Below are 72,089 nucleotides of genomic sequence, written 5' to 3'. Positions count from 1 at the left end.
ACCCTGGGTTTAGCAGGCTGTTGATTTCACGGAGAGAGGGAGGGAGGAAGCAAATGAATACAAACCAAATCAGGTCTATTTCTTGTTTTGATCCACTCCATCTATCTTTTACATCTTTAGGCTAGCAGCAGATGGTGCAGTTCAACTGCTAGCCATCATCATCTCCTGGGTGCTCGCCAGAAGATGGTGCCGTAGGACTGCTAGCCATCGTCATCTCCTGGGTGCGTGGAAGAAGATGGGAATGACCTGGCTGAGTCACTCCCATGTCTGCCCAGGCACCCTGACTGACCTCACCAAGGTCAGTTAAAAGAGCACCCAGGAGTATGAAGACAATGGCTACCAGTCGTAACGCACTGTCTGCTGCCAAAAGGCAATGAGCTGTTGCTGTGCAGCAATGCAGTCCCACGTCTGCCAGCACCCAGGAGACTTATGGTGATGGACAGCTGTGTGGGCTCCATACTTGCTGTGGTATAGCATCTGCTCAGGTAACCCAGGAAAAAAGGCGTGAAATGATTGTCTGCCCTTGCTTTCATGGGGGGGAGGGGGGGCTGATGACATGTACACAGAATCACCCGCGACACTGTTTTTGCCCCATCAGGCATTGGGATCTCAACCCAGAATTCCAATGGGCAGCGGGGACTGCAGGAACTGTGGGATAGCTACTCAGAGCTACCCACAGTGCAACGCTCTGGAAGTTGACGCTAGCCTCGGTACTGTGGACGCAGTCCGCCGACTTAATGCATTTAGAGCATTTTTTGTGGGGACACACACAATCAACTGTATAAAAACGATTTCTGAAAAACTGACTTCTATAAATTCAACCTAATTTCGTAGTGTAGATATACCCTCAGTGTCTTCTGTAACGTCTCTTTATCTGCAGCCCTATCTCTGGGCCCTATTCTCACTCAGTACAACAGGGCCCCTACCACAATACCCTGGTTTGAACTGCCTCTCAGCCCTTTCTGGGTTCTCTCTCATTGTCCTTGCTTTGTTATGAAGCAGGGCTCCCCAGGCTTCCTGCCTGGACACTCTTTGCCTATAGCAGCTTCGCTGATCCTAGCTTTCCAGATGAGTTACTCTTCACAATTCAGTCCCTTTCCGGGGTGGTATCAAAAGTCGCACAAATGCTGACCCTCTCGCTGGGTCTTCAGCCCCTTCCCTGGGCTACACCTTTGCTCAGGACTTAAGCCACTTCCCTAGTGGCTGGCAGTGTTCCCTCTAATTTTTCCCATGCATGTGCGGAATGAGTTTTGTTATGTGCACCAATATGGAGGTGATGTGTGAACAAAATTTGTGTGGCAGAGGTGGGGATGAGGGGTTGGGAGTGTGAGGGGGGCTCAGGGCTGGGGCAGAGAGTTAGGGTGCAGGGAGGTGAGAACTCCAACTAGGGGCGTGGGCTCTAGGGTAGGGCTGGGGATGAAGGACTGGGCAGAGGGTTGGGGTGCAGGGATCGGGTGAGAACTCCAGCTGGGGGTGTAGGCTCTAAGGTGGGGCCAGGGATGAGAGTCTCAGGGCTGGGGAAGAGGGTTGGGGTGAGGGCTGTGGCTGGAAGTGCAGGGTCTGGGGTGGGGCCAGGGATGAGGAGTTTGGGGTGCAGGCTGCCCTGGGGCTACAAGACTCCCCCCAGCTCTCCCTGCAGCAGCACCTGGGCTGGTGGGGGGGGAAAGAGGGTAGAGGCACCTCTCCCCACTGCATCAGCTCTGAGGCTGGTGCCATGGGTTAGGTGCCTCTCCCCTGGCCACAGCATGTCCAGGGCTGAGATGTATTTCTCCCTGTCACAGCCCTGAGTGCCTGCACAGTGCTTAATAGGCTGCTGCATGGCCACGCAGCTTAGAGGGAACTTAGGTGGCTGGTGACCCACCCATTATTTTGGGTCCCAACCCAGAGACCCTACAGTTAACAGCCATCTGCTGTGTCCTTTAAGTATTTGCTGCTGCTAGGGTTCCCTGGGTCACTTCCCATGCAGCCCCTTCAGCTTCACCCTTGCCTTGGGGTTATTCTAGCTTGAGCCCCAGCAATCATCTATTGGTCCCAGTCAGCAACTCCTTCAGCCAACCAAGAGCCCCACTCTTGCTCCTCCAGCTCCAGGCAGTAACTGACTCTCCTCGGCCCCTGGGGTTCCTTTTAGCTGGGCCTGTTACATTCTGATTGGCTGCTCCCTGCAGCCTCTCTCTGATTGGCTGTTTTCCCCACAGCTTCTCTTTCTGGGGTGGGGTTGGGTTTGGTAGAGCCACAAGGCCTCCACCAGGGGGCCTCAGGGTCTGGTACATCCTGTCATAGGGAGCTTGCAGACAGCTGTCACAGAAATCAGGAAGAATATACTTTCTTTCCACAAACAAGAGCTTCATGTAGTCAAGTATCAGAGGGGTAGCCATGTTAGTCTGGATCTGTAAAAAGCGACAAAGAGTCCTGTGGCACCTTATAGACTAACCGAAGTATTGGAACATAAGCTCTCATGGGTGAATACTCACTTCATCAGATGCAAGGGCTTCATGTAGTCCATGGCCATGGCAGAAATGAGAGCTAAAGTGCTGTAGTGGACAAAACTTATGATGGATCTGTGATGATACAGAAGACAATGGTTTCTCATGTCATAGTGATCGAGAAACTCCAGGGTCTGGACTAATCTTTCAGGGGAATGCTGTACTAGAGAATGTGGAAAGTCAGGGAAAGAAAGACAAAATAATATATGGCAAATACAAGGTGAAAGAAAAGAGCCAGTCCAAAAAGAAGTAAAATAACAAGACAAAGCCTAGAGCCCAAGAGAGAAAACAAGGAACAGTCTAAATGCACAGAGAGGCCAAGGCAAAGAAGGAGGAAGAGGCCAGTCAACAGAAGCATTAATAAAGCATTTGGCTCTGTTGTGACTATAGGGGCCTTTCCCTGTTCGTGCCTGTGCCATACAGCACCCACTAAAAGAAACTGAAGTTCTCTCATCCTCACATAAGTGATGCATGGAGAGATTCCAGAGGACTAGAAAAGGGCAAATATAGGGGCCATCTATAAAAAGGGAAATAAGGACAACCTGGGGAATTACAGATGAGTCAGCTTAACTTCAGTACCCAGAAAGATAATGGAGAAAATAATTAAGCAATCAATTTGCAAACACCTAGAAAATAATAAGGTGATAAATAATAGCATGGTATTGTAAAGAACAAATCATGTGAAACCAACCTAATAGCTTTCTTTGACAGGGCAACAAGCCTTGTGGATAGGGAGGAAGCAGTAGATGTGGTATATCTTGACTTTTGATACTGTCTCGCATGACATTCTCAGAAACAAATTAGGGAAATAAAACCTAGATGGAGAGACTATAAGGTGGGTACATAACTGGTTGGAAAACTGTTCCCAGAGGGTAGTTATCAGCGGTTCACAGTCAAGTTGGAAGGGCATATTGAGTGGGGTTCTGCAGTGATTGGTCCTGAGTCTAGTCTGTTCAATATCTTCATAAATGAGTCAGATAATGACATAGAGAGTACACTTATAAAGTTTACAGATGATGGGGAAGAAGTAGCTCAGTGGTTTGAGCATTGGTCTGCTAAACCTAGGGTTATAAGCTCAATCTTTGAGGGGGCCACTTAGGGATCAGGGCAAAAATCAGTACTTGGTCCTACTAGTGAAGGCAGGGGGCTGGACTCCATGACCTTCAGGGTCCCTTCCAGTTCTATGAGATAGGTATATCTCCATATATTATTACTACCAAGCTGCAAGGGGTTGCAAGTGCTTTGGAGGATAGGATTAAAATTATCTTGACAAACTGGAGAAATGGTCTGAAGTAAATAGGATGAAATTCAATATGGACAATTGCAAAGAACTCCACTTTGGAAAGAACAATCAGTTGCACACATACAAAATGGGAAATGACTACACTAGGAAGGTGTACTGCAGAAAGGGAGCCGAGGGTCATAGTGGATCACAAGCTAAATATGAATCAACAGTGTAACAGTGTTGCAAAAAAGGGAACATCATTCTGGCATGTATTAGCAGGAGTATTGTAAGCAAGACAAGAGAAGTAATTCTCCCACTCTACTCTGCACTGATATGGCATCAGCTGAAGTATTGTGTCCAGTTCTGGGCACCACATTTCAGGAAAGATGTAGACAAATTGGACAAAGTCCAGAAGAGAGCAAAAAAATGATTAAAGATCTAGAAAATATGACCTACAAGGAAAGATTGAAAAAATTGGGTTTGTTTAGTCTGGAGAGGAGAAGACTGAGAGGGAACATAACAGTTTTCAAGTACATAAAAAGTTGTTACAAGGAAGAGGGCACCAAATTGTTCTCATTAATCTCTGAGGATAGGACAAGAAACAATGAGCTTAAATTGCAGCAACAGAGGTTTAGGTTGGACATTAGGAAAAAATTCCTAACTGTCAGGTAGTTAATCATTGGAATAAATTGCCTTGGGAGGTTGTGGAATCTCCATCATTGGAGGTTTTTAAGAGCAGGTTAGACAAACACCTGTCAGGGATAGTCTAGATAATACTTAGTCCTACCTTGAGTGAAAAGTACTAGACTAGAAGACCTCTCGAGGTCCCTTCCAGTTCTACAATTCTATAAAGTAGCCTCTATGACCTTTGTTAGCCCAGTGGTTAGAATACTCCCCAAGGAGTTGGGAGACCCTGCCTTAATTCCTCCCTCAGCTTCATGAGGAGAAGGGATTTGAATGGGGATTTCCCATTTCTCAGGTGAGTGCCCTAACCACCAGATTATGAGATAGTCTAATGTGGGTCTCTCTCAATGTCTCTTGTTGAAACCATTACAATTTAATTAAATATTAATTGGACCAGATAAAGCATATGAATCTCTCTATAGTTCAGTGGCTACAGCACCTACAGCAATCCCTGTTCAAATCCTCTTTCCTCAGAAGGGAGAATTGAATTGGGATCTCTATGCCCCAGGTGAGACCCTAACCACAGGGCTAAAGGAGGTGGTCTCCTTCTCTTCCCCAGGCCATTTTGTGTGGAGTGAGGTAGGCACCTAACTCATTCTTGCAAAAATTGGCTTAGGTGCCAGAAGAGGAGTCCTGCCTAGGAACTGCTAGCAGCAATAGGTACCTACCTGCAGTTTTAGGAACCTGTGTGAGAGGGGCGGGGCTTAGGACATACTCTTCTTCTCAGCATCTCCCATTGGCCAACTTAGGTGGCCATCTGCCTAGTGTGATGGCTTTTGTAGATCCTATTCTAAGGTGCTAGTCTCTCCCTATTCATTTTATAGAGAGCCTAGGCTTGTGGATCCCATTGTTGTTCCAGTCATTTTCTAGGTACTTAAAAGTTGGGCATGGCAGTGCTGAGTGTTGCAGTGTCTATGTCCCTTTGAGGATCCTGGCGATAGGTGCTTTTGAAAATTGTACCCATTGATGGTATAGTCATTATATACCAGATTATTATATTAGAACACAAAAGCTATGAGTGTGTGGCTACAGTGCCAGGCCTTAACCTCCCACAGCTGGCTCTCCTAGAGAAGAAACTAGCTATGAGACTTATTGATTCAGTTCAAGTGGATGTACCTAGGCTGTTAGAACCAATGGCCAGGGGTTCTATAACCACTGCTGATCTGTAGAAGGGGTTGCTATAACATCTATAGAAAATATATACTGAAATAAACATTATCTGCCCTGGTATCTTCATGACAAAGGGGGATTGCCTCACTGCTGTAGATCAGAGAAGCTTATTTGAGGCAACAATATAATCATGTTGAAACACAGACTTTCAAAAGGTCCTGAAGGGGTAGTCAGCTGGTGTTAATTATGGATAAAGGCAGAATGGCTTTCATTTAGCTTTTATGGGCTCCACACAGGTCTCAGCCTCAGGATCACTGAAGTCATTTTCAATTTTCTCTTTCTTAACTCCTACAAATCAAAGTATTTTATCTACTGCTCTGTGTCTCTGCAGGTGGTGGTGGTGGGGAACACCTTTAAAATGCCTGTTTTCCTTTCTCAGTGCAGCTATTAACCATATACATGAGATTCCCATCTTCAGAGCCTCCCAGCCACTTCATCTGTTTTCCATCAATAACAATCACTCCCTTGCTTCCGTCCACTCAGGGGACCCCTTTCCTTCCCTTCATTAAATGGTAGCATGTGCTGCTCGCTAGGTCTGGCTGGCTGAGCACACCTGTGCTGCTCTGCCTTTTTAAAAGACATGCACCGAGGAGTGAGGTGAGGTTTTTGGAAGTAATGCTTTATGAGGACTGAGGAGCTATGGGTGGGTGTACACTTGAGTAGGTGGCTTTATTTAGGCAGAAAAACAGAGGGCTCAGTATCCTTCATGGAAATGCAAAAGCTAGCTAGGACACCTGCAGGTGGGGAGAGGGAGAGAGACAGACTGTGACAGGCTCTGTTCTTCTAAAAGTGAGACATTGATTTATTCATGATGTTGCTTGTTGGGGCAGCCTCGTGTGACCTACCTTGTGTTTTCAGGTATTCCCAGAGGGGTGGTAGTCACAAATACATTTCCATAGGGCAAGGTGCTTTAGTCAGCTCATCTTGATGTTGTTGCTTTCCTCTTGGGGGGCGGGGGGGAAGGAGTGGATGCTTCCTTTTTTCTGAAGTTACCAGCCTCTGCTTCACTCAGCTGATAGAGCAAGCATGTTCCCAAGCCATGTGGGCTGATGAAAGTGTATTTTACATCAGCATAAACATCCCTTCAGGGGTGTGTGTGTGTGTATGCACACTCTGGCCATGGATAGTATCTTAGCTACTGAGTCCGTGTGTGGTGTCACCCAAGTCCCTTGACTGTCAGATGCCTTGGACTATCCATCTGTGAAATTAAGCAAAGAGCAGATACCTGCCTGCTGAGCAGACTGTTTCTAAACTGCATCTCTTATTATTCATGTCAGCACTTCCAGTTTATACACAACCAAGCCCATGCCATACTTGTCAATGTACCCTGTGCTCTCAGGGTCATCTGTCTCTACTTGCCCTGATTGAGACAGGGTATAGCCTTTGATACTTCTTGGCTTTTCTCTGCTCTGTTAGAGAAATGCCACAAAGCTTGAACTGTTTCATGAGCAGATCCCCAACCACCTTATGCACACAAGAGTTCTGCTCCACAGTGTGCAGTAAATCCTGAAGAGGGTTTAATTTGAATAGATGTGACCCTAAATACAGCAGAATATAAACCCACTGAAGCTAGCAATAGGCCAGACCTGCAAAATGTGAATCTGGATTTGTTTTATGTTCCTCATAATACAGATACCAAGGTGGGAGGGGTTGCAAGTGCTTTGGGGGATAGGATTATAATTCAAAATGATGTGGACAAACTGGAGAAATGCTCTGAAGTAAATAGGATGAAGTTCAATAAAGGACAAATGCAAAGTATTCCACTTAGGAAGGAACAATCAGTTGCACACATAAAATGGGAAATGACTGCCTAGGACGGAGCACTGCAGAAAGGGCTCTGGGGTCATAGTGGACCACAAGCGGAATATGAGTCAACAGTGTAACGCTGTTGCAAAAAAAAAAAAGCGAACATCATTCTGGGATGTATTAGCAGGAGTGTTCTAAGCAAGACAAGAGAAGTAATTCTTCTGCTCTACTCCATGCTGATTAGGCCTCAACTGGAGCATTGTGTCCAGTTCTGGGTGCCACATGTCAGGAAAGATATGAACAAATTGGAGAAAGTCCAGAGAAGAGCAACAAAAATGACTAAAGGTCTAGAAAACATGACCTCTGAGGGAAGATTGAAAAAACTGGGTTTGTTTAGTCTGGAGAAGAGAAGACCGAGAGGGGATGTGATAACAGGTTTTCAAGTACATAAAAGGTTGCTACAAAGAGGAGGGATAAAAGTTGTTCTTAACCTCAGAAGATAGGACAAGAAGCAATGGCCTTAAATTGCAACAAGGGCGGTTTAGGTTGGATGTTAGGAAAAACTTCCTAACTGTCAGTGTGGTTAATAGGGTGACCAGACAGCAAGTGTGAAAAATCGGGACGGGGACAGGGGGGTAATAGGAGCCTATATAAGAAAAAGACCTAAAAATCAGGACTGTTCCTATAAAATCGGTACATCTGGTCACCCTAGTGGTTAAGCACTGGAATAAATTGCCTAGGGAGGTTGTGGAATCTCTATCATTGGCGAATATTAATAGCAGGTTAGACAAACACCTGCCAGGGATGGTCTAGATACTACTGCCATGAGTGCAGGGGACTGGACTAGATGACCTCTCGAGGTCCCTTCCAGTCCTATGATTCTATGATCCCCTAAGTGTATGGGTGTTCAGATCTGGGATTTTGATTTGTCCTGGTCTTTAGATAGAGGCCAGATGTTTAATTCAGTATATGTTCAGATTCCAGCCATCTTCCCCCTACCCACACCCATTTGGGGATGTTGGGAGACTGCATTTGAACTGGCATTACAAGATCCTGAATTCTAATCCTGGCCTTGCCACTGACTTGATGGGTGGCCTTGGGCAAGTTACATGGTTTCTCTGTGCCTCAGTTTCAACATCTGTGAACTGAAGAATTGCACCATGTAAGTGAGATCAGAATCAGGCCCACAGAATACAATTTTAAATCTCAAAGATAACAGAAGAAGTGTCTGACACTGAGCCTTGTACCTCTCTGTTTATTCCCTACATCAATGCTGGGGGATAGATAATAGTCACAGAACCTTATCATTTCAGCTGCAGCCACATAAAGTGCTAATCTTAAACCTATAATCCTCTGTCTTCACACACAAAATATTTTACAAGGGCATCAATTAGTTTCTAAACAACTTAAACTGCTCGTGGCAGGGATTGATGGATGAGGAACATGGTGACGTTTGGGGAATTCTAATGCCTTGAGCCAAACAATTTGAATGTTTGTTTCAAGCCTGCTTCAGTTGAAAACTAAGGAGTCAAAGTGCATTGCTAAATATTCATGGTAATTATTAATTGTGTCAATCATTGTGCTGTGCCCCTGGAGTATGAGAATAACATTTTTTTGCATTATATGCTGCAAACTGTAGGGCACAGCATAGGTCTCCAGAGAATGCCAGTGTTTTCCATTAAATACAATGCATGAGCAATTAATATGTAGGGAAAAAATGAGGCATCATTGTAATCAATTACTTTAACTGATAGCAGCAAAGAGTCCTGTGGCACCTTATAGACTAACAGACGTTTTGGAGCACGAGCTTTCGTGGGTGAATACCCACTTCGTTGAATGCATGTAGTGGAAATTTAACTGATAGAGCAGTTTAACTGTGCAGTGATATTCTGACACATATGGGAACTTGACTTCAGTGATCTTTTTTGCCCCATCTGTAAAATGGGCTGAATAATCCTTCCTTTATCCATCATGTCTAGATTGTGAGCTTCTGTGACGAAGTGGGACTGGTCGCACTGGGGGCTGGGTACACTTCCTAAGTATCTAGCAGCAAAAGGCCATGCAGCCAAATGCCTGAAGCTCTGTCTCCTAGCAACTGATGGCCGGGCCCCTCCCTGCAAAGGTGCGGGCTAGAGGTGTTGGAGACAAAGGGGTCAGGTGACCTCCTGGCCCGGGAAAGAGGCAGAGCAGAGAGGAGGGGCCGGAGGGGGGCTGGGCAGATTGGAGTTGGCTGGAGAACAGAGGGAAGGCAGAGAGACCGGGCTCTGATCCCCGAGGGGGCTGGGAGGCCCCCCAGGATGGACCTGACGGGGGGGGATCCAGTTATCTGTGCCTGCAAGACCTGTGTTGGACTGTGTTCCTGTCGTCTAAATAAACCTTCTGCTTTACTGGCTGGCTGAGAGTCCTGGTGAATCGGCAGGGAGCCCGGGGGTGCAGGGCCTGACTCCCCCACACTCCGTGACAACTGGTGGCAGCGGTGGGATGACTGCACCCCATGGACAGCGCCTCCTGCCGTAAGTGACTGGGGAGCAGTAAAACGAAGGGGTGATTCACCCCTGGGGCAGTGTGGCCAGAGAGAAGGACTTTGCAGTAACAGGGTCCCCCGGGGGATCACAGCGAGCGGTCCCCGGGGCGGAGGAGTCTGCAGCTCGACCCTGGCAGAGAGGGGGTGGCCTCAAGGACTGGCACACTAGGGGTCCCCCGGGAACCCGCGGGGAGCGGTGAGCACCCCGGCCTATGAGCAACCAGCAGGAAGATGTATTCCCAGAAGCGCAAGTGCGAGCTGGTGGAGCTGTGCAAGCAGAGGGGGCTGCGTAGTGGGAAGCTCACCAAGGCCCAGCTGATTGCCCGGCTGGAGGAGAGAGACCGCGTCAATGAACCGATCCCTATCTCTGCGGGAAGCAGCCAGGCCGATGCAGCGCAGGCACCAGTGGCTGTCCCCGCTGGGAGTGGTCAGCCGGCCGCTGAGGGCTCCTCGAGACCCCCCACCCCTAGGCCTAGGGGGAGGGGGAGGAGGAGCCCAGCTACGGGGGGCACCGTGACCCCCCCGGCCAGCCGGGAGTCATCCCGTCGACGCTCGGCCTCCGTGGAACTCAGGCGGCTGGACTTGGAGAGAGAGATCAAACTGATGGAGATGGAGGACCGGCAGAAGCAGCGTGAATTCGAGGAAAGGGAGAAGGAGAAGCAACGCGAATACGAGGACAGGGAGCAGCAGCGCAGACATGAGCTGGCCATGGCCCAGCTGAACAACAGTAAGGCCCCGGCTGCGGCGAGTGAGGGGGGGCCCAAGCCTACAAAGAGCTTCGATAAGATCTTCCTGGCCCAGCGTAGGGAGGGGGAGGACATAGACACCTTCCTGACGGCCTTCGAGAATGCCTGCGAGCTGCGCCAGGTTGACCCTGCAGACAGGATCCAGTTCCTCACCCCCTTACTGGACTCCACCGCCGTGGAGGTGTACAGCCGAATGAGAGGGGCAGAGGTGAGAGACTATAACCTGTTCAAAGAGGCCCTGCTCCGCGAGTTTGGGCTGACCCCGGAGATGTACCGGAAGAGGTTCCGGGGTCAACGTAAGACCCGGGAGGTCACCTACCTACAACTGGTCAACTGGGCGCAGGGATATGCCCGCAAGTGGACAGCTGGGGCCCAAACCAGAGAGGACCTGCTTGACCTATTCGTACTGGAGCACCTGTATGAGCAGTGCCCATCCGACCTGAAGCTGTGGTTAATGGACCAAAAGCCGGAGAACCCGCAGCATGCAGGCCAGCTGGCCGACCAATACATGGACAGTCGGGCAGGGGATAATAGGGAGGCGTCTCGAAGTAGCAGGTCTGTCTCGACGCAGAGGGAGATTCACCATGGGACCTCCCAGAAGGGGCCGAAGGAGGACCCCCACCAAAGGGAAACATCTGGCGTCAGGTCCAGCCGTCCCACTCGAGGGGACCCGCGAGACATAGGCTGCTATCAATGTGGCCAACCGGGCCACATACGGGCCCAGTGCCCCAAGCTCCAGGACAAACTGAGCAGACCAGCCCCACACCGGGTCAACTTGGTAGAGACCCAGCCGGATGAGGGGCAGCGTTCGCAGGAAAAGGGGGCTGGCCGCGTACCCCCTGCGAAGGAGGGAGGGGGGCCCCGGGCTGTCCCCTCCGAGGGGCTGGATGCTCCCAACCCTGAGTTTTGGGTTTACAGGGTGGGCACGGGGCTACCCCTACGGAGCGAGTGCCTTGTTCCCCTGGAGGTAGACGGGAAGGAGGCCACTGGGTACTGGGATACGGGCGCAGAGGTGACGCTGGCCCGGCCCGAGGTGGTGGGCCTGGATCGGATGGTGCCCAACACCTACCTGAACCTGAGGGGTGTGATCGGGACCCCATTCAGGGTACCTGTGGTGAGGGTACACCTAAAGTGGGGGGACAAGGAGGGCCTTAAGGACGTGGGGGTGCACCCACAGTTGCCCACGGAGGTGTTAATGGGGGGGGACCTCGAGGACTGGCCCAGCAACACCCGGGGTGCCCTGGCCGTGAACCGTAGTCAGAGTCGGCGCAGGGCTCTGCACCCTAACATCGGGGAAGGCACTCCTCCCAGGGCACCGGACCCTGACCTGGTGGGGAGGAAACGCCCAGGGACAGGGCTCAGAGAGGCTGTGGGCCCAGACCCAGCCGGGGAGAGAGAGCAGATCCCCGCCCCTGCCCCAGCGGCTGAGTACCAGGCCGCGGTGCGGAAGGACCCCTCCTGGCGGAGGATAGGGGACCTGGCCAGCCTCGGGGGGGGACAGACCATGGGACGAGGTGGCCGGAAAAGGTTCCTGTGGGAGAAGGGGCTCCTGTACCGAGAATGGGCTCCCCCAGGGAAGATGGAGTCAGGGGGGATCAGGAGGCAGCTGGTGGTACCCCAGGAGTATCGCCACCAGCTGCTGTGCCGGGCCCATGACATTCCCCCCTCAGGGCACCAGGGAGCCTGGCGTACCCAGCAGAGGCTGCTACAGAGCTATTACTGGCCTGGGGTCTTTGCCCATGTCCGGCAGCACTGCCGCTCCTGTGACTTCTGCCAGAGGGGGAGGAAGGCCCGGGACAGGGGGAAGATGGCTGTAAGACCTGGGCCCCGCCCCGAGGAGCCTGTCCAGAGGGGGGCCAGGGTCCGGAGGGGGGCTCTGAACCGAGAGAGCCTGAATCACAGCCCCCCAGACTGGAACGTGGGGAGAAGGCCCCAGCCCAGCGGGCACCCCAGGGGTACTGGGGTGGGGAAAGGGCGCGGGCGGCATAAGGCTTCCCCCCTGCAACCTGCAAGTGCCCTCGAGCCCCCCGACCTACAGGGGGGCAGGAAACTGGAATGACCTGGGGTGACTCTCCCCCAGAATGGGGGGGGACCCTGGGGCCTCTGTGGGAAGGTAGGTGGGTTCGAACTTCCCCAGGTCACTGGCTGGAGTGACCCCGCTCAGTTCGGTCTCGAAGAGGGGAGAGGTGTGACGAAGTGGGACTGGTCGCACTGGGGGCTGGGTACACTTCCTAAGTATCTAGCAGCAAAAGGCCATGCAGCCAAATGCCTGAAGCTCTGTCTCCTAGCAACTGATGGCCGGGCCCCTCCCTGCAAAGGTGCGGGCTAGAGGTGTTGGAGACAAAGGGGTCAGGTGACCTCCTGGCCCGGGAAAGAGGCAGAGCAGGGAGGAGGGGCCGGAGGGGGGCTGGGCAGATTGGAGTTGGCTGGAGAACAGAGGGAAGGCAGAGAGACCGGGCTCTGATCCCCGAGGGGGCTGGGAGGCCCCCCAAGATGGACCTGACAGGGGTGGGATCCGGTTATCTGTGCCTGCAAGACCTGTGTTGGACTGTGTTCCTGTCGTCTAAATAAACCTTCTGCTTTACTGGCTGGCTGAGAGTCCTGGTGAATCGGCAGGGAGCCCGGGGGTGCAGGGCCTGACTCCCCCACACTCCGTGACAGCTTCCGATGGAGGGATTGTTTCTGATTGAGTCTTTGTGTATTGCCCAGCATAATGGGGCTCAGATCTCACTGGGGTATCTAGGTTTTAGCTGTGATATTAATAATGAAAGGGGTAAAGAAGTTCAGGGTCCTTTCATTCACACTGTCTTTAGTGGCTCATAGACATAGGTGGTCTATTTAGGGGGAGTCATTCCTACCCACCTCTTAGATGGTCCGTGTTTTTGTTTGTTTGTTTGTTTTTTCTGTATTTCTTCTCCCTTATTCTTCTATAGCTAAGAGTATTTGCATGAAAAAAGGATCTGTTCTGTGAGAATTCTCCTGATCTGGATGCTTATTACTCCGCACCCACCGCCAGACAATCATAATGTTCTTCTTAGGAAAATATGAATTAATTTACTTTATTTTTTTTACTTGAAATAGCCTTCTGAGATCTGCACCTTGTTTTCATTAGCTACCCAAGAAGGAAGCAATTTTGCTTCTTATTCCAGCATCTTTCAGTACAGCACAAGCAATATAAATGGATATACTTCATCTAAGAGAGCAGACAACAGAACTGAAACAATTACAATTTCCATTTATTTTACACTGACAAGACTTCTCCGTAATAAAAGACATGCATTTCTTTTTCTTTTCTTTTTTCTTTTCTTTTCAAACCAGATGATGCAGGTGCCTGTTTCAATGGGACAGATACTTTATTCCAGTCGTCTGGGGTTGTTAACCCAAAAGCTCCTCACATAGCCAGCCTTAGCTCTAGGCACCTTAAAATGAATAAGTAAATTGACTGAAGGGCATAGTTGCAGCCTGCTTTGGAGACATTTTGGACATAAATAAAATTTGTTCTGAGCAGTAACTAGAGCTGCCTTTGCTCAGAGAGACTAGCATTATTTACTGTTGTTCTTTACTGAAGCGCTAACAATGTTTTGGTGCAATACGGTATACAAAATGAAGATAGTCTGCCCCCAAAAGACCTTACAAACCAAAAGACAGATATGGAGAAGAGGGGATGCACTGTTAAGGGAAACCTGGGAAAAGGAATAGGTTGGAATTGGATCACTTCTTGTGAACATTTAGGAAGAAGTGAGTTCTAGGAGGCACTTTAGCTTATTAACTTGAATGCAAAAGGTCATAATCCCGAATCGGTGTTCATAAGAAAGTGCAGAGTTCCAGAATAAATTCATTCTCTCTACTATGCCTTCTGAGGCACTTAAATGTACAGTAAGCCCATCATTCACTATGGGTAATACCGTAACTAGTGGTATTCCTCCACTCTGCTTTCTTGGAAGTTTATCATTATTACCATCCAAAAGAGGGCTAGGTGTGTCCCAAGAATGCTGAGAGACATAATCACTGTCCAGTGAGCTTATAAACTCAGGCCTGGATGCTGCAAAGTACTTAGCTTTTATGTACACGAGTTATCCCGATTGAAATTTGCTGTGATTACCCATGTTTAAAGTTAAACTCATGCTTAAGTGCTTTGCAGGCTCAGGGCCTTAATCATTATTGAGGAAGTTCTATAACCTGAGAAGTGAATCAAAACCAATGATCTTTCTTTTTTTTTTCTTTAATTTTAAAAAGTACCCCATTGGAGTAGAGCCATGCCCCCAGTTTGTTAAAATCTGACTGCTGGTGATAGCTCAGGGCAAGGATAAGGCACTGTAGTACAACGTTATGTCAATGTGTGTGTGTGTTATTTGTAAGATTCTTGGTTGTGTGTGCGTGAGAGAGATCAAATTTCCTCCCGTGGCTTGGCCCACAGAGAGAATAGAGAATTTTATTACCACTATCAACCACTTTAAGGAAGACCTCCTTGTTGTAGAGCAGGGGTTCTCGACCTATTTCTTTCTGTGGCCCCCTCCAACATGCTATAAAAATGCCATAGTCCACCTGTGCCACAACAGTTGTTTTTCTGCACATCCAGTAGCTTAAAAGCCAGAGCCGGCATTAGGAGGTAATAAGCAGGGACCCCATGCAGCTAAATTGCTCAAACTTTGGCTTCGGCCCTGGGCGGTGGGACTCAGGCTTTGGCTTCAGCCCCAGGCAGCATGGCTTGGGCTTTGGCTATAGCAAGTCTAACACCATCCCTGCTCTCTGGTTTATTTTGGCAGACCCCCTGAAACCTGCTTGCAGCACCTCTCCCCACCCATGCCCCTACCCAGACCCCTGGTTGAGAACCACTGTTGTAGAGGATCTAGGTTTTCCTTCTGATGGAACAGTGTTCTGTGGTTATAGTTGTGAATGTTTAGAGCTACTACTCATGATGGCCACTAGGGGCCATATAACAAGGAGGTGAGGATCTGCGTAGACCTTACCCAGCTCAGTGGGAATGTCTGTCTGTAGAGAGTGACATGTAGTTCTATTGACTGAATGCATCCTTGGACAACTTAATGAAGCAAAAGTCTTCTCATAAGAATGGCCGTACTGTGTCAGATCAAAGGTCCATCTAGCCCAGTATCCTATCGTCCGACAGTGGCCAATGCCAGGTGCCCGAGAGGGAATGAACAAAACAGGTAATTGTCAAGTGATCCACCCCCTGTTGCCCATTCCCAACTTCTGGTAAACAGAGACTAGGGACACCATCCCTGCCCATCCTGGCTGATAGCCATTGATGAACTTGTCCTCCATGAATTTATCTAGTTCTTTTTTGAGCCCTATTATAGTCTTGGCCTTCACAACATCCTCTGGCAAGGAGTTCTACAGGTTGACTGTGCAATGTTTGAATAAATACTTCCTTTTGTTTGTTTTAAATCTGCTGCCTATTAATTTCATTTGGTGACCCCTAGTTCTTGTGTTTCATGAGGAGTAAAGAACACTTCCTATTTACTTTCTCCCCACTAGTCATGATTTTATAGACCTCTATCACATCCCCCCTTAGTCATCTCTTTTCCAAACTGAAAAGTCCCAATCATATTAATCTCTCCTCAGACAAAAGCCATTCCATCTCCCTAATAATTTTTGTTGCCCTTTTCTCAACCTTTTCCAATTCCAATACATCTTTTTTTGAGATGGGGTAACCACATCTGCACACAATATTCAAGTTGTGAGTGTACCATTGATTTGCATAGAGGCAATATGACATTTTCTGTCTTATTATCTATCCTTTCCTTAATGATTCCCAACCTTCTGTTAGCTTTTTTGACTGCTTCTGCATATTGAGTAGATGTTTTCAGAGAACTATCCACAATGACGCCAAAATCTCTCTTGAGTGGTAACAGCTAATTTAGACCCCATCTTTTTATATCTATAGTTGGGATCTTTGCATTTATCAGCATTGAATTTCATCTGCCATTTTCTTGCCTAGTCCCCTAATTTTGTGAGATCCCTTTGTAGCTCTTCGCAGTCTGCTTTGGACTTAACTATCTTGAGTAGTTTTGTAGCAGGGATCGGCAACCTTTGGCATGTGGCCCATCAGGGAAATCTGCTGGTGGGCTGGGACGGTTTGTTTACTTGCAGTGTCCACAAGTTTGGCCGATTGCAGCTCCCACTGGTTGTGGTTTGCCGTTCCAGGCCAATGGGGGTTGCAGGAAGCGGCGCAGGCCGAGGGATGCGCTGGCTGCTGCTTCCCTCAGCCCCCATTGGCCTGGAATGGCAAACCGCAGCCAGTGGGAGCTGTGATTGGCTGAACCTGTGGACACTGCAGGTAAACAAACCATCCCATCCCGCCAGTGGATTTCCCTGATGGGCCGTGTGCCAAAGGTTGCCAATCCCTGTTTTGTATCATCTGCAATTTTTGCCACTTCACTGTTTACCCCTTTTTCCACATCATTTCTGAATACGTTGACTAGTACACAGCTATTTACCTCTCTCCATTCTGAAAACTGACCATTTATTCCTACCCTTTGTTTCCTATCTTTTAACCAGTTACTGATCCATGAAAGGACCTTCCCTCTTATTCTATGACAGCTTACTATGCTTAAGAGCCTTTGGTGAGGGACCTTGTCAAAGGCTTTCTGAAAATCTAAGTACACTATATCCACTGGATCTCCCATGTCCACATTCTCAAAATTGGATGCCTAGTCTCAGTTTTGGAAGATAACGCTTCAAAATTTGCACTACTAACGGCCTTCATTGCACAGTTTAGAAAGTTCTTTTTCTATTGACTACCAATTTGTTCTATTCCTAGCTCTACATATACATGTACTTTATCTAGTAATTGTGCAAGCTGTTTACTGTATATGACCTAGACTCTGGGTCCTACAGAATTATTCAGAGACCAGAAATTCATCACAAACTTGTCTAGACTTGGTAGCTGTTAAACTTTATCTCTTTCTTTGAGAAGAAAGCTGGTCAGACCTTCCTTCATGAAAATAACAGTGGACCTGGGCGTGGGAAAAAATATTGATTCTTCGCAGAGCAGAAACATGAATTGCCAAGTCAATGCTGTCTTATATTTGTAAAATAGCTTTCTGCCAGAAAGATCTCAACCAAACTGATATATAGTATTATAAAAAAAAAAACATGGATAAGCACATGGAAATTACTTCGCCCACCATTTTCGTGTAGCCATCCACCACTGAGGTAAAACACAAGTTTGCCAGCATGCAGCCACACAAGTTTAGAAGAGAGGAAAAATACTGTATCTGACTGAAACTACAGGGAACATTCCGGCAAGGTGGAATAAAATAGCCCATGTAAGAATTTTGGGCACATGTTGGAATTTTTACTCCAATTCTTGTGGAAAGTGCTTAGGTAGTTTATTAACTGCAAATAGTTAACTGAAATACGGCAACCAGTTCTGATGTCAACATTTTTAAAAAGGATGTGAAATATTAGAGAAAAAGAGTGCAAGAAGAGCTACAAAAATGATTTGAGGGCCAGAAAAAATGCTTTTCTGTACGATTCCAGGAGTTCAATCTCTTTTATTTAACAAAAAGAAGAAGAGATGAGCTGATCAGTGTATTAGTACCTTCAGGGGAAGAAACATATTAGGTATTAAGGCTCTCTAAAGAAAGGCAAAATAAGGCCAGTGTATGGAAATTAAAGTCAGCCCTACTCAAATTAAAAATAAGGCACAAATATTTAACAGAGAGGGTGGTTAATCATTGGAACAAACTACCAAGGGATGTGGAGATTTTCCATCTCTTGAAGTCTTCACATCAAGACTGGATGCCTTTCAGGAGCTCTGCTTCAGTCTAACTCAAGTTATTGATCTCAATAATGGATGAATTTCTATGGCCTGTGTTATGCAGGAGGTCACGCTATATGATCTAATGATCCTTTCTGGCCTTCACATCTATGAATCTATAATCAGCACCTGCAGTAGCATAGCACCCATTAATAATGTGCTAGAACACTGTTTCACTATTGACTTGGAGAGAAGAGTGCCACCTATTAGAACAGCATGTCCTGCTGCATTTGGATTTTTTTGGGAGATCTCTTGTCCATATACTATCACGGTCCAGCCCTGCTTAGTGGAACTTGTCAGAAATAGGGGTGGGGAATGGGGAGGGAGCTTTTTTGTGAAAATGTTTGCAACCAAAAGAAAAGATTTAAAAAATTTCAGCCAGCTCTAGTGCTTTACAAAGTGACAAGGCCTCAGCCTAAGATGATATTGCTACAGGCATAGCTCTACTAACAAGCCATGTAATTTAAATCAAGGTGCTAGCCAACAATCAGCGTGATGATGGGCTGTGCATGCTTTAAACTGGATGAAACATGTTGCTATTTTACCATTTTAGTCCCGCTTCCCGAAGCCAATCTTTCAGTGTGAATTCAAAAAATGAATGATCAGTTTCCTTATGGAAATGTGCCATATACTCACAAGCAATGTCACTTAGCAGTCTAGCCTTCAGTATGTCTCTCCCTCCCACTCCTCCTACCCCCGAAACAGTTGGGTGCATTTGCAGAGTGACGATCCATTAGTGACTTTTGTATTGAGGGGGAAATTATGCATATGTAATATGACAGTGCCAAACACAAAGTGCTACATTATTAGTTAATATGTGGAGTTTTAGGACTGGAAAATGTACTAGTCAGGATGAACAAAAGCTATAGAAAAGCTGTTTAATTTGCATAAGTCAAGCTGACTGGGTAGGTAAAAGCAGAAAAAGATATTTTAACAAGCAATCTATGCAATGGCATAATTCATAGTGGCTTCTCAATTCAGATCATCACCTTCAGGCTATTATTGGATAATTTACCTCATGAATCCTTAGAAATTCAAGGGGCCAGATGATAGTGACAGGGATCAGTTCAGTAGCATTTCTCCTATGGAGATGATAGTTACCATATAAGAGCCTAATTCATTATGGCCCTGTGACTTGTGACGTCATTTAAGCCAATATAAAAGGGGTGGGGGTTAAGCCTTGTGAAAACAGAATGGTAGCATTTTATACCCACTTCACATTCATTTTGCTCTGGTGCAAATGAGCAAACACTAGTGCAAGGCAATAGAGAATCAGGCCCTAAATGTGGTGAGCAAAACTACGTGAGGTGGGCCAAATTCAGAGCAGGTGAAAGTGTGTTCAACTCTGTTGACATCAGTGGTTTTGCACCTACTTACACTTTATGATTTGTTGGCTATTATTATAGCAACAACGCCATGTATGCACTTTACAGACATGTAGAAGAAAAAGTGCCTAGCCCCCAAAACCTCATGATCTAAATAATATACCCATTCTGAATCTGGCCCATTGTGCATCTAGATTTCAATAAGGAAGAGCACATTTACATTTTTCTGTTAGAATCAATTAGAATCTGACAGTTCGCCACCTCCCCAATTGTGTTAGCATTGACGGCTGTAAAATATACAGACAGTGACTTCCAGGTGAGATTACAGCATAGCTCCTACCATCTCAGCCAATGGGAGAGCAGCTCTTTTTAGACCAAGAGGGTCCCATATGGATTCTCTGCTGGGTTAAAGTACAAATAGTAGCTCCTGCCATTGGGTGGGGACTGCGCTAAGTATGTCCAAGTGCCTGGTCAACAGATGTGTAGATGTAACAAACTCCAAAAAGAACTTAAATTCAAGAGCCTGCTCCTCTTCTACAGTGATCTGTGGAGTTGCTTGAACTGGAGCTCCCTCAAAGCTTGTTATTTAAAATCCCAAACTATGGTATTTGTTTCTCAGCCACACTTGATCAGACTGATTCACTCACCTCCCAGTAAATACAAGTAAATGTTTTGGATTTTCCGTCACATTTTATCCAACCCCTGGAGTTCTGATGGACATCTGAATCTGGATCAGATTGAGGATCTTTCCTCCTCCTGCTACTTTACTCACTCAGTTTGTCATTTAACAAGGCAGTTCATAGAGACCAATTGCTCATCTTAACAGGAACCAAAGGTAAATCTCATTACCTAGAAACAAATGCTTTCACACTGTGACAGAATATACCCCTGGCTTCACACACAATATAGGCTATTGTATTAACATCTGTATAAAGTATGCCTTGTGAGGAATCATTTAAAAACCTCATAATTTGATGATCAGTAATAGCATGGCAAAATGCACATCGGTGTGTTACATGTGAAGTTATAAACATGAGCTGAGATCATGACTAAACATAACTTTTTCCAGATAAATGTGGGCAGTGGCCAAACACATTTCTCAGAGACAAAGGCTGATGGACCATTACCTGGCCACTGTTGGAAGTCAGGATACTAGGCTAGATTGGACCTTTGGTCTGACCCAGTATGATTGTTCTTATAAAAAGAAGTGGTAGACACCCCAAGAAACCCTTCTCTCTCTCCCTGCCCATCACATTCTCTGCACCTGAAAAGACAAAGGAAGCAGCAGTTGGACTCTGGGGGAAGGGTCCTGACCTAAAGAGTTTGGTCAGTAAGACTGTCGAAAGCATGTGGTGACAAAACTTTGCTTTGAAGGCTAGGAAGCTTTACATCTAATAACTTAAAAATTATAAGTACCAGGAAGCGTTTTATCTTGTAACCATTTCTGACTTTTATGCCTCATTACTTGTACTCACTTAAAATCCATCTTTGTAGTTAATAAATTTGTTTCATTGTTTTAATCTAATTCAGTATGTTTAAATTGAAGTGTCTGGATAACTATTTAAAATAATAAACTGGCATGTTATTCCCTTAAAGGAATAACAGGCTTATTATATTTGTACTGTCCAGGAGAGGGCTGGGCAGTACAGGACAAACATTTCTGGGGGAAGATCCAGGACTGGGGGTGTATTGAGGTCGCCCTGCAGCATAACCAAAGCTGGTGAGAGCCAAGGTGTGGCTGGCTGGCTGTAGTACACACAGACATAGCTGGGAGTGACTTACATGCTGGAGGTTGTTTGTGAGCAGCCCAGGTTGGAGGCTACAACAGCAGAGCATTATGAAGGGCACCCCAGATTACAGGGCGTGGGCGACACAGTCCCCCCACTAGTCTGGATTGTGCCCCAGAATGTCTCACACACATAAAAGGAGATTGTAGAGTACTTTCAATCCAACATTTCACCTACCCTCCAACTGTTCTAATTGGAAAGGGTAATTTTACTTTAGATTCTAAGGCTGGGCTTTTCAAAGCAGAGAGCCACCCCACTTCCACTGAAAATCAATTAGGTATCTACTCCAATAGGATCCTTTAAAAACTTCTCATGACAGACATCATTAAAATGTATCAGAAAATGCCAGTGAAAATAAACATCTATATTAATTTCAGCCCCATTTTCAGAACACAAAACTGGGGAAAATGATGAATTTTTAATGTCATACACTGGATATAAATTTATTCATTTGAAATCACCCATAATGAGCCATAATTTTGCTAGAAAATGTCCTGGATGGGGCAATCCAGACTTGCGCCTGGGAGCTGAACTGGGTGATCCCACAGTTGTTTTTTTCCCTCTTCTATCTGTAACTTTTAACATTCATAGACAGATTTAGGGATGTGACATCTTTTTATTCATTTCACATAATACATACAAACTTTCTATTTGTTCTAAGGCCCATTTTCTTTGCGCAATTTGACCAATGAGGAACACAGTTTATTTATTTATTAACTAAAAATCCCAGACTAATGATGAGGAAACATTTCCAGGAACTTTGAACATCAGCTGGGTTCTTCCTGTGCCAGAAGCTCCATGCCAATATGCCCCAGTGACCAAGAGGTAACTAGGAAACATCACACAGTTATGACAGCAAGGAGATGCAGTAAATCCACAGAACAGACGGGATCCTGATGCTTTAATCTCCACCGCTGGCTTTTGAAAAAATAAAAAGTTACATCTAGACAGATCAATAACTCAGACAAGCACAAGACCCTTACTGGAAATGTGAAAGTTGAAAGTAATAATAAAAGGGAGAAACATCTGCTTCCTGTCAAACATTTGTATAAAGTTCTAAATAGTTTCATTGTGATTTGTGAAAAGGTCCAAAAAATCAGGGGACAAAGTGAGGAGAACTTTTGAAGGGAATCCCTTGCTCTTTTTATTCCATTTATTTCTCCTCCTCATGGGTGTATCTTTTTAGATTCTCTTCCCTCCTCTCCAAACCCCATGATCAAAAATGTAATTTCTGCTCTTTGATCTCTCCTGTGCTTCCATTGAGTGTTGCTTGACATGGCACTTCCCACCAGAGTTGCAAAATTCATTCATCCTGAGTGAGCAGAAAATAAAAGCTGCAATTGTTAGTGACAAATATTTGCGGTTCCCTCCCTCCCTCTTCTTCCCCCTTTTCATAACAAGAAGACCATATACATAGCTTCCAAAACAATACAGACAGGTGAGTTGACAAGCGTTTAGGCTATTGATTAGTTATTGAAATTCTCTTGGAGGTGGAGGCCAAAGACCTGGAGGGTAGATATACTCTTCTCCCAGCCATCGCTTCTCAATGAAACTGTGAGCCATTGCTGTGAACTGGAATAGCAGTCATATTGTGCACACAGCTATCACTGAAGCCCAGAGGTTTATAGGACTAGACATTTTATATATATAACAAGAGCCTCCAGAGATGCACTAGATGGGATATAAAATTTAGAAGGGATATAAACCTTCATGTTTCAGGGCATAAACCAATCACTAACTTAGAAAACTTAAGACAAAACTTCCTTTATGGGCAGGTTATTCCATAATTGGCAATTATAGGGTTTTAAGCACCTTCCCCTGAAGCATCTCATACTGGCCACAGGAAACCAGATTAGATAGACCACTGGTACAATGTCATATGACAATACCTATGTTCCTATCTGCTATAGAGACTCAATGAAGCCTATCCTAGAGATCAAGCAGTCTTTAAAAGAAACCAACAGTCTCTTAAATAGACAGATTTCCCTATCACAAAGCCAGACCCACATTTCCTAGCAGGTTCAACAAGAGGAACTTATTTGTGTGCACATATAATATTGGAAAGCTGCACTTGAGGGTCAGTTCTGTGTTCTATGATGACACCATGTTGTTCAAGTAGTTTGGTTCAGGTGAAATGGGAAGTAGAGGTCAGGCTTGGGTAGTGGGAGGGCAAACTGCAAATATTTAGGCCAAATATTGTTTAAATGTATTAAACGCATCTTCTTTTCTACATAAGAAAGTGCAAGGGGTGGTGAAGTAGATTTGTCTTTTTGTTTTAATTTGGGGGAAAATTGTGGTGTCAATTTAAAAAGGGGCTAACAGCAATGACTTGAGCCAGAAATAGATGCTATCCAAGCTTTAGACAGACAGATGATATGCAAATTTCCCTCACTCAGACCTCCCAGTAAGCCTCAGTTCTACTTAATCAAATTTAGCCCATGGCATTTCTATTGTGACAATCAGCATGGTTTAGATGCCAGTTCTGGACCCCTTGTTATTCCAGTCCTGGTCACACACCATTAGCACTGTCCATGAATCTCACTGCAGTTAAGTTCTATTCCAATCTTCAGACCCCCTACACAGCTTTGCCAATGAATCTCAGTCATAAAATTTCTCTGAAACGATTAAGCACAGGCTGCTAATCATGACAATCTGTGGTGGTTTTGTTATGGGGAAAGGTGTCCACTGAGACTAAATTGATAACCAAACTCTCTGAAGTGCCCTAATGAATGTGTGCTGATGTCTGCTTCAATCCGAGCTGGGGGTTTGGGTAGGAGTTATTATTGAAAGTGAACTAAACCCTCTTACAAGTTTCATAAGACTGGCCATACTGGGTCAGACCAAAGGTCCATCTAGCCAGTATCCTGTCTTCTGACAGTGGCCAATGCCAGCTGCCCCAGAGGGAATGAACAGAACAGGTAATCATCAAGTGATCCATCCCCTCTCACCCATTCCCAGCTTCTGGCAAACAGAGGCTAGGGTCACCATCCCTGCCCATCCTAGCTAATAGCCATGGATGGACCTATCCCCCATGAATTTATCTAGTTCTTTTTTGAATCCTGTTATAATCTTGGCCTTCACAACACCCTCTAGCAAAGAGTTCCACAGACTGACTGTGTGTTGTGTGAAGAAGGGGAAAAAAAAAAAGCTCCGCTTATTACAACTTTGATAGCTAAGTGCTGAGCATGAGCACTGCAAGGTCAGATCAGGGAGGCACTGCTAAGCTCGTGAGAACAAACAGTGTTCTGCTACAGGGCTGGGGACTGGGGCTGTCCAGCCATCCGTTATCTAGGTGGGAAAATAGAGTCTTGAACCATGGCAGAGGGACCTCCCAGTAGCTGGTACTAGTCAGCTGAGAGTGTAGTGTTGAATTCTCTCTCTCTCTCCCCCACAGCCTTCAGTGAGAGCAGGATTGCACCTAGATACTGCAGTCAGTCCATCCATCCCTGTGTCATCAGACAGATTTTATTTTTCTCAAGGCCTTTTTTAGTTTATTTTAGTATCTCAGTGAGCCTGAAGGCCATGAGCCCTTTTCAGGGAATAGATGCTAAAGAATACAAAGAAACAACATCTACTGAGTGTGTAACAAAACACCGCTTCATAAACAACCTGGACCGAATGTTCTGACCTGTAGCTGGGCAAGCTGTCAGAAGTGGGTCCAAGAGAACTCCCTCCCCTCCCCCAACAGGCTGTATCTAAGCCCTTCGCACACTAGTAGGAGATTAGGCGCTGAGGCAACAATCAATCAGACAAGAATATGCTTTATCTTCTGTCGCAGCCCTGGACCAGGTGATGAAAGGTAAAATACTGGATTAATAAGCAAACCACTGGCAAAAATATCTGTTGTCAAAAGAAAAAGGAGAATGCCAAGGCCTGGAACGATGTGCAGCAGATTCAGGCAGGCAATGTGAGAGAAGAATGAAAAGGATGGAAGGATTTCAATGGGACAAATTCAGAAACAAAATAATGACACTTTGTTCAGAAAGCTGGGACCATATGCCATAGCAGTGAGTGAGGGAACAGGCTTTGTATGGGTTCCGCTCATCTGACTTTCTGCTATATCTGAGCCTTCAAAGCTAGCAGACCATCCCTTAGAGCTTAGCTTCTTTAAAGAGTGTCTGAAATAAATTACATTTGGTTTAATAAATCTGCCTTTGTGTCCTTCAGAGGTTTCCAACTGGGGTTTCATCCGAAGTGTAGGAAGTTCAGAAATGTAGCTTACCTGCTGAAATTACGCCTGTGTCATTAAATATATGATGTGAGGGCAGGGCTGGCCCACAACATTTTGACACCTGAGGCAGGGAGCTCAAATGATGTCCCCATTCTCCCTTGCTTGGGCCAAAACTTTGAAATGTCTCAGTTCTGCCTTCTTCCTGTTCTATTCCTCTCATGGTACTGCTTTGCTACCTACTCCAATAAAGGAGAACTAACAACTTAAAATGCCTTGTTCAAAAATTTTAAGTAACACTTAACTTTCAAATGCCTGAACAGCAAATGTAACTTTTCTTGTCTGCATAGTAAACACTGGCATTTTTATCTGTTTGAATAATCAAAGTGGTGCTTTCCCTGCCTTCTTGGTTGCAAAGATTTGAACTGCTTCCTGCTGAAGGTCCACAGTCTGGGCCAGCTCATGCTCTATTGAGATGGTTGCAAGGCTGACCAGCCTCTCCTGGGTCCTTGTGGAGCATAGATGTGTTTTTATTAACTTCAGCTTGGAGAAGCTGCGTTCTCCATTGGCAACTGTTACCGGAAGTGTTAGAAGTATGCACAGAGCAACAAAAGCATTTGGAAAGAGGGTGGTCATCTTATTTGTGCACATATATTCCAGAATAGCCTTTGGAGTTGATCCTGCTGAAATGTATCTTGAAAGGGCTTTCAGTTCATCATCTAAATCACTCACATCAATATTGAGCATGTCATCATATGTCAACACTGTCTCTAGTGCCCTGCATTACTGGTGTAGGTCTTCTTCAGGTATAGTGAGGAGTTTTGGAATATCATGCAACATCCCAAATATATTGCGGTGTTCCCTGAGCTGCATGAAATGTTCTTGCAACTTTTGTATTCTTGAATGGGTGGGAAAATAGCTTCAGTGTGAAGTTCCTCTGCAACTTCTGTGCATTCTTCAGAATGTTTTGAAATCCCTCATCTGATCAGTAAGACTGTAGGTATGACTTCGCTTTGTCCAGTGGTTCCACTGCTCCAGATATACCAAGGTCAACACCTTGGAGTCCCTTGTTTACAACATTTATTTCAAACAGTATGTCATGCCACACACAGAAATTTGAAGTTATGTATGTTTCTGGTGATTCATTTCCCTCTGCCACTGTTCTCCCATGAACAGTTCCTGTCATAGCATTATCCTCTATAATGGCAACTATGGCATCATCTATCTTTCCAATTTGGTGTTTGATAGGCTTTATCGCCTCCACTTGACTTTCCCATTGTGTGGCACTCAGTGGTTTCAGTGTCAGGGAGCAAGTTCTCAGATGTTGCTTCAAAATTTGCCATCGATAAGTTGATGCAGAGAAAAATACATAGATGCTTTGAATTACATTTAAAAAATTCAGCAGCCTCACTAGAAGCTGATGCTGTATCACTGACCACCAAGTTCAATGATTGAGAATTGGCCAGAGTCCACAGAGTCGCCCCGGGTTGCAGGGCAATATGGCCTAGTGGCCAGAGGTTCTCCCACACCACGAGGTCCCGGCCTCCAGCCATCACCACAGCATAGGACCTTGCCCCTGGCTCAGCGGGGGGTTCCCACCGAAACACGCTGAGTCTTGCCAGGGGCAAGGTACCAGTCCGTCACCCCCCTGGGTCGCTTTCTACTGGCTTGAGGGTTGAGGTCTCCCACGAGTCCCTAGGTTCCCTGTGGGCCTCTGGGTCAGTCACCTCCCTGGGTTCCTCCTGTAGGAGGGCTTTGAGCCAGCCTGGAGGGGCTTCAGTCCCCAGCACCTCCACGGCTGGTCACTGGTCCTCCGCAGGAGCTTCTCGGTCAGGTCCTTCCCCTGCGGCTGCCAGCCCAGAATGAGCTGGACTCTCTCCTTTTATACTCCCAGAGCACTTGGAGCGTGCCCAGTACGGACAGGGTGGGACTTCTGCCGTCAGTACTACCGGCCCAATGCTGCTGGGGCTGGTGCAGGGCAGTGCTGCCCCGTCACAGGAACAAATAACCAGGCTGGTAGCAGGGCCTGAGTGAGGGAAGATATCAGCATCTTAAGGGCCTAACTAGCTCCTACCACTTCAGTTGACTGCCTATTCTCCTCATGTGGGTTCAGGGAAGCAGCAGGAAACAGGAAGCTTCCTGAGAAGCTGGTGTTAATCAGTCCAGGGCTCCTGGGGGTGCTAGAGAGGTACATAAGAGGCTCCTTCTCCTCTCTCTCCCTGCAGCTCCTGCTGCTTTCTGTTATTCCCTCTCACCTTTTCTCCTGCCTGCCTGTTATGTCTCTTGTGCCCTCCTTCCTCCAGCACAGCACTCCACCATCTCTGTGCATCTAAAGCACAGAGAATACACATGCAGCAGTCAGCAGACACAATTTTCTACACTCTGGGTCCTACTGGCGCCTTCCCACAGTCTGGCATCTGAGGCGTTCGCCTCATGGTAAGGCCAGCCGAGTGTGTGGGAAGCAGACATGTTACCATTCAGCCAATGAGCTGTAGAGCAAGTTGTCCTGACCTGAGAGAAAAGCTTTTACTTCAGTCTCTGCTGCAGCAGGCACCAGGGCCGTCCTTAGGCATATGCAGCTGCGGAGGGCACCATGAAATTTGGGGCACCAAATTGCCCCAAATTTCATGGTGCCCCAGGCAGCTGAGTGCTGCATACGTGGCAGCACCAGCCCCGGTGACCAGCCTTATCCCTCGGCCGGCCCCCACTGCAAGGGGCAGGGCTGTCCCTAGGGGGGTGTGGGGCCCCGGACAACTCCATCTGCCCTGTCTTCTCCCCTTCCCCCCTGCTCTGCCCCCGGCCCACTCCCATTCCACCTCTTCCCCCAGTGACCCCGCACTCACCAGCAGCGGTGGGAAGTGGAGCAACCCGGCCCCAGCCCGCTCTACTCCGCCAGCTCCCAGCCATGGCGCTCCGCTTCCCGCCGCCGGTGAGTGCAGGGAAAGGATCGCCCCCCGCACTCACCAGCAGCGGTGGGAAGTGGAAAGATGCGGCCCCATCCCACTCCGCTTCCCTTGCCCCGGCCCCAGCCATGTCGCTCAGGCTGGGGAAAGGACTGCCCCCGGCTCTCACCAGCGGCAGGAAGCGGAGCGCCACGGCTGGGAGCTGGCGGAGTAGAGCGGGCTTGGGATGGGCTACTCCGCTTCCTGCCACTGCCGGTGAGTAGGGGATCCCTTCCCCCAAGCGCCCTCCCCCAAGCGACACGGCTGGGGCCGGGGCGAGGGAAGTGGAGCAGGCTGCCACCGGCTAATCCCCCGGGCCACTCTGGGTATATGGGGCCCCCAAAAGTGGCCCCCCACAGTTCCTGCCTCCCAGACCCTGGGTGGTGGGAGCTGCGAAGGGCACCCAAAAGGCTAGGAACGGCCCTGGCGGGGACCTATTTATTTGAAACAGTGATTTTGGCTCTTTGTAAACAATCTCTTTGCAGTTTGCTTCTGAGCTGCTCGTCTGTTTGCTTCCTCTCCTCTGATCTTGGTGGGAGTAAATCTAAGTATGGTCACATTTACACCTTCTTCTAGGTCATTAATGAAAAATTCAGTGTAGTTTCCTATAGTGACCCCTGTGATATTTGCTACACTTGGGACTTGAATCAAAGCCCATTGAAATCAATGAAAATCTTTCCATTGACAGCAGTGGGCTTTGAATCAGGCCTTTGGTACTGTTTCACATTCAAAGGGATACAAATAATGATTATATTGTTTCTCCTTCATCGGCTAATTTCTAATTCATGGTGGGTTATCTTTATCTAGCTGGCATTTTTCCTGCATCTTTGTTTGCTATGTAGTGCGACCGTATAACATGTTTCTGAAATTCAAATATCCTCTGCAGCACATTTTCCATTATCTATTTCATCAGTAATTATGGTGAAGGCCATTAGATTCATTTGGCTTGAGCTAGTGATAATAAATCCATGTTGTTAACTGGTCATTAGACACATCTCTCCTGAATCCTCACATATTGACTCACATCAGCCTGTGCTCCAAAATTTTCCCTGGAACAGACAGTTCACCAAACTTTCAATGTGACAGGCTTGCCTTCTTGTGAAACTGGGGTATAGGAGTGAGAGTTCTGGGGTTTGCTTGCCAATGACTACTTCACCAAATCCCCCATTCCCCTACATGATTTATCATTGAGAAGTGTCAAAGGTACAGAACTCAGAACTATATCTACAGAACGTTAAAAGGTCAGGATCACACAAACCTCCTTGAACACCTCTTCCCGCCACCCCAAAATTCCACTTTAAAAGCCTTTTTACTATGTTACAGAGCTGCCTGCTTCCCTCAACATCTATGCTCGACTCACTGTATCACCTAGAAAGAAGCTCTGTCCCTTGGCCAAGAAGGGGCCACTTGTACTTGGCCAAAACTGGGCACCCAACTCTAAATGAATGGCAATCATGATCAGAGAAAGTTCTTGGATTTGTGTCTCTCCATCTTCCCCACCTTAAATAACTATCCAGGACTCTATCCTGAGAAGTCGTGACTGTGAAATAGATTTGGGCATCATGGCGGATAATCAGCTGACCATGGGCTCCCAGGGTGACACTGTGGCTAAAAGGACTAATGCAATCCATGAATGCATAAACCGGGGATTCCTGTATTTGGCACTAGCGTGATGGCTGTTGGAATACAGTGTCCTGTTCTGGTGTCCACACGTAAAGAAGGATGTTGACAAATTAGAGAGAGTTCAAAGAAGAGCCACAAGAATGATTGAGAGATTAGAAAACTTGCCTTATAGCGATAGACTCAGAGAGCTCAATCAATTTAGCTTAACAAAAAGAAGGCTAATGGATGTCTTGATTAGTCTATGAGTACCTACAAGGGGAACAAATATTTAATAATGAGCTCATCAATCTAGCAGAGGGAGATATAACATGATCCAATAGCTGGAAGTTGGAGCTAGACAAACTCAGACTGGAAATAAATTGTAACCTTTTAACAAAGATGGTATTTAATCAGTCCAGCCTTGGAATCTCTGAGCATGGTGATAATGCCACAGCACCCCCATCTCAAGTCACTGGAAGTCTGAAAGAAAAGCCCCTTCCTTTGCCTGTTGGGAAAATATTCTTCCATTTTGTTTTCAGTATGACTTTGCATTGTCATCAGTGAGGTGATTACGTTGTGGTGTGATAGATTTTGTACACAACTGGGCAGCTGGGCCATCCCGTGAACTTTTCTTCTGGGAGTTTAAAACAAACAAAACTGTCTTTGCTAATATAAAAACATTATCTGCTTCACCCTCTATCTGCCATACTCTCCTTTTTTAATAACCCTTCCTAATGAAACTCTCATTCAGGATTTATAATTTAGCAGATTGCACTTGAAACCTGGGCACTTCACTGATACAATCTTGTAGGCTGTTTATTAAGAGTCTTCAGCAGGCAGATTTACTAAGAGGGAGAACAAAGATGAACTGCCATTTAAAGAACATTGCGCAAGAGATAGATGTTGAGCCCTGTCACTATCAGCTGAATTAAACAGCCTCAAGGCCTGTGATAAATTATATTCCCAACCAGAGGACTATGATATGGAGTCAGCTACTGGAAAAGGATTCCCTGGACAGTAGAAGGCATTTGCCCAGTTTGGGGGCCTTAGAAAAGCTTTAGGTCAAATGCTTAAGGCGGGGGCTGGGGGGGGCGGGAATCAGTTTTCTAGTTCTGGCTCTACTCATCCACTCCATTACCTGAAGAATCCTCATCTACTTTCTCCATCTGCGGTTTTAAACCACCCATTACCATATCTTCTCTGTCGCTAGAGCAATTTCCTTTGCTGATTACATTGTCAAATTGGTCAAATGATATATGACCTCTGAAGGCTCCAAGCTAGTGGATTCAAACAATAGGTTTTGCAGGATGTGATTTCAGAGCTAGAAAGATAAGTTTTTTGTTCTATGGTTAGAAGTTAAATAGATAAGAATCAAAAGGAGAAAAGTCCCCAGGTTTGGAGAATGAACTGGTGTCAGGAAAACTGAGCCCTCTCCAGATATTCTATGTATCTGTCTCTGGTTAGCATTGTCCCTCTCGCCTACCAGTATATTTCATTCTGTCCCCTACCCTTCCCCAATCTAAAGGGAGAGGCTTCTCCTTCCAAAAAGAATTGCCTTTAAAAATATTTCTGATATACGCATTGGATGCATGTGACTAGGGTGACCAGACAGCAAGTGTGAAAAATCGAGACGGGGTGGGGAGCCTATATAAGAAAAAGACCCAAAAATTGGGACTGTCCCTATAAAATCAGGACATCTGGTCACCCTACATGTACCTACCATACATTTTCAAGCCATGAGTTCAACTCTGATGCTACTAAAAATTGTTTATTAGAGGTTGTCATCTCTCTGGTTTATTGCAAGGGTTGCTCTCGATCACATTCCAGTTCCAAAGTCAAGAAACAGGGCAATGGAAGAGCTTGGATTAAAACTCAGGTCATCTTACTTCCAGGGATGTACCCTGCCTATCCACGGGACCACACTACCTCCTCTGTGGTTACAAAACATTACTGGCTAAGGCTAGGTCCATGGAGGATGCTGTGGTTCAGATTGATTTGGACTTTTTGGTCTGGTACAATATAATTCCCCCATTATTGCCTTATTGATACTAGGTAAAATGGGATGTTTGCCAGAGGAAGTCTTCAGTTTAATGCACGTCTCTGCCCCCCTCCTTGAATAAAAACTTCAAAAACCTATTCCCAGTAGTTAACAGAAGTGAACTGGTATTTGCCAGCCTAAGTTTCCTGCTGTGAGACACTTAGTTTATTGCAGCCTGTTTTCCTGCTCTGTTGTCTGCTAAATGAGTCCTTAATGTAGTTTTGAAATGTCTTAGTATTTCTTGGAATAATTATTTTTTCATTGATGTTCACATAAGAAAAGCATCTCTCTCTGAGAACAATGTATTCCTCTGAGCCTAGGGACTCAGGAACAGAGCTTAATTGCCTTGGGTGGGGTTTATCTGCATTGGGCAGTAAGTATTTGTATGCAGGACCAAATAAAAAAAAATTATCCTTAATACCTGCCTACACTGAGAAAAATGTCTGTATTTATTATTGGTACTTAGATACACTATGGTAGTGCCTAGAGGTCCCAATTAAGATCTGGGCCCCATTGACAAAGGCACTGAATAAATGAATAGCAAGGGACAGTCCCTGCCCAAAGAGCTTGGAGTCTAAATAGACAAGACAGACATAGTCATAAAGAGGGGAAGTCCCTTGCCTGAGGCCAACTAGCAGAATTGGAAATAGAAACCAAGTCTCCTGAATCAGGGTGCAGTGACCTGTCCGCTGTACCACGCTGCCTCTAGGTGTCAGGCAGGCAAAACTGTTTTCCTTCTTTTTGAATGCTCTTAAATCTTTTTCTTCTTTCCTGACTCTGTCACCCTGACTCTCCCTCTTCTTTCCTCTCTCTGCAGCTCCCTCTAGCTAATGGAGTTGCTTCATCATAGTCAGATTAATCTTTCCAAGGAAAAAATAAAATCCTCACTGTTGCTGTGTTCCTGTAAACTCGGTTGTTTAACTGAGACTATGATGTAACAGGCAGTAACACTATAGAGTAATATAACTGTTAAGTTAATAAATGCTACAATCCTGAGAAAACATTCATGGCCTCTAGCTTAGTGCCAATGTAAATCCATTCACTCAACTAATGTTGTCATAAAAAATCCCAAACTATAACAAATCAAACTAGGACCTGATATTAAAGTGAAGTTCCACTTTGAAAAGTTGCTGTGTAATAATGACCCACAGTCCATGGACGTGCTCATTGTGTGTGTATGTTCTGTGTTATATCTGCTAATGTTGCTGCCAAAATCAGTTCTGTCTGCTTTTACTCTTGTTAGATATGCAGAGCCAACGTTGCACTGGGAGAGCGAACTGGATTCATAGATGTGAAGGCCAGAAGGGGCCATTAGATCATCTAGTCTGACCTCCTGTATAACACAGGCCATAGAAATTCATCCATTATTGAGACCAGTAACTTGAGTTTGACTGAAGCATAGCTCCCAGAAAGGCATGCAGTGGTTCCCAAACTTTTGTACTAGTGACCCCTTTCATATAGTATCTGAGTGCGACCCCCCCTTACAAATTAAAAACACTTTTTAATATATTTAACACCATTATAAATGCTGGAGGCAAAGTGTGGTTTGGGGTGGAGGTTGACAGCTCGCGACCTCCCATGTAATAACCTCGAGATCCCCTGAGGGGTCCCGACCCCCAGTTTGAGAACCCTTGTTCTAATAGTTAATCACCCTCTCTATTAAATATTTGTTCCTTATTTCTAATTCGAGTAGAGCTGGCTTTAATTTCTAGCCATTGGCCTTATGTCTTTCTCCACCAGATTAAAGAGCCTTTTAGTACCTGCTATGTTTCTCCCCCTGAAGGTACTCATACACTGATCAGCTCATCTCTTGTTCTTCTTTTTGTCAAATTAAAGAGATTGAACTCCTTGAATCACACAGAAAAGCATTTTTCCTGCTCTCAAATTATTTCTGTGGCTCTTCTCTGCACTTTCTTCTTTCTGTTATTTCAACATCTTTCTTAAAAGGTTGACACCAGAGCTTGTTGCTGGATTCCATTTAACTATTTGCAGTTATGAAAATACCTATGCACTTTCCGCAAGAGTTCGAGTGAAAATCCCAGCATCTGCCCAAATTCCTACACAGCTTGGATTCCATTCTGGTTCCTGCATCATCAACAAATTTTTAAAGTCAGTTCTAATTGCAGGGGTAAACTGTCCTCTTCAGTTATACCTATTGGAGATAATGCCCAAAGTCACACAGCAAGTCAGTGTCAGAGCTGCTCAGGGGTCCTTGATACCTAGTCCTGTCTTCAATTCACTGTTGCATTGATGTCCTGGTGAAATTCTACCTCAGATAAATATATCCTGGTTACCTACATTTCCCTGCAGTTTCAAATGGATCCTTCCTCACTTTCTGGTGTAACCTGAGGGCAGTAGCGTTATTAGCTGTTAAATGGCTGCCATGTTCCATTGCAAAGGTGGCTGGACCTCAATAGTGGGTGAAGTATCCATATAATATGCACATTTCTGTTAGCTTTCAAGGTGCTTAGGGACCATTAGACATAAAAAACAATATATAATGTTATTTTGTCAGGATTGTGACATGGATATCTGTGGCATTGTATGAATAATAAATGTATTCGTTTCAATAGCAGATACATGACATAGCTTCCTATTTCCACAGGAGTTTGGCCAGGCTCTGCTCTGTCACCATCATTGTTTAGTACTAGTATCAATTGGTTAATGGATAAGCTTGAGGTAGGGGTGTTGGAATGGGCGGTGGGTTGGGGGCGAGGGAAGGGGCCATGGCCCTTCCACTTTTTGCCACAGTCCCCTGCCCTGCCTCTTCCCCTCGAGGCCCTGGCCAAGCTGGAAGCCAGAGCTAGGCCGGGGAGCCCGGCACCTCCACATGCCTGGGGTGGGTGGGGTCCGAGAGCAGCCCCTGGCCTGTGTCCCTGCCCCCTGGCCTCCCCACCCATGGCAGATGGAAGGTCTACCGCTCCCCACAGCTGCCTATATGGCTCTTATCATGGCCCAATTGTGGCTCTTCAGCCCCCAAGTCCTCACCCCTAGGCCAGGCTGGAAGCCAGAGTGGGGTAAGAGCCATGCGTGCAGCTGAGAGGAGCCGCAGACCCTCCACCTGCCCTGGGTGGGAGGCCAAGGGAGTGGAAACATGGGCCAGGGGCTGCTCGCGGGCCCCTACACCCCAGGCAGGTGGAGAGGCCTGGGCTCCCCAGCCTGGTTCTGGCTTACGGCTTGGCCGGGGGTGGGACATCAGGGAAAGAGGAGGAGGCAGGGCCTTGCAGTCCCCCCACTTTTAGGAAGAATCCACTGCCCCTGGCTTGAGGAGGCATCTGTCAGCGGCAGTGAGCTGAACACAATTCTGCTTCAAATAGGAATGGAAAATAACTGGCTAAGCAGTGATACTGCTGCAAAAGACCTGGGGGTTATAACGGATCCAAATGGAATGAGTCAATGTGATGTAGTTGTGAAAAAGGCTAATATCATTCTGGGGTGTGTAACCAGGAATATTGTATTTAAGACACAGGAGGTAATTGTCCCACTCCACTCAGTCCTGGTGAGGGCCTCAGCTAGAGTACTGTGTCCAGTTCTGGGAGCTACACTTTAAGAAAGATGTGAACATACTGAAGAGAGTCCAGAGGAGAGCAACAAAAATGAGAGAAGAGGAAAGACTGAAAAAACTGGGCATGTTTAGTCTTGAGTCAGACAAAGAAGCTCCTCTCTTGTCCTCATTTCACCCCATACTCTCCCCTAGACAAAGCAGGGAAGCCTTTGTAACTCACCTGGTGGCTCCTGATTGGCCATTGCCTGACCCTTCGAGCTGCTGGAGGATCAAGTCTTGTAAGTATCTGAGCCTGAGTGGCTTATCTAGACAGGAGGGTGCCAGGCCAGTGATACCCACAGCAGGGGACAGTGAAGGCCTGGCATACCCCATCACATCTCCCTTTTCATGTTATGCCTCTGGATCAACAATATCCATGATCTCTCATTTCCTGGCATACTTAACTCCTCCACTAAAACTCCCCTCCCAACCTGTTGACGTGAATGATGCATCATAAATAAAGCCCTTTGCCACCAAACGTTTTGAACTCACCTTGACTCTCCAATTCACAAATCTGTGTTGACTGTCTGCACATTTGTGGTGGAGCGAATGCTCTGTGAGGAAGGCCTCTGCTTGTACCTGGCTTGCTCGATCCAGGCCTCTCGATAGGCCATGATCACAGCTGGCAACACATTGTCCTGTGTTTGCGGGACCTTCTGGCACATGCTGAGTAAGGACTTGATCTCTGAGCGGAAGCTCTCATTCAGCCAGCAGTAAATGAAGGGGTTATAGCAAGTGCTGCTCATGGCAAACCAGTGCAGAGCGAAATAGAGGGAGTTTTTGGTCTTGATGCCAAGGCTGGAGATGAGCACTACATAACAGTTGAGTGGGAACCAGCAGACAGCAAAGACCACCACAACCAACACCAGCATCTTGATGCTCTTCTTCTTGTTCCTGTGGTGGGTGATGTACTGTTGCGTGGTGATGTCCCCAATGGCATTGCGCAGCCACAGCTTCTTGGCCAGGTGTGTGTAGGTGATGGTGATGATCAGAAGGGGCAAGAGGTAGAGGAGGAGGAAGGTGGAAAGGTCCAAGTATTTCCACACCAGTTCTGCAGGCTCAGGAAAATCAGGAAGACACAAACTCCGGACAGTAGCTTCCCTTTCAAAACAAAAAAGTATTTTTATATTATGTGGCCACAAAAACCTTCATGCAAATTCCTTCCTTTCCCAAACCAGTGTGGGACTTTCAGGCCACAATATAAATGGCCTGTCTGCAGCACTTGTGGATATCACAGAGCTAGTATTGCCACCACTGCTTCCATAGGACCCAAATCTGCTAGCCTTGTGTACACTGAACCATACCTTAATATGCAAGCAGCCTCATTGCAATCAATGTGACTACTCCCATAGTAAAATACTACCAGATGGAAGGATGGCAGAACCTGGCTCACAGTAACTAATATCCTTCAAAGGGGAAGAAGTACCTTCCCATCTCTGTCTTTCATGTCACCCCACTTCCAACCCCACTTCCCTTGCTAGAAAAACAAATAAATTACAGATGTGACTACTTATAGATACTGTAACAGTGTAACTGCAAGATGTTTGTGTGCATTCTCTATTATCCCGCGCCTTGTACTTGTGACACTTCTCCTTCTCCATATCCTCCTATTTGTGTGTATGTGCCACTTGTGTCTTCTTTTGAGCTCCTTGGAACAGAAAACATGACTTTGTCTGTCGAGCATCTTGCACTTACGGGTGCTGTAAATAATAAATGATAATTGAGGGGGGTGGGGAGGGAAGGCTAACTGTGCAGGACAGATTATGAAACTGAATATACCGTATGCAGAAGTGTAATAATAGTGTGTGTTTGTGTGTATGCACACACATGTGGAGGGGAGTGCTGTACAATTTTGATTGTGGTATGTTTGGGCGGAACTGCAGAGGAGTAACAAAATGCTACTTCTCTAAGGCTTTCCAGCCAATGATCTCCAAGCAGATATTAATCAAACCCTCGTCACCAGTGAATGAAGCAGGTGCTTGGGGCGGCCAATGGGAAGGGATGGCACGTCCGGTCTTCGGTGGCAATTCGGTGGCGGGTCCCTCAGTCCCTCTCAGAGCGAAGGACCCGCTGCCGAATTGCCGCTGAAGAATGAAGCAGCGTGGTTGAGCTGCCACCTAAGTGCCGCCAATTGCGGCTTTTTTTTTTTTTTAATTTCCTTCACCACTTGGTGCAGCAAAAAAGCCTGAGCCCTTCTGTGTTAAATGAATATAACTATCCCTGTATTGTAATTCTGTTTATGAATATTTTACACTACTGTAGGCCTCTTTTTCCATCGCTTTCAAAGTGCTTACCAAAGCTGGGTAAACATGATTATCACCATTTTATAGAAAAGGTAACTGATACAGAGAGGCTAATGGGGCTACACCAAGAATTAATATGGCCCATGCTGCTTAATTAAAATACAGGTCCATATATGTATCATACATGTGTAAATTAGTATTATTATGCACAATAATAATATTCATACTATCTACTTTTACACTAAAAGTGCTAATGGTGATCTATGGTATAAATTGATTACTTGCTGGTGTCACAGCATAGTACTGCACACTAGGATGTTTATACTTTCCTCTGAAGCATCCACCATTGGCCATTGTTGGATGGGCCATTAGTCTGGTGCATTATGATACAAAGGGAGGGCAGTTCCAGTACAATCATTCCAGTGTTTACACGAAGTGGAAGACATTAGGTTCCCATCCTGACCAAGAGCAGCAGTATTTCAGAAAAGTGTTATACTAAATCAGGTCCTTGTATCCTAATGGGCTTTTTTGTCACCATGGTGCACTCTCCCTTGTATTGAGGTCCACATTCCTGTTGTCAAGAGTGAATGACATGCTTTGTGTGGGGTTTTTTCTGAAGTGTTGCATTATTCTAAACAAGAAAGGCCTATTAACGAAAACTGAAATCTTCTCTTGGAAGCTGTTGCTGAGAAATGGGCAGTTTTGTTTGTCATGGCATGAGATGGGTCCTCCTGTCCCCTCAATAAGGCAAAGAGAAACTCTTATGACCCATTTTTTATAAACAACATACCAAAAGCTGTCTTAAAGCAAGTAACCGCAAAGAAAAGGGAGTTCCCTGAAGGAAGGACAAAGCCCCCTCAGACCATTCTTAGGAACACTACACAACCCTCCTACTCATCTCCCCGACACAGACCCCAAAGGGACAAACGGAAGGTAGGAGTGTCTCTCTGTAATATCCCAAGCTGTGGGCTCCATCCAATGCCTCCCCACACTTCCCCAAGCTCACAGGTGTTGCCTGTTAACCTGACCCTATATGACAGGCAACTATCTATTAATATAAGTTAAACAATTTCTCAGTGACCCCCACCAGAAGGGACTGAACGTTCCATAGACCAAAAATAAATACATGTAGCTGGAATTGATGAACTAGTAAGGGAGGTGGTGACACACACATTTATTTCCTGGGGGTGTTTTAAACCCATCTTTTTCTGTCTCTCTCCCCTTCTGCTTTGTCTCTCCCTACCTGCCTTCTTCCTATCTCCGTCTGTACTCAGCTGCAGTCACTGAAGACTTCTTAATCCCTGCCAGATGACTTTATTCTCCACAGTTTGATTAATATCTTTAATATCCTGTTGTCAACTTCCTGCACTGACTATTATGCCATTAATAGAAGACCCTCCAGAACTGACTTCTGAGAATGTGGGATGACTGCAACCCTCAGGGGAGCTGACAAATGGCAGGTGTGTAACTAGAGAGACTTTGGATTTTTAGGACTTGGAAACTTTTGATAATAAGGAAGTAGATGCAAATGGAGAAAGCAGACTTTGAGACAGAGAATTTAAGGCCAGAAAGGACTGTCACAGTTTAGGGCAACTGCACTCACAGGTGCCGACTTTCCAATGTTCGGGGGGTTCTCGACCCCCGGCTCTGCTCCATGCCCTGCTCCCACTCCATCCCTCCCCCCAAGGCCCCACCCCTGCCTTGTCCTGTCCTTTCCTACCCACCTCTTCCTGCCCCGTTCTCCCCCCTCCCCTGAGCATGCCGCATTCTCACTCCTCCCCCCCAAACAGCTGATTGTGGTGGGGGAAGGCACGGGGATGGAGCAGGAGATGCTGAATGGTGCAGAAGGTGCTGGGGGGAGGGGGAGGTGCTGATGGAGGGCTGCCGGTGAGTGCTCAGCACCCACCATTTTTCCCCATGGGTGCTCCAGCCCCAGAGCACCCACAAAGTCAGTGCCTATGACTGCACTTGGATTCCCCCTCAGTGGTCCTACCAGGGCATCCACTCTCTGCTTCCAGCTCCTCAGGTGTTGCTTCTCTTGAGTGGAAACAAGCGTGTCTCTCCCTTCTTACTGGGGTTTTCCCAGGCTGGACAGTTCCATTGCCTTCACTCTGTCATTCCCAGTATGGACAGGTTACCTTAGGACACCTGCTTGCTTTCTCTTCAGGGATGGATAATACTGCAATTGCTACAGACATGTTACCACACAGTTCTTTCTAAGCAAGCCTATTTTATTCTAACAGTACAAAGCATTACAGAGAAAACATATTAAAATAAATAAAAGGATCTAGTAAGCTTACTAGAGTTCATCCTAACTTTCTCTTGGGCTCTGGCAAGCGAATCTTTTAATACCCCACCCTAGGGGCGTCCTTGTTGTTACAAGTTCAACAGAGCTTCAGCTCACAACAAGTCCACTCTGAACACATTCAGTTCCCTTTTTATACAGTTCAGAAGTCTTAGAACTTGAGTTTCCAGAGGCAGCTAGTAAGTATGTAAATGATCTCTCCCTCCTCAGGGCATATCTTCAAAAGGTTGGCTTTTGAGGAGAAGAATTTGCATTCCTCTCACCTCAGTGTATTTCCTAAGGAAATCCATTTCCAACACATTGTTCCAAAAAGATCTTTGAGCTTTCTCATACCTTCCAGAGATTGCATTAATCTTGTTCTGCTAAAGAAGTTCCATACAATCTCACAACAGCACATAAATATTTGCATTTGTAATACAACGAACTCCAGAGGTGCTAACTTTAATTCAGTAAGGTTTCACTTAATTCAGTAAAGTTTATCTTAGTTCTGTAAAGCTTGTTCAGAATATTACAGGCCATTATCAATTAATATAATTAAAATGGGGACACGACCCATTTTGGGCCCCAACCCACCATTTGAGAACCGCTGATCTAGTCTAACCTCCTGCATATCACCAATATCACCTAGCAGCCAAACACTAAACCTAACAAATGAAATTAGACTGAGGTATTACAGCCCTCAGGAGCCTAAACTATTATGTGCCACAGGCAGAGATGTAGGTTCAGATTGTTCAAACCCAAGGCAATGTTTCCCCTCACTGAGCTGTCTAATGTGTCAATGGATGAGCAGAGACAGGGGCAAATGTAACAGTCTGAGCAGCATTTGTTCATTCATAAACAACATGTTTATACATTAAACATAGCTGCAAAGCAGTGCAACCACTGAGGTAATCCAGCATTCTGTTTGCGTGATCTAACCAGTGAGGACATTGTATACATCAGTAAGATACTGCCCAGGCAAATAAAATGCAAGCTCAAGTAAGAAAGAGAATACAATATACTATACATTAATTTTATATATCATCTTAAATATGAATTCCTCCCTCCCCAAAAGGGAGTGAGAAATTAAGAGGCGAGGCAAGGGAAAACAAATGGGTACTTGTATTAAAGGTTTTCTAGACAACATTCTTAACATAATAGTTTTGATGTAATAGCATTGGGTCCTCTCTTTTTGCTGTCCATTCATAGGAGGGAAGTAGCTGTGAGCCAAGGAAGAAAGCCAAGGCTATCTTGTGTGGTTTTTTAACAGATAAGTCAGAGGGATCTGTAAGCAAGATGAAAATCTTTCTAATGTTGATTATTATAGCCTACACATTCTTCTCCTTGGGACTGAAATCTCAAGCAGACAATATTGCTCACTGTGATACTATCAATTCTCTCTTGCTCCAGTGGGATTCTCCTTGATATTTACTGACCAGCAGTATTGAACGAGAACATGGGAAAAAAATAAACCTGGTTTGTTTTGATGCATCATATGTGGCTGCATCTATCCTGAAGAGACCTTCTTTCTTTACTGGTTAGGAAGAGAGTCTCGTTAGCTGGTGCCACAAGCTTGCTGTCAATAGTGGACTAAGGCAGTACCTATGATCTTGGCCCTGCCCCAGAGCACAATGATCCCTGGATCCATCACCCCATCCTGCCCCCATGATACAATGTTTTGATGTCGGGATCCTAAAGCCATAAGTCCTCAATAGCTTCTGCCCATCTGTGTTGGCTATATTGCAGGTATCACCCTGAGTTTGATTTACATGCCTTTTTGCTCGCACTGATCCATGCTGCTTTGTGGGCACTGGGGTCAGAAGAAATCTCATATAAAGGGAGAAGTAGTAGTTTAAGGCTTAACTAAAAAGAGACAACTGCTAGGTCTGGGCTTCCGCATGGTAGACTAGATAGCTATCTTGAAATTGGATGCAAGATAGCTATCTTTGGACTCCCTCTTCCCTTCCCTTCCTTCCCCTCCCCAAATGGAGCAAGAAGGGAAACATTTATGGATTTTGCTATGCCAAACTCCTGCTCAGAATCTTCACCTTCTTGTGGAACTTTGTGAATCTTCTCTGAATGTGAAGTTTCACTTGATCTCCTTCAGGTTTGCCAAGCAAACAGCACTCTTCACCTCCTCTTCACAGCAAAATAACCAAAGCAAAGTGGCATTAACAAGAAAGGTTTTATTTTCCTGCAGAATCACCAGACCACCTTAAAAAGCACCGCCATGTGTTATGGTGCTGCTGCTTCTATTTTGATGTATTGTGTTTAAGTGTTTGTCAGAGGTGCCTAACGTGTTGAGAGAGGCTCCTCTTGTTTAGATTTATCAAACAAATAAAACCAAAGATGCTGAAGTGAGATGATCTTGCTCATTGAGTAAATCAGCTCCTGTGGCTCAGTTTGCTGAGGTCTGCGCTCCTGTTGATCAGCGAGGGAAGTCTTTGTTGTGTAATGTGGTGACCCTAGATAGCTCTATGTGCGGCTTAGACACATATAGCTTTGCCTCTGTAAGTACCAGACGTGTGTGCTGTGGTTTTGAAAGTTTGATTCCTGCCTCCTTCACCTTCCCTCACAAGAATATAGGGTTTGTTGGATGGCAGGGGTGTCCTGTTTATGAACAAAAAAGTGAATGGGGAAAAACAGTTGCATTCTAGCTAAAATAGCCTTCCAGGAGTGAATCTAGTGTTGAGAGAAACCACACAGTACCTCTAAGTCTTTTAGCGATGATAGAAAACCATGGCCCTGAGCACTTGTGCTCACTAAAGTTCCAAAGGCCCCAAGTTTCACAGTGGGCCAGCTGTCTTGACCAAACTCCATTTTGTGTAATCACATTGGCCCAGATCCTCAAAGGTATTTAGGCACCTAACAAACATTAAAATCCATGATAGGTGCCTAAATGCCTTTGACAATCTGGGCCATTCTGTCTATATAAAACTCCCCGTGCATTGTCAATTGGACACAGTGATCGTCACTTCTTGGGCTAAACTATCCTGCTTTATGTCAGCTGCAGCTTTTCCCACCTGAAGAAGTAACTACATTTCAGTAGTGGGGGAAGCGATTCTTCTAAATGACTGTGTAACGTTCCATGGGGGCAGAGGAGCAACTTACCGGTAGTTGTACTGGAAAAGCTTCTGATAGATTGCGTGGGGCAGGGAGAAACAGGTTGCCATCAGCCAGATAACAGAAATGCTCAGCGCTCCTCTTGTTAGTGACATCCTTTGCTTTAGTGGGTTCAGAATAACCTGCAGTAGAGACTTCACAGTGACCATCATCTCACCGGGAAAGAAAAGTCCCTTCATTGTTACCCGTAACTGATATTTTTCTTCACTTGTTCCAATGCTTTTAAGAAAGTCACTGAATACTTAGAGAAATGCCTAACAAATTAGAGTGATTTAGAGAAAACTGAAACGTAGAACTCTACAACTGGTACCAAAGTCAATTTTCTCTGGTTTGTCTTGAAATTACATCATACCTTAAACCATGACTGAGCAGTGACAATTGTGTAAGATTGAAAGGATGTTTATTCTAAATATATCAAATTAAGAAATGCCTCACACTGTAACTGAGGCAACAGAGCACACCTGGCTTGGGTATTTTGAATTTTCACACAAGGTGAACTGAGCTCTTCATTTTTTGACATTATTTGTGGATAATTTCAGGGTTTGAAGTTCACTAATTGCCTGATATCAATGGAAGTTTTCTACAGAGAGGGGACATTGTTTGTATGTTCCTATTATTTTCTCTCTACATTTTGTAATGAATGTAGTACTCACAAAAATGACAGGCTGATACCAATGGCTGTAGGCCAGAATCAAACAGGCAGATGCTATGTAAACTCCCCTCTCAACTCTGACAATGCCCCCTCTTGTGACACCCCATTTTACTTCAGTTCTGGACTCCACTTTGCTTACCCATGGTTAGATAGGGGATACAATGGTTTGGAGCAGCTGTGCCAAAGGAATCTTACACCAGTCTGGGGATTCTGTACCTGATGTCTGTCCAGAGCTATGGCTGTCAGGGTGAGTGTGGAGACATGAAGAGAGCAGTACTGCACGAAGCGGCTGATATGACACATGGCCTTTCCAAAGACCCACGTGCTGTTCACAAACCGAACCTGCAGGGAATGTAACAAATCAGCAAAACCATCAGCAGGGCACAGTGGTTCATGTACCCGAGCCAAACAAATAGAGGCGCTCCTGAGACTGCATCTGGAGAGCTCATGAACATACATAGCCTTATGATGCCCTCTGCCACTTGGGGCAGGCTTCCTTTGAAGCCCAAGGAAACTATTGTCAACTTTAGACATTGAAACTCCTTGGTAATTGTTTATAAATAAGGCTATGACTTAGACACAGAGGTTGCGGAAGTCATGGAATGTGTGACTTCCAGCGATCTCTGTGACTTCAGCCTGAGGTGGTCGGGAGCTGCAGGGTCCCTCGCCAACCACAGGGGCCGGGAGCTGGAGGGGTACCCCCTTGCCTCTGGTGGCCCCTGGAGCTCCAAGCCGCTGCAGGTGGTGGGGGTACCCCACAGTTTCTGGCTGTGGTAGGGGAACCCCTAGGATCCTGGCTTCAGTGGGCAGTGGGGGCCCCTGAGCTTGCAGGTGGCGGGGGAACCCCTGGGCTCCTAGGCACCGTGGGCCCCAGAGCTGTGGGTGGCAGGGGTACCTCCCAACCCCCAGCTGCTGTAGGTGGTGGGGGCCCCCAGAGCTCTCAGCCATTGGTGGTGGGGAACCCTAGTGCTCCAACACCCAAGCTGCGGTGGGGGCCCCCAGAGCTCCTAGCCACCCCATAGCTGCCCCGCAGATCCCCATTTTGACACACATATTTTTAGTAAAAGTCACGGACAGGCCACGGCTTCCATGAATTTTTCTTTATTGCTTGTGACCTGTCCGTGACTTTTACTAAAAATATCCCTGACAAAATCATAGCCTTATTTATAAAGGTTACGACTGAAATTCCAGACATTTTGCCAAATAGCAACTTCTAGGCGCTTCACATCTCATCTAGAGGCTTCTAAAGGGTTGAGCCTGTAAATCACACTCCACTTGTGAATATATCCAAAATAAGTCCAGTGGCGGAGTCTATACAAGCACTCACTCCATATCGCATGGAAGCTCTACTGCACTCTAGTGGTTCAATGGCAAGGACTAGGAGATGATGTTGTTGGAGCTAATTTTGGATTTGGAAAGACCTCTCTTTTGCTTACCTGGCAGAGCTGCTATCTATGGGCCATGACTCTGCCCAGTTCAAGTCTTAGCCCCAGAAGCATGCACCGACTGAGTGCAGCCACCAGATGAAGCACTCTGCTGGATGGCCAAGCCCATGCCTAGCTATGTTTTCAGCAGGCATAGCAGCGCGGCTTGTGGCACTTACCAAAGTGAAAGGAGTGTTGAGCAGAGTGATCATGATATCAGACACTGCCAGGTTGACAATGAAGAGACTGGTGGCTGAATGCGTCCTCTTGTTCTTGATCACCACGTGGCAGACCAGCATGTTGCCAAACAGGGATATGATGATAATAACTGAGTATGCCACGATTAGAAGAGCTTTCACTGTGGGCTTCTGGGACTCTGGTTCATACTTGGCCAGCTCAGCAAACTTCTCCCACTCAACAATCCGGCTGTCTGTCCAGTTGAAGGCTGTCCTGTTGGCTGCCTGGTAGATTGACATGAGGTTGGCCAAGGAAGAGCTATGGTCAAATGCCTCCAGAACTCCTGTGACCTGGGGAAAGTAGGGAAGCGACTGATGTAGGGGGCGAGTCATTGTGGTTTCCAACTGAGTTAAGCTAAGAGCAGACACAGTTTAAGTTGCAGCTCCAGGAAGCGTGGTTAGTGATTGTTTGACTTTGGAGACGCTGCTTCTCTACGAGGCTAGAGGGCATGCAGTCAGCATTAGTAAAGCCAGCCTTTAAAATGTAAAGTTAGAGAGCGGCTACAGGGCACAATAAATTCTTCTGTGCAGTCCGAAAGGTAGTAGGGTCTTGTTTAACTCTGATGTGCAGCGTGGAAAGGAGTTGTGAGGAACTGCAGACTCTCATAACTCTTTCATGTGGTAAAAATTGCATTAGCCACTAAGACAGGGTGGAAAAAAATCCAAAACTACATGAAGTAAACCTGTAACAAACTCTCAGGTCAATGCTAATCTTGGATAGCATTTGGCACTGTCCTACTCCCACTTCAGCTTCTCTCCTTGTTCTCAGCTGTACTTATTGTTCTTTCACCCTTCTGAGATTCTGTTGTGTTCATCCTCATTTCTTTATTTCTGACCACCTTACCCTTTTCGGTTGAAATGAAATGCACAGCCATTTCCAGGACTGTCCTTAAGTGCACAAATAACTATTATCTTCATCTAACCACGATAATTGTCCGGAGCGTATTCAGAACCTGTGAATTATATCAGAAGAACATTATAAGCTATTTTCTCTTCCACACAATAGCTGTGAATTCTGCTTCCACTCTTTCATATTTGATGGTAAATGATCTTTTCAGCTAGAGGCCTATTGATATCATATACAAATAAACTATTATGTAGACGCAGAAGGACTTGAACATTCCTCTAGGCTCAAAAGTTTAGCTCCTAATACCTTCTGAGCCCCCCTCTAAGAGCACATCCAGATACTTCTGGCAACTGACCTGCAATTAGCAGAAAGCAATACATTTTTTGTATGCTACTGATTAACAGGGTGGCATGGCAAAAAGATGTTTTTAGCAGGAATTACTTAACTATATCCCACCATCATGTATTATGCATATGCCATATATACACATTAGAAAGCAAAAAGTGTTACATGCTGTGACGGGTTGGACCCCTTGGGAAGTCACCTGATGTGCTGAGATACCACTGAGTCCACCTGTTCTGCCAGCCTGGGCCCCTTTAACCAGTCTTGCTGAGCCAGGCTCTTAAAACCTCCTCTAACACACACGCAAGCAGGGCTACGCTCAGCTGCAGATCAGCTCTGGGAAGACTCAGCTTAAGGGACTTGCTCCAGCACTCAGATGTCCACCTCCCTTGGAGTACAAACCCCAAATTATATGAAATTTGCCTCTTCCCTCAATGTGGAGGAGGGTGTACACAACTTCTTCCCCCCCGCCCCCGCCCCAGTTAGACATTACATAAACTGGGTTATATTATAAACCAGAAATAAACGTATTAACTATAACAGGTGTATTTTAAGTCGTTACAGAGGTAGCAGACAGAACAAGGCAGATTACTAAGAAAATAAAACAGAGCTCGTAAACTAAGCTTAATACACTAAAGAAGCTGGTTACATATAAATTCTCTCCCTAAATGTGGTTCTAATAATCTTCTTCACAGGCCAGATGCCCTTCCAGCCTGGGCCCAGTTCTTTCCCCCATTCAGTCTTAGTTGTTTCCAGCAGTCATCTTGGGTGGGGTAGCAGGGGAGAACTGATGACCTTGGATTACCTCACTCTCCACCCTTAAATAGGATTTGCATAAGGCGGGAGTACTTTGTTTCCTAGTTTGCCCCCCCCCCCACTTCCCTTACAGTGGAAAGTGACAAGAAGTCCCAGGTAATGTTTTAATATTAGGTAACAAGACCACCTGACTCTGTAGGGCCCTGTAGCCATTCTCCACAGGCTGAGCCACAGGTTCACAGGAAGACTAAGCTCTTTTACAGTCCATTGTCCTCTCTGATGGGCCATCCACCCTGTCTGGCTTTCCCGTTGTTGTACCTGAAGTGTTAGCAGTGGGCATCACCCAAAGTAGCATAGTTGAAATACAGATTCATAGTCAATACTCTTAACTTCAGAAACAGAAATGATACATGAATACCAATAGGATAATCGCATTCAGTAAATCACAACCTTTCCAATGATATCTCACATGAGCCATCTTGCATGAAGTACATCTCAGTTATGTTATATTCATTACCCTAAGCATATTTTCATAAAGAATATGGAATGACACGTCACACATGCTACTTAAAAGTTGCATCAATGTTATTTTGCATATCCCTCTGCCTGTGAAACCAGATGCCTTCACTATTGTAAGTGCAACTCAACAGGCCTCAGAGGGAAAGGAAATCTTTGAAAAATTCCTAAAATAGCTTTTAATACATTTGAATAGCACACTTTTAAGGACTGTACACATCACAAGCTTCCAGGGTTAAGTCTTAAACCATTGGGCAAGGGAGGTTTCTAGCTTTCTAATGGTACAAAGACCAACTCATGTACTTTAAACGTGTCACCTAATTATTGCCAGTGTTGTGTCAGGGTAACCTGCAAAGAAGGAAACACTTCTTTGGCAGGTTGATTTTTCTTTTTTTTTTTAAAAGTGGAAGCTGTTTGGAGCCACTCAAAGGTTTGTAGGTGGGGAAATATTCTCTCTCTCTCTCTCTCACACACACACACACACACTATAGCCCTATATTTTTTCGGGTGGTCTAGTAAGAGGCAGTAGGGTGAGCAATTTGTACACTCACTGAATGATCCATTGCCCCAGCCACAATATACGAAGTTAGACATGCAGGTATAATGGGTGGTGATTTGAGTGAATTCAAATGGCCAGTCTCTATAGACAATTCTCCCTTCCAGGTGGTCCTTCCATTTCAACCATGAAGCAGAGTGTGAGAGCAGTTCATGGGGGAAGTTTACACTGTGCTATATCCGCTTGGAGGATAAGCAAGTGATTCGGTCAGGCCTGCCAATCTGGCATCTTTCACCACCCACTGAACTCAGTGAAAAATGTTAAGGAGAAATATGCTCCCACACAGAGACTGTAAATCTCAAACACAATCAATAAACGCCTGTGGAAAGCAAGAATTCTAAAGCTTTGCATCCATTTTGATTGTTTCCAATCAATGTTGCCCCTAGCTAGGTTGAGGGAGGGGAATTTATTGCCCAGTGTTTCTGACCCTTTCACCAAATTGACCAAACCCTCAGTCTTGTATTTCTACTGCTGTCTGCCAGTGCTTGGGGATACCCCAATACCCAAGTTCTGTGTTGTTCCCAGAGGATGATATTTCTTGCTCGTTGTATACACTATCCTTTCAATGCAGCATAAGCACAGGGCACTGACTTACCCTCCTCTCCACCTCCCAGAACTGTTTTATCAGTAATAGAAATCACTGTAATAGCACCTTATATTTGCTTGGTGCTCTACAACTGTGGACCCAAATGCAGCAAGGCGCTCTATAGGGGCTAACCCTATGCCTATGGTGATGTTGTGTACACCCCACACAGGACTGGAAGGGGTTAAGGTGGCCAGGGAGGCTAATTAACTCCACGGGTGGGGCCTGTATAAAGCCAGTTAGCTGGCAACAGAAGGAGGCTGCTGGGAAGTAGGATGTAGTCATGCCCTGAGGAGAGGAAATGGGTAGGCTGGCAAACTCAGAGAGGGAGGAAGCCATTAAGGTAGGTGAAGGCTCAGGGGAATAGCAGCAAGGAATAGGAGTGCAGACCTTGGCTGCTGACCAGAGGGTCCCTGAGCTGGAACCTGGAGTAGAGGACGGGCCTGGGTTTCCCTACCAGCCACTGGGAATGTGGCACCAACCAGGCAGGGGACAGCAGATTGCCTGGGACAGTGTATCCTGGAAAGACTTTATGTGTTCCCCTTCCAGGGGTAGTGTATGGTGACCCAGCTAGAGTCATGAAGAGGAGGTTGCGGTTCCTCGAGTGAGAGGTGTCCCTAGACTGAGGATATGACGGGAGAGACACCACCAGAGAAGGGTTCAATACCTGGCCAGAGCTCATCCCCAGGATAACCAGGAGGAGACACCATTAATGGTGAGTCACCTTATGGTACCTACACAGAACTCCATGCAGCATTGGGCTGGAGATAAGAGGAGATGCTCCCTGCCCTGAAAAACACATGCTTTAAGCTAGATAAGACACAGGATAACAGCAGAGGGAAGGTGGGTTGTGAGGATTACTGATGAATGAAAGGACTGCTGGAAGAAGTGCATTAGAAGGAGGGATATGAAAGAAGAATATGAGGGTACATGGCAGATGAGAAGAAGATGACCCTCTAGCATGTGAGGTAACATGATGGAAGACAGGAAGCCAAGACTGGGAGGAGAGAGAGAGAATACAACAAGGCAATATGTGGGATAGTATTAGCTGTCCCAGCTCCTAAAAGCTTAATCCTTGCAGGCTAGTTAAAGAGCCCTGAACTCCTTCTGGGTGTCATGGTTCAGCATTAGGACACGGCTTGGGTGAATCATACACATTATCACAGCCAAGAAGAAAACCAGGACTCTGTCTTTTATAGGCAGCAGCTCTGCCAGATGAGCCAAGAGACAGTCTATCGTAGACCAAGCTGGTAGGAGCTGTGCTTAGTCTCACCCAGAACTTTCCCTTTGTATTGTTTTCGGAACCAGGGGTTGGACTGTGTTGTGTGTGGGGGGAGCGGGGGTTTGCTTGTGGCGCTTGGCCCCTCGGCCACTGAAGGACTGTATGTAGTGGAGCTCTGTGCTGTCCTGTACTACTCCTGGAATACACCCCCCTTCCATGTGGGGTGGGGAAGTAGCTGGTAGAGAAAGCAGTAACGGCACAAATGCCAGCAGAAAGTTCCCCTATATGAGGGAAATTCCCACTGTCCTTTCCCAGCCTCTTGGAGGCCATGGCACAAACAGGCCTCTGTGGACTGGAGAATCTGGCCCCCAGTCTCTGCCAATGGTTTGAGTCATGGATTTGTCAACAAGTGTGAGCTGTAACATTCCCATTAGGGCTTGTAATAATGGTGAGGTCTGAAAATCCCACCCATAAGCAAGAGGGAAATTCAAAGAAGCCAGCTAACATGAGGGGAAGAGAAGCTGGTACTGCTTAGAAAGACACTGCCCAACCTCAGCCTTGTTCTCAGTGGCATTTATTATTTTAATAGGAAGGAGGATGACTAGCCCAGTGGCTGAACCATGAAACTTACAAGGAGACCTCAGAGTGGGCCAGATTCACCAAAGGGCTACACTGGAACCTCCCCAGAGAAACAGGCTGCAGTAGTATAACTTATCTGCAACTTCAATACGTAGTGTAGGGGCTCTGTACGGGCCCACAATAGTGACAAAAGTGGGCAGTGCTGGCTGAAAAGGGGTCCTGGCTTTCTCTGCATGTCTGAAACACCTCCCTTCTCCCTCCTAATCCCTTGATATCTTCCCCCTTTCTCCTTAGTGTTTGCCTGAGTTTCTGGAAAGTCTTTTAGGACAGTGTTAAGGATGGTCTATAAAAACAAATGGATACAAATATGGGTCTTGGAAGAAAGTATCCAAGAGACTGAAGGAAGCATGAATCCTGAAAACAGCTCATTGAATGCACTTTCCCACCTGTTAAATTGTTCACAAGAGAGAAAGGTGAGCTATCAGGGAAATCCAAGAGCTTTTAGCTGCTAAGTACAGCAGGAGTAATCAAACAGAAAAAACATCTGATTTTTCTGAACACCGAAATAATACTGGGGGTGTGATTAGCCTTTGACTGTGGTGGTTATACTTTTGCATGACACAAGAGCCAGGGCATATTCAATGAAACTGAAAGGCAGCAGATGTCAAACAAAAAAGGAGATTTTTTTTTTTTTTACAAAAGGCACAATTAGCCCATGAAACTCGTGTAACAAGATATCTTTGAAGCCAAGAGCTTAGCAGGATTCTAAAAGGAGTAGGTGGCTATATGGATAATGAGAATATCCAGATTTACATTAAGTAAGGATTTTACAAAGAGTGTGGAAAGGATATAAACCCTGTAGTAACTTTAATTTTGTCAATTCCTTGTTGTCATATTCAGCATCACTCTGCTCCCCTTTAGGCCACCACTATGTCTGACCTTTCCCTTCCTTCTCCATCCTCCTTTCTCTCTCTTTCTTCCCCTCTTCCCATCTTTGAGAGTCTCAGTTACTCCTTCCTTTGCATTTCCATTCCTGCAGCAATTCCCAGCTCTTCTATGGCATTAGTCCCTTCACCCCCTTTTTCTGTTCTGTCTGCTAGAATGATCTGCCATGGAATAGTTAATGCTGATGTTGAAGTATCGTCACTGGGCTTTATAGCTGATGTGTCAAATTAGATGAATGGGGAGTGGGTTGGTTCACACCCCTCAGAGCTATCTTATCAGACTCTCTGCAGACTCAAGCAGACATCACTGTGTCAGTTTACACTGGTTTAACATTTGGAAGGTTTTCTTTGCAACCATAAAATATATATATAATAATAATTATTTTTTTACATGAAAGCTGAGTTTCTGGAGAATGTGGCTAGATCATGTGGGCCACATACATACACTAATGTGGTCCAGATCTGGTCTGCAGGTCATATGTTTGACAGCCCTCCTGAAAGTGATGGGGGCTAGGAGGAAACTTCCCCTGAGGACAGGTTATTCTATAAGAGTGGAATTTTTAGAAGTGTCCAAGTGATTAGGCACGTGAGCCCTACTGAGTCAGTAGCACTTGGGTGTCTAAGTCATTTAGGTAGGTTGGAAAATCCCACCCTAACTGGCCATTAGAGAGTTTCTTCCAGTGTCATTTGAGGTAACCAGTACTGGCTGCTGTTGGAGACAGGATATTGGATCAGATGTACTACAGATCTGATATGCGATGGAAATTCCTATTTGTGTGTGTTTAAGCTAAACCTAGATTGTTTCCGTTATGACAGGATTACATTCTGTTTTTGTGTCTGAAGGGAGCTTGCATAGAAGGCAGGTTTTTGTACATTAGCTCATAGTTCTATAGATTTATATATTAACTGGAGGAAAACTGAAGTAGACAACTTCAGACAAACTTTTACATGTTTCTTTTATGGGGCATCACCATCTCTTTGGAATGTATGTCTAGCTGTTTAAAAGCATCTTTTATGTTTAACAAGCATCTTCACAGTCACAAGCTGCCAGTTAAATCCCATTCTGAATGTATAAGTATTACTGAAGCTGTTCCTCCATTGCTTTGTCAACCCAGGATAAAAGCAAATAAACTATTTAATAAAATCAGATATTAAAAGTACAAATTATGCACAGATTACAGGCAAAATCTAATTAACTAGGAGAACAAAGTACCTTGTCTTTAACTTATTTCTCATTCTGCTCTCCACTCACATTTGCTTAGTTTTGTACAGAAATCCCCAAGAATTACTATGTCAGCTTTAAAAGGCAATTTCTTTAAGTACTGTCACAAAAGTGTCTCGAATTCAAAACATAAGGGCAGCAACAGAAATCCTCTAACAATCACAGCACTGTCTCCTGGATTTCTCTCTGTTTCCATTTAGGAATTTATTTAGGGATCTGCAAAGAAGTATATTCCAGCTTCGCACCCTGATCTGAGCAATCAGTGATCTGTTTGTATAAAACGCTTACCAGTCAACGGGTCTCTTCAGAGAGCATAGAAAATTCACACCCAGGAAAGTATTGCAATCTAGTGACATTCTCTCTCTCTCAATCACACACACAAAACCCTGGATAGCTTTTGCAGTCTAGTCACACACACACACTCACAAAATGTTACAATCGAGTGAAATGCAGGCCAACACTCCCGTGTAAACCGTGCAATCGAGCCACACACAAACACAACCCCCTCGGAGACTGCAAGCTAGTGGCACACCCCGTACATTTTTTAAAGTGTGCGATAAAAATGCCGACTGACTACACGGGAAGCTAAATTCACAGAGCTGCTGCACTGAGCCAAGTGCAGCAAAATAACGCGCGTCCTCCCTTTGCTCCATAGTTAACTTCGCTTCTTTACCCACCTGCTGCAGCGAGAGGTCTCGCAGCCACCCCGCAGCTCCTTCAGAAACCAGCCGCCTGGGCGGGAGGGGCGGCTCTCCGTGGGCCCCGCTACTTTGCAAGAGGCTCGCTGCATGCCAGGGATTTCCCTCTGTCCTCCTCGCCCGCAGCCTCCGCGCTCTCCCGCAGCAGCACGTTGGAGGGGACCAGCCTGTTGCACTCACACATGGTGCCCACCGCCCGCTTCCCCTCAGCTGGCCACACGCGCGACGCCGCCCGGCCAATCAGAGGCAGCTGCAGGCAACTAGGGTGGGGGGATGGCTGCTCTCATTCACAAAACAGTTGGGCTGGTCCCCCGCCCCGGGTGGCACTGCCGATCTGCAGCGCCCAGCTCAGCGGGCAGTGCGGACGCCACAGCAGCAAACCCAGCAGAGCAGATTGCAGCCCCAGGGGCACGTTGAGTGCCTTGAGCAAGGACTGAGGGAGGCTATCCCGATTGCCAAGCTGCCTGCCTCTCCCGCTTTCTCGCTACCTTCTATAGAGCCCATCAGTATGGCATCCCGCAGCTTAAATTACACTGACCTTTTTTGGGGGGATGGGTTATTGAGGCAGGTCGCTTTGCTTCTTCATGCGTCCGTTTCCGCATCTGTGCTAAAGATACTCACCTTCCTTGGTAAAGTGTTTTGAGATCTGGGGATTAGATGTTCTGCATAACAGCCAGGTATTGTTAGTTTGCAATATCAACCGTACAATCAACCCCTGGAGAAATCAGACTGTAACCAGGCCCTGCCTCCCCCCTAAAGTGAATAGCTCAGTTCCAGTTTGCCTGGAGATGGGCATGCAGAAGTGACCTTCTCCGGTAGGGAAAGAAAGAACACAGGGAGATATCCGAAACACATCATTCTGAAGGAGGTGCTGGAATCAAGGCAGGAGGAAGAGCCTGCCAGTTGGAGGTCTTATTCTGAAGTCTTCAAACTAGTGAGAAAGTTTATTAGAGAATATTTAAAAATAAACGATATAAAGTGTTTGAGGCGTCAGTTATTGTGTCATTGGGGGGAACATACAGGGGGATGTTAGCGTTTTTGGTATTGGATGGCTTATACATATACACAGTCTGTCATGTCCCCAATGTGGGGTATACGGTGGGTGAGTCAAGGTACAGCCAGCAAGCAGTGAGGGTACATCACTCATACAAACAGGTAATGGATAGTCGTGGGCATGAATAAATGAGCGGACTGGGTAATGATGATAGGATGACCCTCACAGGGCAGAGTTCAGTTTGGTTGGTTCAGGGCTCAGGGGATAAAGTCCAACAGGGGAAGTTTACAGGTCTCTTCCCCCTTGTGGGTGCACGAAGTCACGCCGGCTTACTCTTGGTATTGACGGTGGCCGGTGACGTGCTCTGTGTAAATGTCACACTACCTCCAACCAAAGGGAATTGGATTGAAATGCAAGGCACCATATGTTCTCTTTTTTTAAATTGAGATAAGAAAATCCAAAATGTAGCTTGTTGTACGTGCAATATACACTGGCTAGAGGTGATTTTAATACTGGTTGTATTAGCGTTCTTGCTTGTAATATTATATAACTTATGCACGTCTTCTCAGCCTATGGCTGTATTATTCAGCTAAACACCAAAGGAACCAATCTGTGTATTTAACTAAAAAAACCCACCATAGTTTAGTGATTCTTTTGTTTGTTTGTTTCAGCGCCAGATGTCTGCATAGTGCTTTATAGGCTAATAAAGACACAGCCATGTGCCAAGGAATGTACAATAGGGGCTTGTCTTCCCAAACAGTTTCACTAGAGTTATGGCCCAAGTGTTCCTGTTAATGTTTGCACAGAAATTTGCCAGTGCAAGGTGCTGGCCAAATGCTCAGTATGGTTGTTATGTCATCATAAAACGTAGGGATTAGAAAATGAGAGATTAGCTACACCGGCTAACACAAACCAACCAACCTGTACTGGAGCTCCTTTAGAATTTGAATTTTATTGGGGGGAGGGGGAGGGATGCTAAGCAGAGGAACAAGAACTGAGTGCTCATTTCAAACAAGAGATTTGATCTCTACCAAAATCAATGAAGCCACATGAAACAAGTAATACCTTGGTGCTCTTCTGCCAAGAGATGCCAGATCAGATATCCCCTGATGCTGATGACAAAGGATTGATCTGTCCCACCGATCAGTTTAAAAGCCACGGTTCTCCAAGCCCAGCTAATATGAAATGTAAGCAGCTGTGTTGCTTATTTGAAAGGAAATTCTCTAAAAGCCTGATTCAAAGCCCAGAGAACTCAATGGGAATCTTTCCATTGACTTCCCTAGGCTTTGGATTAAGTCCTAAAACAGGAAAGTTCAGAGTGATGTGAAAAATGTAGTTACTCAGCTAGAAGTCTGGGTTATAATCATTGTATTGAAAATTGCCAGCAGCAAAGATTTAGGCAACACACTTCAAGGTCAGATTGGGTGGGCTGTTAGCCTAGAGTGTTTTATGATGGTGTGAAGCACTTGTGTTATATAGAAAACTTGGAAACACAATAAGAAAAAAAAAGCTTGGAAACACAATAAGAAAAAAACCTTCAAACCTGGCCTAAACATTTTGGTTTAAGATCTTTAGTGGATATTTTTTGTTTTTAGTTGCTGATTGTTCCTACTCCTAGGCACTCATTTTCCTGTTTCGGAGGCTCCTGTTAACTGATTTTGGTATCTGAATAAAATAAAATCTAGAGAAGGATTTAAAGAGGCAATTTCAAAGTGGTGGTGCTTTTCACATTTTCCTTCCTACCATGTGCATTTTTCTTACCTTGATGTTTTGTTAAATTTCAGTATTCTATACAATAGCCCAGTTCATTATTTTTTACAAGGTTACTAGGACGGTATAAATTTATGGCTGGCATTAGTATTGCCTTTTCTTTCTTATTTAGTACCATATGATACTCCTGATTTCACTACAGACTTGATCCCCAAAGCTGTTCAGTGTCACAAAGGGAATTGAAAGATGACAACCTCTTTCCCTCTACAGCACAAATAGCCAAAATATGGGAAGGTGCCATTAAAGTGTTGACAAGCTACAAACATGGATTTGACTCCTGGCAGGATGGATAAGATGAGCTGTAGTGCCTTGGCAAGTGACCTTCTGGGGAACACCAAGTGAAAATGGTGATATTCTTCCATAAGACACTCAGATAATATAGATGGCTATAAAGCCTTGCGGCCAGTCCATGCTTGACATTGTTGGCGATGGATTTTTCATTGTACCTACAGTCTCATTTAGAAAATACAGAGTCCAGAGAGAGGATAAAAAAGATTGTGTGTGTTCCAAAGTGTCCCAAGACTTCATTTTCCTTTGACAAATTCTGCACCATTCCCAGCCAGCCAGCTGGATTCCTTAGGGCAACAGTGCTAGCTAAACAGATGCAACTCCAAGGTAGAAATTGGTCAATTGTCTTTATGGTTAGCAGCAGATAATAAACACTCCCGCACGGAGAAGTGTTAATATAACTCATTAAAGAATGGGGCTGAGAGGCCCTGAAGGGCTGCTAGATTTCTCTGAGGAGAATTAGGGCTACTGAGCTCAGATCAGAATTAGAGTGCAGGGCAGGCAGAGTGTTTTCCTTTAAAATTAGTATTCCATAAGTGACTTTGCTGTTGATGAAATGTGCTGGTCTGGTGTCCCTATAGATCGAAGTCCTTTGTAAAACTGTAGTGGAATATCATTAGTTTAAGCTTCTCTTGCACTATCTCCAGCCAATATTTTTCATCCTGACTCTGGAGAGTATCTCTGTGAGTAGGCAGGTCTCTAGCAAGATCCGTTTCCAGCCTCATTCATGTTTTTTATATAGGAATTGAATTAATTCCGTATCTGACAGGTATAAAGAAGGCAATTTGTGGGTTTATCATCTCAATGATATTTTTGGTTAGTCTTTTTTTTTCCCCATCTGTTCTCTGATTGTGATATTCAAGGGCATCTGAGTACTCCATTCGTAATGATCCATTCATATTTTTCCTGCCTACTACATTTTGCTCTTAACATTCTAGTGGTTTATAACCATGTGTAAATTCAGGGGTGAACGCTGAAGGGTTCATAATAACCAAGTTACAACTTAATCCCAGGCTGTCTATCTCCAGGAGCAATTATTTAATTACATGTGTGCTCTGGCACCTTCTGAAGCACACACAACACTATTTATAAATTAAAATCCCATCTATTAAAATCAGTGCATCTTACATTTCTTGGTACCTTACTGGTTTATGACATTCATTTTCCCCCCAAACTGGGTACTCTTTCAAATATCATCTTGCCCTGGCTTGCAGTTTGCGAAGGTAGCTACTTTCTAGATACCAAGGCCCCGATTCAGCAAAGAACTTAATCATGCTCTTAACTTTAGAGCGCTTGTTTACGTTCCATTCAAGTTAGAATTGAGGGTCTACAACTGTTTGCCACCTCAAATAAGGGAATAAAATCCATTTTAATCAAGGTAATAGTCAAAGAATGACCAGTTTGAGTTGTCATGTATCCTTTGAAATTATCTGATCTTAAATGAAACGCTTTAAATTGTATTTATGCAGTGTTGTTGTAGCCACGTCGGTCCCAGGATATAGCTTGTCTCTGTAACCAACAGAAGTTGATCCAAAAAAAGACATTACCTCACCCACCTTGTCTCTCTTAAACTGTATTTGGCTTTTAAAGTTCTATTGAAATTAAAGGGTGTGATGCTGTGTGATTGAAATATGACCATTTATATCATTAAGATTGCCGCTGTTAGACAATTGCAACAAATCTTGTACAAAGCACACCATGTGTTAGGATTGTTAGGAAAAGTTAGGATTTTCTAAGTATGATTATCCTGTTTATATGCATATATTATTTTTGTATCTGAAGTAATAAATATTGACTATGTACTGGCTTCATTCATATGTGCTGTATTCCTTGGATAACAACCTTGGTAAAATCTACATTGAAGCCAGACAGCTATGTGATTGATGGCCCTTTAAAGACACTTAACTCTCATGATAGGCCATAGAAGAAATTCATCCTTCCCAGTACTCTTCCTGTGGATGCCTCAACAGGGATATGGTGGACAACGGCTGCTCCTGTGAGTCAGCAAGCCATGTAAGGGCATGTGATATGCTCATGTGACCGTGGACTCCATATTGTGCCAGTAACTTTCCACAAACTGGGCTGTGAGCTTTGTTTTAAACAGACAATTTCCAGGCACATGGCCAAGAGTATAAAAGACCCCTGGCATGACTCCTTTTTGCCTCTTTCCTGCTCTGATTCTCTGGGCTGTGGATTTACAACTAAAAGGAGCATATTGAACTATGGACTGAGGACCTTCCAATCTTTTGGAAGTTACCAGAGACTTTACAAGCCAGCAGTCTATAAGATCATTTCTACAAACAGGATATAAGAATATTGCGGTTATTGTATGTATATGATCCATTAATCATTTAACTCTCCTTTTATTTTATTAATAAAACCTTTAGATTTTAGTTACTAAAGGACTGGAAGCAGCGTGGGTAGGATCTACATTATATATTGACCGGGCTGTGTGGTTGATCTCTTGAGATCAGAACCCTTTCTTTGATAAAATTGGTTTTCAGTAACCACTCATCATAGTCCAGTGTTTGGGTGGTGAAACTAGGGTTGGAATGCCTAAGGAGACTGCATTTTTGACTTCTTGTTAACCAGTGTGGTGACACAGAAGTTGTTACTGGCTTGGTGTAATCTTATGATAGAATAACCTTCAGTTTGGGGTGAATCTGCTCTATTTCTCATCAGTTTGTCCTGAATCTGGCATCCTCAGCTGTAACCCACCAAGGCACGATGACAATAGGGAACTATCCCTCTTTTAAATGATAGCTGAATTTAATTTGCAGATTTAAACTGAATAATTTTTGCCTTGATGGATGCAAAATACCTCCCTCCTCTTCTCTTTATGCACTCCATGGAATATTCTGTTCATCAGTCTACCCCAGTGGTCCCCAACCTTTTAGTGGCCAGTAACACATTCATGTTTTCAGAAGAGTGTGGCGGACGCCAACAATTTTTCAAGGCTTATTTTGTATTTGTACATTAAATAATATCAAAAACATCATATTTAATTATACATAATATATGAATCCATAAGATAAAAAAAGGTAATTTTACATGTAAAATGTATTAATTAAATTATTCGGCAATTACTCTTTCACCTTACCATATGAATTTGCTCTTTTTTCTCTACCTGTAGGAAAAATTAAGGAGTTTTTACAAAATAAATATCATAAACAGTTTTTATCTTATTTATTTAAAAAAAGTAAAACATTGTTGAACTGCTGGTCCAAATATATTTATTATTCTTACTTTAACATAGATAGCCAGTTATGGTTAATTAAAAATATTCTTTGTATTGTTACTTGTATCTGGATTTCAATAAAGAAACAAACAAATATGAAAAAAAGTTAAACACAAGTTAATCATATGTGCTCAGCAGCACTTAATGGAAAATAGGTATCATTAATTCACGTGTCTTTTCTAATAAAGTCAGTGTGATTTTTGGCACTGCATTTCTTCAGCCAATTTTTCGTAGTTGGGAGAGTAGGATGATATTCCCATTTGTAAGCAATCGTCGAGATGGACATCTATAATCCGAGATCTGTGTTTTGATTTTTATGATGTTCATTGTTGAAAACAGAACTTCTCATAGATAAGTGGAACCAAAATAAGATTTTATTTTGTATGCTACATTTTTTAAGGCAGGAAACTTTTTTTGGTCAACCAGATTCCAGATTTTAGAACAATATCATTTTGAAGGTCCAAAATCTCCAGTTCCATGTCTTCTGGTTTTACTTGAATGAGACTTGCAATTGATGTAGCCATTTCTGTTACCTCTATTTGGCAAGTAAAAGGATTCACAAGAAAGGCAACTACAGGCTCAGTGATGGTGAACTGTTGAAATCTCTTTTCAAATAGTTCCAGAAGGGTTTGAATGTGGATAACAAATGGTGATGGGTTAAAATCACTGTCACATACCATTTCCTTCATACTTGGGAAATGTACGAGAGACTTCGTCTTCATATGTGACATCCACAAGATCAGTTTTGCTTTGAATGATTTTACAGAACCTATCATTTGAGCAACATGTTTGTCTTTTCCTCGGAGCTCAAGATTTAAAATGTTCAATTTGTCAGTGATGTTGGCAAGAAAAGCCAAGTCCATCAACCAGCTGGAGTCTTCTAGTTGCTCGAAGTTCTGATTTGTGGACTTGAGAAATTCTTTGATCTCTTCAATTAGGCTTAAAAAACGTGTAAGAACTTTACCTTTGCTCAGCCATTGTACTTCTGTGTGCAAGATAAGATCAGATTGTTTATCATCAACATCTTCCAACAGGACCTTAAAAAGTCGGTGTTGCAAAGGTTTCGCTTGAATAGAGTTAATTATTTTAATAACGACATTCATGACGTGTTGAAAAGAAAGAACTTTGATGCACAAAGCTTCTTGGTGGATAATGCAATGATAAGACAAAGTTCAGAAAGGATTCATTCTTCTTACTGAGTGCAATGAATCCATTGGCACTGCCCCTCATTGCTGGTGCCCCATCAGTGGTGATTGCAGACAGCTTGTGTAGTGGCATACTAACTGACGTTGCATATGATTTGAATAAATTATAGATGTCCTCACCCTTTGTTCGCCCTTTCATAGGCAATACTTTTAGTAACTCTTCTTTTATGGTGAAGTCACTAAATACCATCCTCACCATAACTGCCAACTGCGCTGTATCCAATATATCTGTCGACTCATCGAATTGCAGTGAAAACCTATTTCCAAGTCATCCTTTAGCTGAGTTTGCATGTCGCTTGAAATTGCATGTATGCTCCTCGTAAATGTGTTGTCTGATAACTGCAAGTCTTGTATTATCGACAAAATCTCACCCTTGTTAGGAAATCCTTGAAACAGGCAATCAGCACCAGTCAAAAATGGTTCCTTCAACAATTCACCATCTTGAAAGGGTTTTTTCTTCTTTGTGAGCAGATAAGCAATTTTAAAGGAAGCAATAGTAGCACTTTTAGACTTTATCACTTGTCTAGTGAAAACAGATTGCTGGGCAGATGGAAGAAAATTAATCAACTCAAATCAAACCTTTCTCAACTCAGATTTAAGTGGATGGCTAATGTCAAAAGAGCAGTGATTAGTTTGGAAATGGCATTCGACATTATATTTTTTTGGCACTGCAACAGCATCCCTGCACAATAAGCAATCACATTTCCCTTTATTTTCAATAAAACAATAGGATTCTTCACACTCTGCGTTGAAATAATAAATACGTTGTCTTTTATCCGAACCACTCATTTTGGGGCAAAATGTTAAAAAAATAATAAATCACAAAGCACAAGAAAACAGCAGTGTCAGTGCAGTGGAAGAATACTCACATACAGGGCCGGCTCCAGGCACTAGTGGAGCAAGCACATGCCTGGGGCCGTACATGCTACGGAGTGGCATTCCGGTCATTCTTGGGACCGCAGAGTCGGAGCGTTTTTTTGTGGGTTTTTTGGCGGCAGTTCTGGGCAGCATGGAGGGAAGCCACGAGGACAGAGAACACCGGCACCTGCAGCCCCGGAGTACTCTGTCCCCAGCAGGCATGGGGCCCCGGCTTCTCTCCCCTGCTGGGCACTAGGCGGGCTCCGTGCCTGCCGGGAACAGAGAACACCGCGCCTGCAGCCTGAGTTCTCTATCCCTGTCAGGCGCAGGGCTGCGGCTTCTCTCCCATGCTGGGCACTAGGCGGGTGCACATAAATGGGCACCACATTGGAGACCACTGGTCTACCCCATTTTTGCTTTCATTTTGACTGCCATTTGTCTATTTTATTACATCTTTGAATTAAATACTCATTCTGGGGCTTCCAGTGTATCTTATTACTGAGCAGGTTGGTTGTTTTTTTTCTCCACAAGTAAAAAAATTACTTGGTTGTCTTTTGTGCATATTTTGTGGGTGTTGCTCACAGTATCCACGTGCTTCTGTGGAGCCTTTGCAAACCATAGATATCAAAGTCATCCAGTAGTTACCTTCATTTGTTGTTTTAAACTGTCGTGCTTATGGGTGTTTAGATACTATAGAGAGGGGTGCATTAGAAATACCACAGATACATAGATGTTATAGTTTGGTGTTTCAAGAAGTCTTTCTTTTGCACCATAACTTTGAACTTTAAAATATCAATATCATCATCATCATCAAACAGAATTCAAAGTGTGTAGCTAGCAAACTAAAAAGTGTCTAAATGTACACTTATACACTCTGACTGCATGCAAGGGACAAATAGGGTGACCAGATGTCCCAATTTTGTAGGGACAGTCCCGATTTGGGGGGCTTTTTCTTATATAGGCACCTATTACCCCCCATCCCGTCCCGATTTTTCACACTTGCCCTCTGGACACCCTAGGGACCAGTGATCTACCAGGGGATCATTATAATCCCCTTTGAGGTGCCCCAAGTTGAGCACCCAAAGACTGAGACACTGAAAATCACTAAGGAAAATCGGACGAGTCCTAGTTCACACAGGAAATCAGTAGCAGAGCCACATGATGACTCCATATCTCCAGAGCCCCAAGTCAGTGTCTTCTCCGCAAGACTATTTTCCTTCTGGATCTTATTTCACCTGAATTTAGATCACTGAGTTTAGATTAAAAGCACTTGTTACTCACTGAAAACTGATCAATGCAATCAAACCAGTTGTAGCCATGTATTTGAATGGGAACACTGCCTTTCAACTTGCTATTTCAGACTGAACTCTGCCATCAGCATATATTTTTAACAGCCTTTATATTGCTCACTAGGCAGTAGGAGAAGGGGTCAATTTCAATAGCCTGCAAACAATAAAATAGCAATTATGCTTGATTTTCTTTGGACAGTTTCAATATGGGGTTGGTATTCAGAACACAAGTGACAAATGTGATTGTTTGCTGCCAATAATGGAACATCAGAGAGGCTGGAAAAGAATAGCTTTGAAAATGGGCTAGAAGTCAGAGAACTGGTGTACTTTCAGATAGATCCGCAGTAGATCTGCTCCTCATTCTGCGTTCTTTCATTCTTCTTTCATTGAATGCCTGATCCTGAGGACACTTCTGCATAGGCTTAACATGATGCACCAGAGCAGCCGTATTGAATCATATGGGACTACTCACTTGTGTAGGTATTTGCAGAACGGGGGTGGGGGATCCTAATTTTCTTTCCTCTATTGTTTAGATTTCAGGGGTGAAATCTTGGGAGTTTTGCAATGACTTCAGTTCAGTTAGCATTTCACCACTAAAACTTAACCTCAGATCCAGAACTCTGTGCTTGGTCTGCATAGCTGGTCTGGGCAGATGCAGAAAGGAGTAGAAATTCCCCTTTCCTTCCTAGTCTGTTTTGTGGTTGTTATCAATAAAAATGTTGGTAAACATACACACAGACCCAGATACAATATCAGTGTGAAGAAAAGGACAAAAACAAGGAAAAATTACAATGACTTTTTTTTTTCAAATCAAACCACTAAATAAATAGATCAGGAAAAATAAGATTCTCTCCTCAATTCAGACTTCACATTTACTGTTCATACTGATCACTGATATCTTTCATTTGTAAAAGTAGCTGATGAACTTTGACCACCATGAAGGAAATCATCATTTTGTCATTTATTTGATATGTGAGTCTCATAAGAAGCTTCTCCTATGAGGCTTTAATAATCAGAATGTTGGCTGTTTCCATCATCTCCAAATGAATTGCTTTGCATGTGAAAAAGCAGTTGCAATCCCAGTGTGGATTCAGCGCTGGCCTTAGGGAAAATGGTACCCTGCGTGTGAACTTTTGTGTGAACTTTTGGTGCTCTTTCTTTGAGTCCAGATGCACGGAGATTGGGCAAACAGAGGGACAGCTCCCCATATAGTGGCTCTGCCCCCTGTGGCTGGGGAATGATGGGGCAGGAACCTGTGTGTGTGTGTGTGTGTGTGTGTGTGTGTGTGCACAGAGCTTCCTGCAGCTGAAGGAGGTTCCGGGAGGTGGGTCTGACCTGGCCCCGGGAGCAGCCCATGCAGGGGAAGAAGAAGAAGTCCCATCTCTCCTCAGCCCAGCCGGGATTAGCAGCTGGAGCCCGACACAAGGTAGAAGCCCCCATCTGGGGCACCCCCAGCCCTGCCCCTTTCCAGCTCTGGGCCTAATGCTCCCTTTAGGGGCTGTGGGCTGGCTGGATTGGGCGTGGGGTTGATCACAGGGCAGTCACTCATGTCATCCACCCGTAAGGCAGGTCTTTGTCCCTTGCAGGGCTGTAGGATGCCATTATAAGTGCAGAGTGGACATTTATTTCCCCGTCTGTTATCTAAGATGCAACATGTTGCTGGCCAGAATTTGAGTATTTTTGGAATGAGTAAATAATTGCCCAAACATTCAGCCATGTACGTCTACAATTGCCCATGTAAATATGAGTGGACCTTGGCCCTGATCCTGCAAGTGCTTGTTCATGGGCTTCCCTTTACACCGGTGAGTTATCCCATTGACATCAGTGGGTCTAGGTGTATGTGAAATACCAGCTGAACCTCGAATCAGAGGGGTGCAAATCAGTAGTTCCACTGAAATTAATGGAGTTACACTGGGATAAAACTAGTGAGTCAGAAGAGAATCAGGCCCATTGGCTTTAATAGAAGTCAGACAGATTGCCCCTTCATGAACATGTTGCTTCCTAATCTTAGCGAGACAAGGCGAGGGAGGTAATATATTTTATTGGACCAGCTCCTGTTGGTGAAAGAGAGAAGCTTTTGAGCTACACAGAGCTCTTCTAAAGCAAAGATATTATCTTGCCCACCTCGTCTCTCTAGTATGCTGGGACCCATGCAGCTACAATAACACTGCTTCCCAATCTTGTCTTGTTTATATTTTGTCTGCACAGGTAGCTGCTCTACCTGCCTTCCCCTGTTACATACATATCTGCTATTTCTGGGACAGCTCAGAAAGGCATTAATGAAGGAAGAGGGAGTCTTCCCGTGGCAGAGTTCAGTTCTCCTGGGTGGAAGAAAAGGGAAAGTTTAGGCCAGCAGAAAGCATCAGGAGAGCATCACTAATTGCCAGCTCTGCGTCAATAACTCCTCAGCCATTCCTCACTTCCTGTCTCTTAAAGGGCATAAGAAAAATGATAGGTGAGATCTCGCCACTCCGGACCTGAAGGACTCCTGTCCTCCGGGCTGCGTTTTTAATTCCATTGGTGAACAGCAGGAAATAGCTTACTCATCAGAAACTCAGGCAAATAGCTTCAATTTGCTGCATTATGAGCATGAGAACCAGCGGCATCCGGGAAGCGGCTTTCATCTACCTCTCGTCATTTAGACTTGGTGAGGGGAAGAAGGTATGTGATTACTTGGTGCATGGTGTATAGCATATTGCAAACACCTAATGAGGAGGCCTAACATAATACAGTAAATCTAACTTCTTTCACAGTGATGTTTAGTGATCACAGCAAGGGACTAGGAACAAGGATACTTGTTTTCTGCTTCTGACTCTTCCCCTAATTCTCCATATAACCTTAGGAAACTCACATGGCTCAGGCAGAGGTAAAGAATATGTGTAATTTGCACAAATTGCCAGCCCACTTTACTCCCGTTTATTCTCCTAAAAACAAACATCCTAGCATGCGTGGGTCTCATCAATGAGCTCCCCAGACTATTTCTATCATGGTGTGAGAACTAAGTAGGATACAAATGACAGAACAAAATCATGTTAATATCCCTTTGTTCCTGGCATGGCTCAATATACACTGAATCCTTGTATATAGAATAGTTGCTGTTTATGAGAAGTATGGGTTGGGGGAAAAACCCACATCTTTCTTAAACAGTGTAACTTCCTCTGTTCATGATTGTGTTTCTCAGACCCGGGTCATAGAGAAGCCACCATGGTTTTGTTGCTCATTAGCATGTATGATTCTTTTCCTGAGAGGTTGCTGCGGAGTTTGATTGCTCTTAATTTCCATTTTGTAGCTAACAGCACATAATGACAGAAGAGGGCAGGCTTCTTTCAATAGTATACATTTGGCTGCAGAAGCTGTGTAACTGTACTGATTGCCAATAACAATCAAAACAGTCAAAATAGTACATGATGTGCAGAAAGGGTGATGCTGAGTCATCTATATACCTCAGGACACCTTTCTGTTGCTGTGCGTGTTTCCTCACCCCAGAAAGAGCAGATCTGCAGCCGCCAAACTGGGTATTGCTTTCAGCCTTTCTGCGGCTGTGAAACCACAGAACCAACAGAGAACGAAAACTCACAAGTTCAACTGTAATCCAGGGCCAGGGCTCAGTCCTACAAGGTGCTGAGTACTATGGCCCTGAGCCAGCAAAGAGTTTATAAGGACCATCCTTAACTTTGTGTGCATGAGTAATCCCATTGATTTATGGGATTTCAACTGACTTCACGGAGCTATTCACGTGGCTAAAGATAAGCATATCCTTCAGGGCTTTGCTGGACTCCTCTGCAGTGAAGACCGATGCAAAGAATTCGTTTAGTTTCTTCACAATGGACTTGTCTTTCTTGAGTACTCCTTTAGCATCTGAGTTGTCCAGTGACACCACTCGCTGGCAGGCTTCCTGCTTCTGAGATGCTTAAAAAACCTTTGCTGTTAATTTTCGTGTCTTCTGCTAGTTGCTCTTCAAATTCTTTGTAGGCCTGCCTTATAATATTTGACTTGCCAGAGTTTATGCTCCTTTCTGTTTTCCTCACCAGGAGTTGACTTCCAATTTTTAGAGCATCTCTTTGTCTCTAACCGCCTCTTTTATTCTCTTGTTCAACCCTGGTGCCCTTCTTTTGGTCCTCTTACTGTTTATTTTTTATTTATTTAAATGTGGGGTATACATTTAATTTGGCTGCTATTATGGTGTCTTTAGAAAGTCACCATGAAGCTTGCAGGCATTACATTTCTGTGGCTGTTCCTTTTAATTTCCATTTAACTAGCCTTCTCATTTTTGTATAGTTCCCTTTTTTAAAATGAAATGCTACTGTGGTGGGTTTCTTTGGTATTTCCTCCCCATAAGGGTGTTCAATTTAATTTATATAATGGTTGCTATTACTGAGCAAAAAGCGACAAAGTGTCCTGTGGCACCTTGTAGACTAACAGAAGTATTGGAGCATGAGCTTTCATGGGTGAATACCCACTTTGTCAGATGCATGTCACATGAAAGCTTGTGCTCCAATACTTCTGTTAGTCTATAAGGTACCACAGGACTCTTTGTCGCTTTTTACAGATCCAGACTAACACAGCTACCCCTCTGATACTATTACTGAGCAGTTCAGCTATATTGACCTCTTGGACCAGATCTAGGGTGACCAGTCAGCAAATGTGAAAAATTCGGACAGGGGTGAGGGGTAATAGGAGCCTATATAAGAAAAAGACCCCAAAATCGGGACTGTCCCTATAAAATCGGGACATCTGGTCACCCTAACCAGATCCTTTGCGTCAATTAGGATTAAATCAATAATTGCCTCTTCCCTTGGGGGTTCCAGGACAAGTTGCTCCAAGAAGCAGTCAGTAATGGTGTCTAGAAATTTCATCTCAATTATTATTGAGTTTTCTGTTTTTGTTGCCTCTCTATTCTCCCAGCATATTTCATAATCACTATCACCATCCCAGCCTGGTCAGGTGCTCGGTAGTATATTTCTACTCCTATAATCATGCTAATAGGTTTTACAGTAAATGTTCAGCTCTAAATGAAATAAACTGTTACCGGAACTGTTCAAGGACATACAACAGCTATGAAAAAGGGGGAAAAAAAGAATATGTACAAAAAATACCTTGAGTAATTTCTAAAACATAAATTCACTCCATTGTATATTCTCTTTGGTTGCTCTGGAAATGGGATCCCATACAAAGACCTCTTTCCAGCAGGACTGAGAAAAGGAATAGTGCTAAGGATACAAATTACAGAAGTAATGCCTAGCCTTCCTGTTGGACTGTGTGTTTTTAATAGAGATCTCTGAGGCAGGAGAGGTACTATATTGAGATTCTTGTCCTACTGGAGTCCTCACCTTCCCATACTGGTGGTGATGTACTGCCTTAGGCAGGTGTTTTCTCTAGATGGCTCTTTCTTGCCTGATAGACTTGTTGACCTAGGACTGGCCCTGTAGCTATCTTTATGTTTGTATAGAAGAAGGCTTGGCTTTTGGCTAGGGCTCAAGATTGGGTGTGCGATTGGGATTCTGTTGCCAACTTGGCCGCTGACTCACGATGGGGCTGATCCAAATCCCCCTGAAACCAACAGAGTGGGCTTTAATCAACTCCTCTGTGACCTTGGGAAGGTTACTTTACCTCTCTGTGCCGCCTCAGATTCCTCATCTGCAAAACAGGCATTTAAATACGTCCCTACCGCTGAAAGGATTGTGGAAGGCCATGAGCTCCTTAAAGGGAAGACAATACACGTGGGTGAAGAATTACTGCTTTGTATTACTTTTATCTCTTTATGCTCACCTGGCTTAGTCTTTTATTTCAGCTGCCTTCTTCTTTTTACTTTCTCCCGGCCTTTCTCAGGTGAACTTCACTGACTAGGTCAGAGAATGAAATAGATTTGCTTGTATGTAAAAAGCAAAACAAACCAACCATCACTTCAGTTCTGTGTAGAAAGAGTCATCCGCTGAGCTTTGGGAACTGTTGTCATTTATACACCTAATAGCCTACGAAAGACACTGTTCCTCTTGGACCATCTAAACACTATCAACCCCAGACATATCTGGGTTTATGGCTTTCTCTTCTTTTTTATTTGTTTTTAGTACAAATCAAATCTTGAGCCCTGCAGCAGGTGACACTGATTTGGTGATAGAGAGTAATGATGATCATTTACATAGCACCTATCTACCTGGCGGACTCTACAGTGCTTTTTGGGCTGTAATGAAAGGCTTATACACCTGCCATGTGTGGCCACTCTGATCCTGATGCTCTACACCAGGGTTGGCCAACCTGTGGCTCCGGAGCCCCATGCAGCTCTTCAGAGGTTAATATGCAGCTCCTTGAATAGGTGCTGACTCCGATGTTGGAGCTACAGATGCTAACTTTCCAATGTGCTGTGAGGTGCTCACTGTTCAACCCCCTGCTCTGCCAAATGCACCACAAAACCAATGATCTACCTGAGATACATGGATGATATTGTCATCCTTTGGAGAGCCAATATAAACTTCCTCAGATTTCCACCACAACTTCAACCACCACCACGCATCCAATAAACTCTCTCTGGAACACTTCCATAATGGCATTGACTTCCTGGACACCACGATCAGCTTCAACAAAGGAACTGCACAGACAACTATATACAAGAAAACCACAGAGCTCCACACCTATCTCCATAGATCCAGTAACCACCCCAATCACACCAAGAAATCTGTTATCTACAGCCAGGCATTTAGATACCACAGAATATGCTCTGAGGAGAAAGTCCGGGATATACACCTTAACACGCTTAAATCTGCCTTCACCAAACAAGGACATTCCCCCAGAGAAGTTGATCACATCAAGGAATGGGCCACCCACATACTCCAAGATAACCTGCTTCAATATAGAAATAAAAACCCACTCCAACTGCACACCCTTAGTTGTCACCTACCACCCTACACTGGATCCCATACAGTATATCACCAAACAACTACATGGGGACCCCATCCTGAAATAAATCTTTTCTGAGCCCCCCATTCTGGCCTTCAAACAACCCCCCAACCTCACAAAGCTCATCAGAAGCAAACTCCCCACAGACCAGAACACACCAACTCAAAGCAGCACCGCGCCCTGCCAGAACAACAGATGCAAAACCTGCAGACATATCTCCACTGCTACAATGATCGACACCCCCTACAACAAATCTTTCAAGATCCATGGATCCTACAAATGCCTATCACAACACATGATGTACCTCATCCAGTGCACTAAAAGCTCCACTAACAACTAGGTGGATGAAACTAGACCATCACTACACTCTCGAATGAACTCACACAGAAATGCTAAAACACAAAAACCACCATATCATCTGTGGGTAAACACTTCACAAAGCAATCACTCTGTATCTGACCTCCCAGCCTTCCATTCTCAAAGGAAACCTGCATGACACTCTCAAAAGTTGAGCCTGGGAGTTAAAATTCATAACTTTGGTAGACACTAAAAATAATGGTGTTAATGAAGACACTGGATTTGTTGCTTATTACAATAATCTGGAGCCCACTATAACCTCTCTTTTTTGTTCTACAACCACAAGAGTATTAATGGGCTACTTCACCTTGAATGGTCCCTCAGAATATGTGCTAACTACTTATGCTAAACTATCTATTTGATCTTGTATTTAGCTGTAACACTCCTAGGACCTTTCCCAGAGGGAAGAAGAGCTCTGTGTGGCTTAAAAGCTTCTCTCTCACCAACAGAAGTTGGTCCAATAAAAGATATTACGTTAGGCTGTCTACACTACCACTTGCATTGGTATAACTTATGTCACTCGGGGTGTGAATAAGCCACCCCCTAAGTGACATAAGTTACACCACCCTAAGTGCCGGTGTGCACAGCACTATGTCAGCCACCAGTCATTGAGGATGGATTAATTATGTCAATGGGAGAGCTCTCTAGTGTGGCGATAGCCTCCCCACCTTATCTCTCTGTTACCCTGGGACCACCACGGCTACAACAACATTGCACACACAGGGGGGGAATCCAATGGGCACAAGTTACGGCCACCTCCGCACTGAGAGGACAATAAGGTAGTAGAAAGCCAAACCTCCTATACTTCCTCCTCCAGAGCACTGACCTCTGCTCAGCCTCACCTAAGGATCTGGCACTGAAACTCAAATAAAATAAATCAAAGAGCCCATTTTTCAGCCCTAGGCACAGAAGTTAGAGTACCCAGCTCCTACATTTAATGAGCCAGGCTGGAATTCTGTTAGGAAGTCAGAGTTAACATGCACACCCAGTGTAAAGGTTGTCTTCATTAACCTCTGGTGGTCAAGACCTTGATTTTATGACTCATCCAAGAGCCGACAAAATTCAACAGTGATTCCACTAGTGTTCATCTGCCTGTTAAAATGGCAATGCTCCAAGAGATTTTTCGCAAGTTTGAAAAATGTTTCTTCAGTGGCTATAATAATAATAACCCATTGGAAACCTGAGTGAAATTATCTGTTGCC

General features: G+C 44.9%; 1 protein-coding gene across 1 annotated transcript; it reads right to left on the bottom strand.

Moving 5' to 3' along the window:
- Window positions 1–22,612: 22,612 nt before the first annotated feature.
- On the bottom strand, window positions 22,613–46,062 carry LOC123377881 (probable G-protein coupled receptor 83). Its single transcript, XM_045031216.1, has 5 exons — window positions 45,673–46,062; window positions 44,286–44,411; window positions 43,406–43,539; window positions 36,260–36,868; window positions 22,613–22,785 (listed from the first exon to the last, which is right to left on the bottom strand). Exons 1-4 carry the CDS (start codon window positions 46,060–46,062, stop codon window positions 36,274–36,276), a joined length of 1,245 nt encoding a protein of 414 aa, XP_044887151.1. The 3' UTR covers window positions 22,613–22,785; window positions 36,260–36,273.
- Window positions 46,063–72,089: the final 26,027 nt, after the last annotated feature.

This window comes from Mauremys mutica, chromosome 9 (genome assembly GCF_020497125.1).
Source record: "Mauremys mutica isolate MM-2020 ecotype Southern chromosome 9, ASM2049712v1, whole genome shotgun sequence".
In the NCBI taxonomy this organism is placed as follows: domain Eukaryota; kingdom Metazoa; phylum Chordata; order Testudines; family Geoemydidae; genus Mauremys; species Mauremys mutica.
This window is presented reverse-complemented; position numbering and strand designations above follow the sequence as displayed.

What these genes read in the sequence shown, in the direction of transcription:
- LOC123377881 (XM_045031216.1), bottom strand. Translation starts at nt 46,062, where the DNA reads ATGACTCGCCCCCTACATCAGTCGCTTCCCTACTTTCCCCAGGTCACA. An exon ending in TAGCTCTGGACAGACATCAG is followed by an intron (nt 43,540 to 44,285) that starts GTACAGAATCCC and finishes TCTCTACTGCAG; the next exon opens with GTTATTCTGAACCCACTAAA. An exon ending in CTTTTCCAGTACAACTACCG is followed by an intron (nt 36,869 to 43,405) that starts GTAAGTTGCTCC and finishes TTGTTTTGAAAG; the next exon opens with GGAAGCTACTGTCCGGAGTT.